General features: G+C 35.1%; 7 protein-coding genes and 2 pseudogenes across 8 annotated transcripts; 3 read left to right on the forward strand and 6 right to left on the reverse strand.

Moving 5' to 3' along the window:
• Positions 1-4,635: 4,635 nt before the first annotated feature.
• Positions 4,636-14,025, forward strand: LOC122307204 (ATP-dependent RNA helicase-like protein DB10). The gene is made up of 9 exons (XM_043119919.1): positions 4,636-4,905; positions 7,365-7,722; positions 8,947-9,102; positions 9,980-10,048; positions 10,728-10,997; positions 11,161-11,511; positions 11,715-11,992; positions 12,275-12,658; positions 13,138-14,025. The coding sequence occupies exons 2-9, from the start codon at positions 7,399-7,401 to the stop codon at positions 13,559-13,561; spliced, it is 2,256 nt and encodes a 751-aa protein (XP_042975853.1). The 5' UTR covers positions 4,636-4,905; positions 7,365-7,398; the 3' UTR covers positions 13,562-14,025.
• A 3,079-nt stretch (positions 14,026-17,104) lies between these two features.
• On the forward strand, positions 17,105-21,144 carry LOC122307058 (transcription factor MYB118-like). The gene is made up of 3 exons (XM_043119672.1): positions 17,105-17,900; positions 18,051-18,177; positions 20,174-21,144. Exons 1-3 carry the CDS (start codon positions 17,194-17,196, stop codon positions 20,786-20,788), a joined length of 1,449 nt encoding a protein of 482 aa, XP_042975606.1. The 5' UTR covers positions 17,105-17,193; the 3' UTR covers positions 20,789-21,144.
• Positions 21,145-22,058: 914 nt separating this feature from the next.
• On the reverse strand, positions 22,059-31,723 carry LOC122307530 (phosphoenolpyruvate/phosphate translocator 2, chloroplastic-like). Its single transcript, XM_043120451.1, has 9 exons — positions 31,199-31,723; positions 30,587-30,709; positions 30,355-30,507; positions 29,549-29,634; positions 29,293-29,377; positions 29,072-29,191; positions 28,882-28,959; positions 22,521-22,650; positions 22,059-22,363 (listed from the first exon to the last, which is right to left on the reverse strand). The coding sequence occupies exons 1-9, from the start codon at positions 31,568-31,570 to the stop codon at positions 22,287-22,289; spliced, it is 1,224 nt and encodes a 407-aa protein (XP_042976385.1). The 5' UTR covers positions 31,571-31,723; the 3' UTR covers positions 22,059-22,286.
• Positions 31,724-32,516: 793 nt separating this feature from the next.
• On the reverse strand, positions 32,517-35,564 carry LOC122307531 (tRNA (adenine(58)-N(1))-methyltransferase catalytic subunit TRMT61A-like). Of its 2 annotated transcripts, none has more exons than XM_043120452.1 (4): positions 35,415-35,564; positions 33,934-34,426; positions 33,195-33,439; positions 32,517-33,081 (listed from the first exon to the last, which is right to left on the reverse strand). In XM_043120452.1, the coding sequence occupies exons 1-4, from the start codon at positions 35,485-35,487 to the stop codon at positions 32,789-32,791; spliced, it is 1,104 nt and encodes a 367-aa protein (XP_042976386.1). In that variant the 5' UTR covers positions 35,488-35,564; the 3' UTR covers positions 32,517-32,788. The 2 variants fall into 2 exon arrangements, with proteins under 2 accessions (XP_042976386.1, XP_042976387.1); XM_043120453.1 differs by having other exon boundaries at positions 32,517-33,027; positions 35,415-35,563.
• Positions 35,565-36,285: 721 nt separating this feature from the next.
• Positions 36,286-39,583, reverse strand: LOC122308298 (annotated as a pseudogene).
• Positions 39,584-39,728: 145 nt separating this feature from the next.
• LOC122308297 (ubiquitin-40S ribosomal protein S27a) lies at positions 39,729-40,490 on the reverse strand. Its single transcript, XM_043121545.1, has one exon. It carries the CDS (start codon positions 40,440-40,442, stop codon positions 39,972-39,974), a length of 471 nt encoding a protein of 156 aa, XP_042977479.1. The 5' UTR covers positions 40,443-40,490; the 3' UTR covers positions 39,729-39,971.
• Positions 40,491-42,160: 1,670 nt separating this feature from the next.
• On the forward strand, positions 42,161-45,194 carry LOC122307449 (annotated as a pseudogene).
• Positions 45,195-45,692: 498 nt separating this feature from the next.
• Positions 45,693-47,593, reverse strand: LOC122306841 (glutaredoxin-like). Its single transcript, XM_043119360.1, has 4 exons — positions 47,365-47,593; positions 47,158-47,246; positions 46,048-46,146; positions 45,693-45,932 (listed from the first exon to the last, which is right to left on the reverse strand). Exons 1-4 carry the CDS (start codon positions 47,418-47,420, stop codon positions 45,853-45,855), a joined length of 324 nt encoding a protein of 107 aa, XP_042975294.1. The 5' UTR covers positions 47,421-47,593; the 3' UTR covers positions 45,693-45,852.
• Positions 47,594-62,401: 14,808 nt separating this feature from the next.
• Positions 62,402-64,992, reverse strand: LOC122306803 (pentatricopeptide repeat-containing protein At2g13600-like). The gene has a single exon (XM_043119317.1). It carries the CDS (start codon positions 64,858-64,860, stop codon positions 62,545-62,547), a length of 2,316 nt encoding a protein of 771 aa, XP_042975251.1. The 5' UTR covers positions 64,861-64,992; the 3' UTR covers positions 62,402-62,544.
• Between the last annotated feature and the right edge of the window lie 1,833 nt (positions 64,993-66,825).

Below are 66,825 nucleotides of genomic sequence, written 5' to 3' on the forward strand. Positions count from 1 at the left end.
ATAAAAGTATTAAAATTAAATTTCCCATAAAATTATCTTTAATTTAGCAAAATATGACAATTTCTAAATTTTTTTTGGAAAATTTTAGTTATTTTTCTTTAGTGAATATTTTAAACAAAAAATTACATATGATAAATTTTTTATATTTCCATAATTATTTAAAATATTTTTAAAATTATAATAAATATCAGTATAATAAAAACTATAGATAATTCGAAGTAAATAAACATAATAAAAAGATTAAATGATTACAAGGAAATATTAATATGAAAGTAATATTTAAAATTAATCTTATGCTAACATATAAATGGTGTAAATGGGGAAAAAAAAAAAAACCCACAATCTAATAGAAAGTAAAATAGACAAATTTGAGAAAATAACAAAAAAGTAATTTAATAAGGACATTCACATTAAAATTCCCATAAACTTGTTTATAATTTAGTTAAAAATGAGATTATATAATTTTTTTTTTCAAATTATACTTAGTTTTTAAAAACCTACTACATTTGATTTGCTATTGTTTATCTAATCTATTAAAATAATATTTTTCTATGTTTTTTTTTTATTATCTTAGTTTGTTTATCTAATCTAATAAAATATTTTTTTTTTGTTATTATCTTAGTTGTATTTAGAATTTTAACAACTTAATATATTTTCATATGGTTTGAAATGTTACTTTATTGAATATTTTAAACAAAAAATTCAATCATTTTTATTGGGTATAATAATACTTTTATAATTAAATTTTTTATATTTCCATAATTATTTAAACTATTTTTAAAATTATTATTTAAAAAATAATAAATATGATTATGGAAAAAAGTGTAAATAATTGGAAGTAAATAAATATAACAAAAAGTTTACATGATTAGAAAAAAATATTAATAAACAAATAATATTCAAAACTAATTTTATAGTAATATATAAGGTGTATAAGTGATGGAGAAAAAAACAAAAATTAACAAAAACCAAAATAAACAAATTTGAAAAAATAATAAAAAACTGATGTTATAAAGCCATTCATATTAAATTTTCCATGAAATTATTTATAATTTAGTTAAAAATGATAAGTTCAAAAAATTTGTTATTGTCTTTTTTTTGTTATTATCTTAGTTGTATTTAGAATTTTAACAACTTAATATATTTTCGTATGGTTTGAAATGTTACTTTATTGAATATTTTAAACAAAAAATTCAATCATTTTTATTGGGTATGATAATACTTTTATAATTAAATTTTTTATATTTCCATAATTATTTAAACTATTTTTAAAATTATTATTTAAAAAAAATAATAAATATGATTATGAAAAAAACTGTAAATAATTGGAAGTAAATAAATATAACAAAAAGTTTACATGATTAGAAAAAAATATTAATAAAAAAATAATATTCAAAACTAATTTTATACTAATATATAAGCTGTATAAGTGATGAAGAAAAAAACAAAAATCTAACAAAAATCAAAATAAACAAATTTAAAAAAATAATAAAAAATTGATGTTATAAAGCCATTTACATTAACTTTTCCATGAAATTATTTATAATTTAGTTAAAAATGATAATCTAAAAAAATTATCTATAAATTTTACTCAATTTTAAAAACCTCCAATATGTCAATATTTATGATTTCTTTATTATATTAAAATAATAATTTTGTAATTTTTTTAGTGAATATTCTGTAATGAATATTTTAACAAAAATTTAAATAATTTTTTGTGAGTATCATAATATTTATATAATTAAATTTTTTATATTTCCATAACTATTTAAATCATTTTTAAAATCATTATTTAAATCTATATTAAATATGAGTAATATTAAAAGTGTAGATAATTGAAAGTAAATAAATATAATATAAAGTTTAAATGATTATAAATATATAAATCTATTTATATAATATAACTATATATATATAAATATATAAATATTTATATGTATAATTCAAAGGTGGTCCGTATCTATGTAAATATATATATGTAAATATATATAGAAATATAAATATAAATATATAACTAAATAATCCGGTAATAAACAAATGATAGGAGGGCAAAAAAGTAATTTCGCCCTAACCCTAGGAAGCACTATAAAAGCATCTCTAAACCTAAACCTATCTTTCGGCCGCCCCCCCCTTTCTTCTTTCGTCGCCTCTCTCTCTCTCTCTCTCTCTCTCTCTCTCTCTCTCTCTCTCTCTCTCTCTCTCTCTCTCCGGTCCTCTAAACCTAACCCTACATTTTGGCCGCCCCTCCTTTGTTCTTCCGTCGCCTCTCTCTCCCTCTCTCTCTCTCTCTCTCTCTCTCTCTCTCTCTCTCTCCGGTCCTTCTCCTTTCATCTTCCGTTGTCTGTCTCTCTCACGGCTTTCATCTTCTTGTTTGATTTATGTTTGTGTTTTGTTCTTCTTTTAATCTTTTACAGTTTTGTATTCCGTTCATTTCGGTGGTTTTTTTTTTTTTTTTTTTTGCGTTTACATCTAGATTGTTCTTTAGAATATATTTGTTATTTGGTAAATTTTTTGTTGTTTTTTCATACTTTCAGATGAACATAGTTTTTTACGGTCTTTCATTTTTTTTTGTTTTTGCTTTTAGATCTCAAGATATTTGTTTTTGTTTCATTTTTTTTGTTGTGTTTTGTTCTTTTAATATTTTGCAGCTTCATTCGCAGCACTCATGTTTACAGTATAAATTAAATTTTTTTTTTTAACATTTAGATCTGTACAACAGATTTGTTCATCTTTTTACGGTTTTTCAATTTTTTTTCTTTTTCCTCTTAGATCTGAACGGTCTTTTTCCTCTCTCCCTCTCTCTCTCTCTCTCTCTCCGGTCCTTCTCCTTTCATCTTCCGTTGTCTGTCTCTCTCACAGCTTTCATCTTGTTTGATTTATGTTTGTATTTTGTTCTTCTTTTAATGTTTTACAGTTTTGTATTCCGTTGATTTCGGTTGTTTTTTTTTTTTTTTTTTTTTTTTTTTTTTTTAATGTTTTGTGCGCTTACATCTAGATTGTTCTTTAGAATATATTTGTTATTTGGTATATTTTTTGTTGTTTTTTCATACTTTCAGATGAACATTGTTTTTTACGGCCTTTCATTTTTTTTTTTTTTGCTTTTAGATCTCAAGATATTTGTTTTTTGTTTCATTTTTTTTGTTGTGTTTTGTTCTTTTAATATTTTGCAGCTTCGTTCGCAGCACTCATGTTTACAGTATAAATTAATTTTTTTTTTTTAACATTTAGATCTATACGACAGATTTGTTCATGTTTTTACAGTTTTTCAATTTTTTTTCTTTTTCCTCTTAGATCTGAACAGATTTGTTTTTGTTTTATTTTCTTTCTCCTTTTTTGTTCTTGTTTCTGTCTCTTGTCTTGTCTTGTTCTTATTGTTTCGGATTTTGTTGTTTCAAGTTTGAAATTTTCAGATCCGCTGACTATGGCCGCGCACAGCAGGCCACGACCACCGCGGCGCTGCAAATGGCTACTGGTGGGAGCGCACGGCCATGCCGGAAGGTCAAATTTTTTTCATTTGTGTATTTTTTTGCTGTATGGATGTATATTATCACTATACATATACTTTACATGTAGAGCAAAAATTTTCAATCCGATAGTTTTTTTTTTTTCAACAATTTACGAACTGGGTTTTGTATTTTTGACTAACTATGGTTTTGTTTTCCTATTCTCAGCACACAACAACAAAGCAGAAGATGAAATTTCAGAAGATTGAATTTGTATATCAATCATTAAATTTTTTTGTTCGGTGTACTCTGTAAATAAAGATGTAAATATGCAAACACAGTTTTTATCTTTCGATTTTTTTTTTTGCTGTAATAGATATACATGTCATCTAATCACATAATGTAACAAATTTATTCATTCATACAACACAATTAAATTTTACAATAAATATACTGAGGAAAACAATAAATACTGAGGAAAACAATAAAAGCGTACCTAACAATTCAATCGCTGAGAGTGTAGAACGCAGTAGAGAGCCACAAGGAAATGAAAGAAATTTTAACATTTAAACTGCAGTTCAATTCAGTTTATCAGATGAAGCGATCAGAATTAACCGTAAAAAGACAATAACACCAAGTCGGCAAAGCAAAACGACATTGAGGACAACGAAGCAAACAATAAAAATAAGGGCAAAATCGGGAAAAAAAAAAAAATTTCCCTGTCGGTGGGAAGTTAAAAAGACAAAAACATCTGTCGGTGGAATACAACTGAAACGTAAACCACCGTAAATGCCAAATAAACTGAAGGGTAAAATGGAAAAATAGACGTTGGACGAAAAAAAAAAAAAAAAAAAAAAGCCGATAAACTGAAGGATAAAATGGGAAAATAAACGTTGGACGAAAAAAAAAAAAAAACCGGAAAAAAGATTTACTGTTCTTAACACTGTTCCTAACACTGTAGCACGCCCATCCGCACTTTTAATATATTAAAGATATAAGGTATTTAAAATTTTATAATTTTTTTAAAATATTTTTTTAACATCTTTAATCACTTAAAAAAAAAAACACACACACGTACAGAGAAAATTCTGTTTTCCTAAAAGACGGAGACGGCTTCAACCATATGGTAAAAATGACCGATCCCAAAAGTGCCTAATTATTTTATTGCTACATCTTAAGGCTTAACCGTTGTTGCAAACTACCCCAACTCAATACCACGCAATTTCTCTCCTCTTTCCTTCGATGCCCGAGAATACTATAAATAAACATTCGCCGATCTTTAGTTTCCTTCCTACTTCCTCTACGCGCTTCTCGCCCTTTGGAAGCGTGCTTCTGTCTCTCTCTCTCAGCGGTATACGGCCAAATTCATACATAGAGAGAGAGGACGATAGAGAGATAAGGAAGGGTCCATTGGATACTCCCAGCAGTTCTCACTGTTCGAATCTCAATCATACGTCCTCAGGTACAAACCATGTTTCTTTTTCTTAAGCAATTTGTCAGATCTGAGTTCGATTTTTGGTTTATGCATGGGCTGTTCACATGATTCATGGGAATTGAATCTAGGGTTTTAGCGATCGTGATTTGGTGCTTTCCTAATGCTCTGTCAGTTTGGTTACCCTGAAAGGACGTATATGTAATTTTGTGTTTCTTTTGGGGTTTTGCTAATTATTCGGTGGTAGTCAGGGAATACGGAGGAGGTAATTCGTAGCTTTTTTGAGTTTTGTTTTCGTTTTCATATCCTAGTTTTATCGGGAGCCAAACGAAGTTTTGGTGCTCGATTGTTCTTTGCTTTTGAGGCTATGAACTTGTCTGTGAGTTAGGATTTTACCGTATCTTGTTGAGTTCTTTTTTTTTTTTTTTTTTTTTTTTTTTTTTTTTTTTTCCCGATATGTGTGAACCGCGTTTAGGGAAAAATATTGGCTTCGGGTGTCTCTGCCTGTCATGGGTTTCTGCAGAAATATCCAAGGACTGGAACAAGAACTCAAGAACACAAGAATGAATCAACACGTAACTGTCACCGAGTTTATTTTGAGGAAAACTCTACACCTCCAAGAATTCCACTTCTTACAAGATGATTAACTGGCTTTCCCTCCCACGGTTTTCTTTTTTATACAACAATTGATCCCCAAAACTCCCTGTTTCAACCAAAAGTTTTGAATACCGTACTGTGACCGTTTTGGTCGAAGCACTAAAACGAAATATTTTGATACAAGTATTGTTTTGGTTTACCGTTTCGGGATAGTCTATGTATGAATAAATTAATTATATATATAAACTATATTCCAAAATAACAACAATATAAGTCATAAACTCAATAATACTTCTAAATACAAGTCTTAACAATAATACTTCTAAATACAAGTCTTAACAACACACATACTTGTAAAAATTTTACTAATAATATATTAATACTTATAAGTTCTAAATCCAGATATTAAAACAAAATCACTCATCTTATTTTACAACTCAACGAGTACCTTTTCTCCCATTTCCTACCAGTACAAGCAAAAACCACATATGGAATTTTAATTTTCAATCTGCTTGGCTGCAAACATGAACATCAGAACATGAATTGATTGAAATTTGAATACACTGCATGAAGTTGAACATTAGACATGAACATTTAGAATTACCAGAATACACATTAGAATATAGGTTATTTACAATACACATCAGAATGACCAAAACATTTAGATTGGGTGTCTACCTGCGACGGAGGAGCAACACCAAGTCACCCACATGAGCTGAAGGAGGCGACGGCCACAACAGTTTCCTTGATCTCAGTCTGCACACTGGCGGTGCTAGGGAGAAACGGAGAAGAAGGGGAAACCGAGAAAGGGGTGGGGTGGGGTCACTAGGCTGGGTGATGGCACTGGCGGCGATAGGGAGAGGACGGAGGACCAATTCACTGAAGGAGAATCATCAATCAAGGGAAAAATCAAGGAAAATGATTTTATTTCTCTGTTTTTTGCTGCCTAGTGCCGACCACGAATGACGAAACATCACAAGAAAAAAGAAAAGTTTCAGGAAAACTGAAGTTGAAAGTGAAATCCCTTGATTTTTTTTAACGAAAAGCCCTGCTCATTCACTGTAATTACCAAAGTTGTCCAGCACTCCAGCACCCATTATTTTCTGTACCGGGCTGAAATCCACATATCGGTCAAAACACTGGAATCCGGTTGGTATTGACCGAAACACCCCGAAATGATCAGTATTTGACCCGGTACGAAAAGCAACCCTCTTTCATACTGGTTGCTGTACCAGCACTGCAAATACCGGCCATTTCGGCCGGTACGGTACGATTTTCAAAACTTTGGTTTCAACTACATACACGAGGCTCCTTTTTATTTAATCTGCTACGCACCGTATCACAAAAGGGTAAACAATTTGAACCCTCACTCAAAACGCACCATATTGGTAATCAAAACACAACGTTTTACTCCACTCATCTATAATTCGCTCCTCTCAACTACCATAACTACCATACATGATAGTGAATTTTTGGTTTCTTTTCTTTTCTTTTCTTTTCTTTTTTTTTTTTTAAGCCAAGACCCCTTGAGATTTGTTTATTTTTGTTAACCATGCACTATTTTTTTTTTCTCACTTAAAAAGAATGGGCTGTGTTTTGTTTGGATAATGGAGAGAGAGTATTAGATTGCTTAGGTCATGTAGAACTTACTCAACTTAGTTTCTAGGTCTAGTAGACATGGACTTTCTTTTTTCCTTTATGGTTTTTTATTTTTTATTTTTTACTTAACCCACCTTATGACGAGGGAAATATTTCTTTTTATGATTCTCGAGGTTGCAGCAGTTTTCATGTAGCTAGTTAGTATATGCTGTCTCTGTTGGTGTGATTTGGTGCTTGTCAGTTTGAATTTTTAGGGCTTCTCTTTCATAACTTCCCATCTTCCTGTTTTGTAGGTTCTTGTTGCTTTGTTTTGGCAATTCCATCGCTATGGCTGCCACTGCAACTGTCTCTTCTACAGGTCCACGGTATGCACCTGAGGACCCCACACTCCCCAAACCATGGAGAGGCCTTGTTGATGGCAAAACTGGGTACCTTTACTTCTGGAATCCAGAGACGAATGTAACCCAATACGAGAGGCCTTCAGGCTTGACACCTCGACCAAAGTCTTCTTCAGTGCCTATTAGCTCTTCTGTCCAAGTTCAACAATCTTCCCAAGTACAGCGTCGGGGCTACGGTCCTGATGTAGATGAGAGGTATGGAAGAGGTAGCAATGGTGGTTTAAAACCCGAGGTTGGATCAAGGACTCAGCAGGTTTGCACTCACTTGTGTTAGCTGTTGTTTTAATGGCTGTAGAATCTGCAATACTTAGAAATTGTGCATGCAAGAGGCTTCCCCTCTTGCATATTATGTGATGTTGGAGTGACATAGGAACGCTATATACATGAATGTTAATTGGGTTGCTTATGGGGATAAGAGGTTACTTTCATATGATTTACACTTTTGGTGGTATGTTTAGTTCTAGAAACATGATATTTCAGCAAAAGGAGATATTTAAGGCTCATAAAAGCTTAATCATACTTTTTCATTTTTGTTGAGTAATGATAGATGCCATAGCAGCCAATGGTCTTGAGCCAAATGGAATTTCCTCCACCCAAAGGTGTAGATGATGTCAGAGGTTCAATCACCGTTAGTATGCTTTTATTTACACACACACACATAGAAGTAAAAAGTTCCAAAGAGAAGTTTTGGAATTTTAGTGTAGTATTTACTTGCTAGGTATAAAAACTAGCACAGTTGTGGATTTTCTCACATTGAATCGAAGAGAAAATGAGCTGAGCATAGATTTTGTTGCATTTGGTTGGAGAAACACAAAATTTATAGAGTTAATGGCATTTATCACATCTGTTTAAGAGACTTGTTTCAGTTTTCTTTATGTTTCTTGCTCGCTATGTATGAACAACATTGCCATTGCCATATGAAATCATTAACAAAATTATTTTTTTATTTTTGATAGGTAAGAGAAAATATTATTGATATGAATGAAAAAGGCATGAGCCATGTACACCGGAAGTGTACAGAAAAACACCTAAATACATTCTAGCTATGCTGAATCAAAGACAAAAAATCATGAGCATTATCCCCATTTAGTACAATAGCCAAAAACCAAGACAATAGAGTATGCAGAAAAAAATTCTTCAGCTCCACTCTTGTTCGTTCCTTATCCTCAAAACACCGGGCATTCCTCTCTAACCAAAGACACCACATGATACATAACGGAATCATCTTCCACGCCGCAGCCACCTGATGACAACCTTGCAACTCATTAACAAAATTATAACAATAGAATAATGCATTGAAACCTAGGAGGTGAACAAATCAGATTCAAAATGACCTGCAACACTGGCTATCAAAAGCAATAGTGTGAGGGCTCACTGGCTTGCCCCCCTCCTCTTGAACTCTTACGAGCATGTATTGCATCTGCTTTATCTCTGTTCTTCAGTTGGGACTAATGTGATGTCCTTAATTTTGCATTAGAGTGTAAAAGGGGGAACTTTCCATTCCAGTCATGCTCCAAATGGGACTCTCAGTGCCGGACCTGGAGGTTCTTCTACAAGAGCACATGTTGCTTCAGACATCGGAGTTGGTTTATCTGCAGAGTCTTATCGTCGCCGGCATGAAATAACTGTTACCGTGAGTATTTAAAAGCTTCATGCACTGGATTTACTGCAGTGATGTAAATTTCAGTTACCTGCTATTTGATTGGATGAATTGGGATCTGTCCCTCCCTCCAATTTGGATGGATGATGGTGGTTATTAACATTAAGTCATTTAGCTTGATCATCTATGAGGCATGAAAGGTGTTGCTTGTTTTTTCTGCTATTGTGAGTTGAAGAGAAGGGGGAAAGCATGACGTTGGGTTAATATAGTGTTTACAATATTTGCAGCTTACTTGAAGGGCTGATCCATTTTCTATCGTACTTATAATTTTGGTCGGTGTTATATTTTCAGTTGAGATTTTGAATAAAGAGCTACTCTTTTGCTGTCAGAATATTTTTTGTTTTTTTTTTTTTGGTGATTTTCAAGGCAGACATCTCCTTGTTTCATTGTCCTGGCATAGTTTTGTTGGGCTTGAATATGTGTGCATTTTACTCTGATGGCAGCATTTGAACTGGATCAAAGATACAGTGTTCTCTATTTCCTTTCATTAACCAACCCTCAATATTTGAAATATGTAAGCCGATTTTGTCCTAACTGGAGTCATTTCATCACCGTTGTTACTCCTTGTTATCAGCTGTAGAGTGAAAAGTGGGTTCTTTTGAACATCTCTTTACAAGAGAGTTATTCTTATGTATAGGATGAGAAGTATAGTGGGTCATAAATCTCTAAATCTTATGGATAGTGAAATTATTTGGGTGCTTAAAGTTGTACTTTCATTTCCTTTTTCCCCCTTATTTTACTCCAATATCTATTCTTGGTAACACATTTTTATGCTTCTATACATTTACTGTACTGCTTGAAGTGCTCATCATTTTATGATTGCTGATACTTTGTTTTTCCTTCTTTTCAGGGTGATAATGTGCCTCCACCTTTTACATCATTTGAAGCTAGTGGCTTTCCATCTGAAATTCTTAGTGAGGTATGAACTTCTAGTACTTTTCTGTTCCACACTTTTTGGGGGCATTATGGGTTCCAGGTCAAAGATTTCGCATAAGTTTGGTAAAATATGTATCCTGAGTACGCCATTAAGCTGTGACACAAAGGTCTGGTTTCACTTTATGGCTGTCAACTACATTCTTGTATGTGAAATAGTCTTCACTTATAAAAAAAAAAAAAAAAAATGTATCCTGAGTGTTTCATGTGCAAAGTCCTGTGATTGCTGGAGGTCCAATTTTGAGTTTCAGGCACGTGTTAATTTTCTTTTGTCATTTGTACTTTTTGTCGCAGGTGCGATATTTGCTCCTGGGAGGAGCTAATGTCGTACGCTGTGTGCCCTCTATGTGGGGGGTTTGCATTTAGTTTGGAGCGCCCTTCTATGGTGGACCAATTGTTTGGAAGGGCTTTCCAAATCATCCAAGTTCGTGGCCGGGACTGCCGTGGGTGATGATTCAGTCTGCCACTCGGTCCGAACAGAAGAAGAGGCCTCCTCCTGCTCTAGCTTGCATCAGCAAGCATTGTCTGCCTGCATATGGGGGGTGGTGCTTCTTCTGCCAATAGCCAGTCCATAAGTTCAAAATGAAGAAAAAAAAAAAAAAAAACCTGAAATATTGGAGCCAGTACCTCTCTCACAGGGGCTGCGGGATTTTTGCTTGTTCCAGGTACACAATGCTGGGTTCTCTACCCCAACTCCAATTCAGGCACAGTCATGGCCAATTGCTCTTCAAGGTAGAGACATAGTGGCCATTGCCAAAACTGGTTCGGGAAAAACCTTGGGTTACTTGGTTCCTGGATTTATTCATCTCAAGCGTACCCGTAACAATCCTCAATTGGGTCCAACTGTGTTAGTATTGTCGCCAACAAGGGAGTTAGCAACACAAATACAAGATGAAGCAGTGAAGTTTGGAAAGTCATCAAGAATCTCATGCACGGTATATTCCCTCGTCATCTAATATTTCTTATTAGATAGTTTTATTTACATGTACCTATATCTATACTAGAAATATTACGTTTCTTTAAATATGTTTGCTGATGGTTATACATGACATATGGTATGCTACTGATGCTTCTATGTTTTTTTGTTGTTGTTGGTAGTGCTTGTATGGAGGAGCTCCAAAAGGACCCCAGTTGAGAGATTTAGACAGAGGATCAGATATAGTGGTTGCCACGCCTGGGCGCTTGAATGATATTCTTGAGATGAGGAGAATCAGCCTTCATCACGTTTCTTACCTTGTGCTTGATGAGGCCGATCGGATGCTCGACATGGGTTTTGAACCTCAGATAAGGAAGATTGTAAAGGAGGTGCCTCCTCGCCGTCAGACCCTCATGTACACGGCAACATGGCCAAAGGAAGTTCGGAAAATTGCAGCAGATCTGCTGGTCAATCCTGTTCAGGTTAACATTGGCAATGTGGATGAGCTTGTCGCAAACAAGTCCATTACGCAGGTGTGAAACCAATTGAAGGATTCTTACTTGTCATGATTTGCCCAAGTGCCCAAAAGCACTATGGCATATCTCTTAATTTGTTTTATTTTGTTTAACCCCTCATTGTGTATGCTTTCTATTTTATTATATTTTGCTATCAATGGATTGTTATGAAGTTTTATGGTCATTTAGTCTGTGCTTATATGCTGGTTGGCCTATCGCAGTATGTTGAACTATTGGCACCCATGGAAAAACACAGGCGGGTAGAGCAGATATTGCGATCTCAAGAACCAGGATCAAAGATAATTATCTTTTGTTCAACCAAGAAGATGTGTGATCAACTCGCTCGCAATCTTAGCCGCCAGTTTGGTGCTGCTGTTATTCATGGAGACAAATCTCAGGGTGAGAGGGATCACGTGTTGAGTCAGTTCCGAACCGGGAGGTCTCCAATTCTTGTAGCTACTGATGTTGCAGCTCGAGGACTGGATATCAAGGACATCAGGTTCGTCTTTTTTCGTATGTTTTAGTACAAATGGTCTTTGGTTGAGTTTTCTGAGGATCAAGTTTTTCTGGTTGGAACATTGATTTGCACTGCAAAGATAAATGTTATCCTGCTTTTTTGGGATGTAGTTCAAGTTGTATATGAATGTACCGGCGAAGGATATATCTTTTCTATGAATAAAAGAAAAAATGAAAGAAAAGAAACACCATTACCCATTCTTTTGTCTTCATTTTCTGAGTTGAAAACTCAAAGCAATAATTATAGTCGTGATTTCTGTTTCAGGGTAGTTATCAACTATGATTTCCCAACAGGAGTGGAGGATTATGTTCATAGGATTGGGAGGACGGGGAGGGCAGGTGCCACAGGTGTGGCTTATACATTCTTTGGTGACCAGGATGCCAGGTTTGCTTCAGATCTCATCAAAGTTTTGGAAGGGGCAAATCAGCGAGTACCCCCCGAAATTCGTGAATTATCATCTCGTGGTGGTGGGATGGGCAGGTCCAGACGTTGGGGTTCTAGTTCTAGTTTTGGTGGTCGTGATGGGGGCCGTGGCGGTCGTAATGATTCAGGTCATGGGGGAAGGGGTGGGCGGGGATTTTCTTCTACCCCTTCTGGGCGGCCAGAAAGAGGTGGAGGCCGTGGAAATGACTATGAGTCACGTGAGAGGTATTGGGGCTTTTTTTCTTTTGAAGTTTATTATTATCTTCTCCCTCTTTAGATTCATTTGAACTTGCATGATGAGATTTGGTGTCTCTTGAAAATCTTGAAAATGAAGTCCTTCCATCCTGTCATACGATGCAGCTATACTTCTGCCTACCAATTTATACTTGTTATTTTGACTTAATCCGGTATATGCATAAAATAGCTTTAACTAATTTTCCTATGTTTTATATACATTTGAATTCATATTATCGGATCGTTTTTTTTTCCCTGGAAATTTCGGTTTTATATATAACTGGAACAATGAGAAAGTGGTGATATATTTTTGGCAAAGTTTAAATTTGGTTGTTTCCAACAGAAAAAGCGAAATGTTTTCCCCTGCCGGAGGAAAGGGGAGATTTTTTCTTTATGTATTTTATTTTTGTTTTTTGTTCATGTTTTTTTAATCTTGAGAAGTAATGGTTGGACGATACCTCTTGTGACAGGTATGACCGTGGGTACAACTATGGTCAAGATAGAGGTCGCAGCCGCAGTCGGAGCCCCAACAAGGGTTCTGCTTGGGGTGAACGCAGTAAAAGTAGGAACCGTGATCGCAGCCGTAGTCGTAGCCTTGACCGGTATGATAGGGCTCCACAAGCACGTGTGCGCTCCCCAGTGCGCAGTTTTCACCAAGTAATGATGGAACATGGTAGGTCATCCCCACCACCTCAACACCAGCGTGTGCCGCTTCACAACAGTGGGAGTGCAAGGGAACCCAAGGATTCGCCACATGAATGGGGGAGATCCTTGGGTGGTGTGAAGGAAGATGGAGGATTTGCCAATGGACCTCGTTCTGCTTATTTAGGGGATGAAGAGGAGGAAGGCATGATACCTCAGGATGAGGACGTCGTCGTATCACGCAGCAGATGAAGGTGCTTACTGTTCCTCTTGAATAATACTCTCGAGGGGTTTAAAGCATTTAAAGCATGTCGTCCTGAGGCTGCGCTCTGTGTTTGTTTTTTTTTTTTTTTTTTTAACTGTTGTAAGTGGAGGTAGGTGCTATAACTAAGAAAACGGTGGTGTGGAGGATGAATTTTCTTGGATGTCTCAGAAGAGTATTGAGGGGGGGTAAAAAAAGACTGAACCAGATTCCTTAGAACTTTGACTTCATTTGTTTCTCTTTCTTGTGTTTGGTACGGAAGAAAGGGCAAAGGATGAAACATCACTCAACAAATGTATTGATGTAACATGGTGAACTGAATAGTATATTTGCTAATTGTTCTTGCAATATTTCATGGTCTGATAAGTATGTTGGTGTAGTCAAATGTCAATTTGAGATTGTAAAACCTCACGAACTAGGAATGTTATACGACGTGCTCAATGTTCCTATAGTACCAGAATGAGTCTATCTCTGGGTTCTTATTTGCCATCTCATTGTCGTATTGTGAGGGTATTTAGAAAAGAGACATTTTTATCTTAAAGAGATCACATATAAGTAAATTCATAAAGGAGCTGGGTTTGAAATGGTATTTGATATTATAAAATTATTTTTATTATAAAATAAATCTAATAGATCACATGAAAGAGTAATGTTACATATAGTTACTTTTGCGTATTTCTTGCATACTCTATTGATATGATTGATTGGATTAATTTTTTTAATACATAATCAATCATATCATTGGAGTACACAAAAGAGTACGCAAAGATAACTGTACATAGAATTTTTATAACTTATAAAGAGATTTTGCACAAGTAAACTTATAAGTTTAGTTTAATATGATATGATATATCTGTTTTATAATAAAAATAATAGTCATGTTAAATTATTGAATTTATTTTTATGGAATTTTTGTATGACTAAAGCATTTTTCTTATAACAATTCTCTTTAAAAAAAGAAAAAGAAATAGCAACTTATTAATTGTGCTGTGAAAACAATTTTTACCTAAATCGGGCATGATACGTAACCAAGTTATCCATGTTTTTTTCCCGATGTCATTACGAATATAATTTCTGGTTATTGTACGGTAGTTTAGGGGAACATTGTGCCGTTCTCTTTCTCGGTTTTTTGTCGATGGAAATTGTCGTGGTATGCGATCGCGCGTTGTCGTTCTAAATGTAAAAAAGTGTGCTCGTTAGCAGCTACGTAGGGAGGCCGATCGAGCTAATAAATTAAGCAGCAGTGTAATTTAGTCCTAAAAGGTCAAAATAAGCAACGACCTGGATATTAATATATATACACTCTCTCTTCTTGATTTCCGGTTGAGCAGGAGCACCCTATTATTGCTTTATTGCCATTTCTTTATAATTTATTTTATATAATAATATTATATGTTCTACTTGCTGTTTCGGTGTTGTTGGCATTTTGGGACTCCAATCACGTTGTTTCCTTTGCCATATATATGACATCCCTTTCCTATGACTTCCTGGGGCTTCCTTGTTTAATTGTCTTTCAGTTGCTACAGGTGTATTTCATGCACGGCGTTTGCCACATCATCACGATTATATTCCCCTTTATCTCTCTCTCTCTCTCTCCTACGTTTTGTTTTACCCTTTATAAATTATAATACCTTTACCCCTTCTTTCTTTCTTTTTCTATTTTGCTCCCAATAATTGTCTCACGCTTATATAATTTATTAGTCTGTAAATATAATTTTTATAAAAAAAAATTTATGAACTATTTATTTTTTATTTTGAGATTTTCACAAAACCACTACAAAAAAAATAGTATTTTACGATCAATTTATAGTAACGAAAAAACTATTAGCAACCAAAATTAGTTGCTAATAGTCTTTTCGTTGCTATAAATTGATCATAAAAGGTCATTTTTCTTATAGTGAACTAAAGTACTGCTAAAACAACTTAACATGCTTAAAGGAACCTTCTTACTTTATTGAAGATATATTCTGTTTATGATTCAAGTTTGAGCTGCAGATAATTAATCAGAAACATACACTAACACATATATGTGAAATGTTATAAGAAAGTCTTATACCACACATTCTAATCATTTAATTAATATGTGATTTAATTTATTATTTTGACACTTCAATTTAAACATACACATATATAAGTATTAAGATAGAATAATAAAAATGACAAATTACATATTAATTACTTGAAGATGTGTGGCGTTAGGCTTCCGTATAAAATTTATCTCATATATATATATATATACCACACATATATATATTGCTACTAGCGAGTCGCACAGCTTTTATTGTTGGGCCTAATTGATATAATTTTATTAATAATTATTTTCTTAATTATTAAGTAAAAAGAAATTAAAATACATAAACGGTAAGGTTGAGGGAGGCTTCTTGCATTTGTTCCACAGTACAGAATATATGCAAATATATAATATTATATATAATTAGTAGTAGTAAAAAATAATATTGATAAAACTACATATATAATATAAATTAATTAATTTCTAAGTTGAGCTAGCTAGCCAGCAATGATTTAATTATGAGTGAATTAACAGAGCCATTAATGCATTAAATGAAATAGATTCCAAATGAAGATCTGCAGGTATGGAAAGGCCAGCATTCAAACTAAATTGCTTAGCTTTTATAATTATGAGCCATATATGGGGGTTCCAGGTTGTGACCCGCTCCTTAAGAAGCACAAGGCATGCAATTTATGCTGCATGCTTAACCTGAGCTGTGAAATGACAAACTTGGCCTGCCTGCATGCATGCACTTGAAGACAATTTATAATAATTTAATTAATTTCTGTGGAATTCTATTTAATTAATTAAAGCCCATGCATTAACTTTCGGCAATGCATATATGGTCAGTACCTGTAAAGGTCGGTGCTAAAAGTTGTCCTTTTAGAGTATAGTTTGCTGTACAATGCATGCAATGCTTTATCTGATCTATCTGCTCAAATTAAACACTCAAAAAGGAGGATTCTATATTAAATTGCCTTCTACCTTTTTTTTGTCGAAATATAGAGAAAAGACAACAAACTTTGCTGTAATAATATAAGAGTTCATCATGAGCTACCTAGCTAGCTGATTCCCTCTTCATCAACACGTCTAATCATTTACTTCCTTCTCACGCGCCGAATTAAGTGTGTGTATATATATATATATATATAGTTACAGGTTAATATATATTCCTGCCTAAGAAATTACAGAATTAGGGCAGCTCATGATGATGATGATGATGTCTTCCATGGATGCGTATATCATGTGTGTGTCCAATTATTTATATAATTAAGCTGCTATGTCCGAGAATTATCATTCAATATTATATATATATAACGACCTAATCATTATAATTCTTTTTTTATTTTCAATAAAAATACTAAGAGTGGAAGCTCAACAGTCACAATCAACAATCAACATTAGCCGTAGGATAGAGGAAGAATGAGGAATGGTTTTTTAATCAAGTGGGTCCACAGCTAGCTAGCCCTGGCGGCCTTCATGATCTCTCTTCTCATTAGTATAAATTGCCCATAGACCCCTCATTACTCCGCCCGCATTAACCCACCCAGCTTCCTTTTCTATCTCGAGCTAAGCTAGCTGTAGCCTTTTCTCTCCCTCTCTCTCTGCTGCATGGATCAGTACTTCGACACAAACTTCAGAGATGATTTTCTTTTCCTTTCCACCCTTTTTCCCGATCAAAGTGATCTCTCGAAACCGGAGTTGAAAAACGGGTTTTCCTTTGAAAACTCTAATTCCTTCAAGGAGGAGTACTTGTCCGATAATCTTCACCATATTGATAACAGCTTTCCTCCCTTTAGTGGGTCTGATTTGAATCCTCATGACGACCATGTTGATGATCATTTCAACGTTGAGGGGTTTATCACGGACCCCAATCCTGGGATTCAAGCTCCGTGTCCGGATGATCAATATCCGGCGTGTGAAGCTTATGAAAGTCATGAGTTTCTCAAGGATTTTAATGCTAATTATGCGTCTAGTACCATTCTATTTGCATCGGATAGTAAAAGTGGAAACATGCATGGCTTTGAAACTTCGTCTTTAGGCCTTTTGGATAATATTCCTCATCAAAATTTTGTTCAGCCTATAACCCAAACTCAGATATATCTGCCGCTGAAGATTATTCAACAACCTGCATCAGCAAATGGTAATTTTGCTGATGATGTCTCATGCATAACAGCGGAAAATGGATATTATAATTATCGGAAATTACTAGCGGATCAGAACATCAAGAGGAAGAGAGTACTGCACATCAGAAAGGCAAGCAGAGTTCCAAGAAAACCCACCATAATCAAAGGCCAGTGGACTCCTCAAGAAGACAGGTTTAATTTAGATCAGAATCATATATATAATTTTTATTTTTTTATTTTTTTGGCATCGAGAATATATGTTTTCTTTATTTTATTTTTATTTTATCAATTTTGGTTTCATGTTTTGATGCTGTTATTGATATTCTTGTTTTCTATCTGCAGGCTGTTGCAGCAATTGGTCGACCGGTTTGGAATAAAGAAATGGTCTCAAATCGCTAGGATGCTGAATGGAAGAGTGGGAAAGCAGTGTAGGGAGAGATGGCACAACCATTTGCGGCCAGACATTAGGGTTTTCCCCTTTTCTTCTTCTACCTACCATACATATATATACATATATCTACACACACAAATATATTCACAATCACAAGTGTTTTTTTGTTGGGAAATGATCGTTGATATTCCGGTATCGGGAAAAGTCACTGATTTTCTTTTTTTATTTTTTTTACTTAATTGTTAAGGAAGTGTTTTTACATGAGTTTGTAAATTTAAAAAAAAAAAATGTTTAAAAAAATTTAAAAAATTCTTTAAAAAAACACAAAATAAAAAAGTTATTTAATGCACTTCTCGGTAGGAATCCTCGGGAGCCATTCTCGATGGCTCTAGCAGGACCCTTTGTTGTTAGTCCATGTGTGCACACACACATTATTATATATACATCATTAAAAGTAATTTTACGGAAAGTTTGGTAAGTAACACTTACTGTAATTTCATAATTTTAGAAAAAAATTGAGCTGTAATATTTTGCCTTGGATTTTATGAAAGTTGGTAGATAGAATAAGAAGATGTTCGGATTAAAATGTTGTAATTTGTTTTTGCATTGGGGTTTGTTTTGATGGAGGCACTCTTCTTGTGAAAGTGAATAATTTTGTTGATTTTTGTATTTTCTTTCAAAGATTTAAGCGAATGACTAGATGAAAAACTTTATTAAGAATTGAAGTAGAAAATTTAGTTGGTGTTAAAAGAGATGTTAGGATTAATGTTGAGAATAATAAAGTTTTGATAACCAAACTTGCGCTTAGGTATTCACATTCATCAAGAATGGTCATTATTTTTACTCTGTTGACACGCGTTATCAAATGTATACAGATTATGACGTTACTTTCTTGTTGTTATCATTTCTTTGTTTAAGCGTTTTATGCGTTTTCTGAACACTTGCCTTATTTTTCATTTGCATACATATCATAACAATTTTAAAACTTTTTGAAAGTAAACTTGTTTAATTAGCTATTCAGATTCATTAAGAAATAAGAAATGCTTTAGTCATAAAAGGATTTCATAAAAGTAAGATTATAAAATGACGTGATTTGATGTCATACGTCAAATTGTAAAGTTACTTTTATTGTAACATACATCTAATGTATCACATGAAACTATGTCAGCTTATGTGAAATCTCTTTGTAGCTGTATCACTTTTCTTAAGAAATTGATCATTATATTTACTCCTTTGACACGTGTTATCTAATATATCGAGACTATGACGATGCATTTCTATTGTTACTGTTCCTTCGTCTATACGTTTTCTGGAGTATATGACTTGCCTTATTTTTCATATTCATATATATCATAAAAATTTGAAAAATTTTGGAAAGTAAACTTGCCCTAATTAGCTATACATATTCACTAAAAAATTGGTCATTATATTTATTCTTTTGACACGTGTTATCAAATGTATTGAGATTATGACGTTGTATTTTTGTCTTTATCGTTTTTTTGTTTATGCATTTCTAGAGTATGTGAACACTTGCCTAATATTTCATTTGCATACATATATACATATAGATGTTATGAATGTGTAGTTATTCACTTATTAATTAGAAATTTGTAATTATTTTACATGTTTGGCAACGTATCATCGATTGAGTGTATGGAGCTGATTATGCCCTTGTATTTGTTTTTATTATTTCTATTGTTGTGGAACAAGTTTAATTAAATTGTGTGTGTGTGTGTATTGGTGTATGTGTGTGCGTTAATTATGTGTATGTATTTATATATAGAGTTGCATGGCGTTGGGTGCCAATTCGATCGGACTAGGGTTTTCTGATCCAGACTTCGTTAGCTATATATATAGATCGTGAAAGCCCAAATGATCGCCCCTAACATTATGGACCTTAATTTTCTCTCTTTCTTGATTTAGTTCATGTTAGTTTACACCGTTAATCGTCCCTATGAATATACATGAGTTCCTAGGAACTCATGCATATTCAATACACACACGCACACACATATATATATACACGTACGCCCCGAACTTTGCATGCATATAATATTCCTTGTTGTGTTTGCAGAAAGATGCATGGAGCGAGGAAGAAGATAAGATACTGATTGAAGCCCACAAACAACTGGGAAACAAATGGGCTGAAATTGCGAGGAGGTTGCCGGGAAGGACTGAGAACACTATCAAGAATCATTGGAATGCAACAAAAAGAAGGCAACTCTCGAAGAAGAAAAGTAAGAAACCAAGTCCCAACGGCTCCCTACTGCAAAACTACATAAAGAGCTTGAGTACTTCAACTTCATCAAGAATGGAAGAGATCAACGTTACTCCGATCTCAGAAGTACCGGACATAAAAATGGTTAATATGATGAGCACCAAAGAGAACCAAATTCAGCCCGGGAGCTCGGATCTCAATTCTGCCAATTGGGCCAATATCCCAATTTATCATGATAAAAAAGAGGCAATCGGTTTGTCTTTGGACAAGCATGTGGTTCCTGAAAATAATGGCTTTATGTCTATGGTTGGAGAGATGCCATGCTGCTCTAGATCTGTGGTGCAGGATGCGGAGAGCAATATCAATATGGAGTTTGAGATGCCAATGGAGATAAACAGTACTCTTATGCAGGGTGAGTTGAAGAAGGAGATGGATTTGCTGGAGATGATTTGTGATCACCGCAATCTTTGAGCTTGCTGATGATCTTCTGCGGAATTGTTGGTGAGATTCTCTAGCATTAATCAAGTTGAAGAAGCATATTCAAAGTTGGAGTTGTTGACGTCTTCACCCATCCTGCATCCAGATCATATATACTTTTTCAAAGTCATGCGGTAAGTAGCTTTTATTAGGGGTCTAATAAATGTCGTTAATTTTCATGTAAGAGTTTTCCGTACTTAAATTTGCATAAAATGGTACTTGTCATTTGTCAGTGTCAGAGTACTATAAGTTTTCCCAATTATATATTGGGAAATAAACTTAATTTCTATAGTTTACTATATATATATATATAAATGGCGCCTGTCCTGTCTCTTTTTAGGGTTTTTAAATATTTTCATTTTATTTTTCTTGGGAGACGAATCTTGCAAAGCCGAAGCATATTATATATCCCATGAAGCTTGGGAAGCATGCTTGATGCTTGCATGCATGCATTTTTTGACGCTAGTTAGGCTCAACGTGTGTATATATATATACGTTGATGCCTTTAATTTTTTGCATTTGGTATATTATTATATATATGTGGGTCCAAATATTTGACTAATTTAAGAAATAAAATGTAGATTAAAGGGTTATTTTTGTGTGTATAATATATATAGGTTTGGGAATGACAGCAGATTGAAAATTTTCAATAAGCTGTTTTTATGAAGATCAGGGAGAGGTGGGTTTTGGACGTACATGATTCTTTGATTGTAATCTAAGGCCATAGATTCGGAAAGTGTCTCGACTCTGCATCTCATTTTATTATTATAATTTTTTTAAATTTTTACAAAAAATATAACAAACAATTCAAATTTTTCAAATTTTAAAATAATAATAATATTATTAAATAATATTCTAATAATATTTTATTCAACTTTTATTTTATATTTAAAACTATCTCATCTTATCTCTAAATTCAAACCACATATGCATTTTTTCGTTTTTCAAAGTGAAATGGGATATAATTAGATATTTTTTGGAGGGTTTTATTAGTACTAATTTAATTTGTGAGGCACCAAAAAGTCCGGCGCAGTGCTCGCGAGCAGTGAGAATCATTCGAATTATTAACACCACCCTCAAGCTTTATTACATTTACAATTTTGCATGACTGTGTGGTACTAGAAATAATATTGTTCCTCTCCACAAGAATGGCTTTCCTATTATTAACACCACCCTCGATCGAGCTTTTAATGAGAGAGAGAGAGAGAGAGAGAGAGAGAGAGAGAGAGAGAGAGAGAGAGAGAGAGAGAGAGAGAGAGAGAGAGAGAGAGAGATGTCATGACATCATTCAGTGGAGGATCTTGGCGATCTGTTTTCTTTTAAGGAAGACAAATGATGGAGACTGTACATACATGTAAGATCACATGCATGAGCCAGACTATATATCCACAAAAAAAGGGAAAGAAAATCTTCATACTTAAATATGAGATCAGAATTTTTCTTTTCTAAATGGTTAAAGTTGCTATCATTTTCCGTCTCTTTGCCGAATAAATCAAGCAGCCTTCGGCTTTGGCTTTATCCGCTTTGCTCTAGAATACAAGAAGACTCCAGCAAGAGCCACGGCAGTTCCTGCAGTTAAAGCAACTCAGCAAGCATGTAGAAAGTGGGAAAAAAAATAAAGTAGATAAAAATTCAAATATATGTATATATAATTAAGCATAATAACAAGCTATTGATAAACTAACAATCTGCTATCTATCATCAATGGATTACTTAAAAAATTTACCAAGGGAGTTAATGGGTGACACAGAGGTTTGGAAGAAGAAAACTGAGGAGACAATGACCACCACCCGCTTCACGCAGTTTCCAACTGCGTGGGTAACAGGCGATACCATCTGTAATATCATATATGAGACCTGCCAGACAAAAATTAGTAGAATCAGCACGGCATGGTGTGGGATACTCCAATAAAACAGTAAGCATGCTCCAATTATATATAAAAATATATAAGAAAAAAGAGTTCTGGGAAATTAAAAAAAAATCCGAACAGAGAAAATTCACCAATGACCAAAATGATTTAAACGGGAAAGGAGTGTTAGTTCAATAATTACTTACCTGCTACAGCAAGGATGACACAAATTGGTTCCCTCAAGAAGCAGAATGATCATTTGGATTCAGAACGTTATTCTTCATTGTTTATGTGTTGTACTAAATTATTTTGTCTTAGAATATTACATAATGAAGCTGCAGGTCGTTATCCACCTATAGCAGATACATGCCGTTTAGAAGAAATACTGAAGTCTGAAGAAGGATGACCAACTACGCTACACTTCTATTTTATTATGTTGAATATTCTTTTCATTATTATTTGTACATATTTCCATATTAAGATGCCTTCTGTTTTTATTATGTAAGTCAGTTAGTTTGTTAGGCAATATGTGTATAAGTACCTGCTTGTATCGTGCACAGTAATCATAAGAATAACAGAGCACTTTCTAGAATTCCATGCCTCATGCTTTTTGAGCACTCTCGTCCTTTTCCTTCATTTTGTTACATGGTATCAGTAGCCTGAGAGCACCCACCCATGGAAGATTCCCTGGAAAGCTCAGCTGATTCATCTTCAAACCATTTCGCGAACCATTTTGTCCATTCAACCCATAACCCCACCAACCATTCGACAAAATACCTGAACCTAACAGACCCAAGCAGCCCGTTTCGATTGGACAACGGCGACAACCCTGCGGTGGTTTTAGTCACTGATTTATTTACCTACGATAACTATGCAACTTGGTCGTGTGCTATGCGGCGTTCTCTTCGTGCAAAAAACAAATTGGGATTTATCACTGGTGCTATCCCTCGACCCACCAAACCAGAGGACCCTCTTCTTGAAATCTGAGAACGTTGCAACGACATAGTCGTTTCATGTCTACAAAACTCCATCAGCCCAACCATCAAGTCCAACGTGGTGTTCGTTGATATTGCCCGCGGCATATGGCTCAATCTTCAGGACAGATTTTCTCATCAAAACGGGCCTCGCATCTACCAGCTCAAGCAGACCCTCGCTTGACTCCTCCAAGAGAATGACTCTGTGAGTATTTATTATGATAAACTTAAGACCCTTTGGGATTAACTGTCCATTTACGATCCACTTCTTATTTGCACTTGTGACTCTCTAAAATCATTTATTGATCGATACCAACGAGATTGTGTTTTTCAATTCCTCATGGGATTGAATGATACCTATTCCCCTGTTCGGGATCAGATCATGCTCTTGGATCCATTGCCTCCCATTACAAAAGTTTTTTCCCTTATCCATCAGCAGGAACGCCAATACTTACTACTTCTACCTTCAAACCCTTCTCCTGAATCCATGGCTTTTGTCATCAAAAGACCCTCCCATTTTAACCCTAAACCAACACTTCAATCCAAACCAACCCAAAAGAAGGAACGGGTGTACTGCACACACTGTAAAATAACTGGACATTCTTTTGAGAATTGTTTCAAAGTTGGTAATGCTGAGCCCCCTGTGTGTTCTCACTGCCATTTATCTGGACATACAATGGAGAAATGTTACAAGTTGATCAATGGATACCCACCAAGCCACAAATTTTACAATAAAACCCCAAACCCTGCTGTGTTTGCCACTTAGACTACTCCAAGTCTTGTTTCGGACCTTGAGGATCTCAATGATGATCGAGTTGGTTTAACTAAATCCCAGTATCAACAATTAATGGCCCTACTCCAGCCGAGGGAGTCTCCCATTGCTGCTCAGCCATCAGCTAATCAGATTCAGTCCAACATTCATTCAACTTCGACTTCTAAGCTTTCTGGTATTTCTTTTTGTTTATCCACGTCCACACACAAATCATTGCACACCCGAGACACTCCTTGGATCATAGACACTGGTGCAACAGACCATATGGTCTGCTGCACCTCATCCTTCACAAAAATCACTGCACAGGTTTCTTATTCTGTCAAACTACCAAATGGGACTGAAGTCCCTGTCACTCACATAGGATGTGTCCAACTCACACCCTCAATATTTCTCACGGATGTTTTATGTGTCCCTTCTTTTCAATTTAATCTTCTTTCAGCCAAGAAATTAATTGCTACACTCACATGTTGCCTAGTTTTTTTCTCTGATTTTTGTTTCATTCAGGACCTTTTATCTTGGATAACGATTGGGAAGGGTGAAGTGAGGAATGGTCTCTACCACCTGCTCAGAACTATAGTCTCTCCTTCAACTCTAACTACCACTCTATCACATTTTTCCCTTGTCAAATCTTCAATTTCTGCATCTGTTTTGAGTCCTGTTAGTGTCACTAACCTATGACATTGTCGCCCATGTCATCTTTCATTTCCTGTTTTGCATTTAATTTCAGATCCTATTGTAAAACAGAATATTATTTCTAATGAAAAGCCTTGTTGCATTTGTTCCATTTTCTCACAGCATACACAAACCTCAAAACCTTTTGAAATAGTGTATTGCGATCTATGGGGACCATGTTCGACTCTTGCTTATGATGGTTCTAAATTTTTCCTTACTTTAGTGGATGATTTCACTAGAAGTACATGGTCGTACCTTCTCAAAAGTAAATCAGAAACAAGAAAAACAATTGAAGCTTTCTCTAATCTTGTTAAGACCCAATTTGAACTGAAAATCAAAATATTGAGAACTGACAATGGGAAAGAATTCCTTATGATAGATTTTTTTAACTCCAAAGGAATTGTGCATCACACCACTTGTGTTGTCACTCCTCAACAAAATGGAATTATTGAGAGAAAGCACCAACACATACTTAATGTGGCCCGTGCTTTAAAACTCCAAGCTAGTCACTCACTTGAATATTGGAATGATTGTGTGTTGACAACAACCTACTTAATAACTAGAACCCCTAGTCCACTTCTCAAGAACAAAACTCCTTTTGAACTTTTATTCCACACTCCACCCACTTATTCTCATCTCAAAGTTTTCGGTTTCCTCTGTTTTGCTTCTACCCTTTCCCATAGTAGAAAAAAATTTGATCCCCGAGGTCGCATGTGCATTTTTCTTGGTTACCCCTTTGGTACCAAAGGATACAAACTCCTTGACATTGATTCCAAAACTATTTTCATCTCTCGGGATGTAATTTTCCATGAGTCAATATTCCATTTTCAATCCTTGCCCATTCCTACTTCTACCACATCCTCTAATCCCAGCTTTGTTTTCTCCCAACCTTTACCTAATAATATTGATTTTCCCACTCCAAATCCACCCTCCAATCCCACTGCCCTCCCAGAAATCATATCACCATCTCTGGCCACTACATCCTCTCGTATATCTCCCATCAATTCTCCTCCATCTCCACCACTCCTAAGCCCATCCAATACTCCACCACCTCGCAAGTCGACTAGATCAAGAAGAGCTCCCCAGTACTTGCAGGACTTCCACTGTGACCAGGCCTCATTTTCAGCTGCAGGTCAATCGTTATCCAAGGTTTCTGCACCTCCTCATGGTAATCCCTGTTCACTATCAAGATTTCTTTCTTACCAGAAATTTTCACCTACTTTTAGTGCTTTTCTCACTTCCATTTCCACTGTGTTTGAACCTCAAACCTACAAGCAAGCCGTGGCACACCCTGGCTGGTGTCAGACTATGAATACTGAGCTGGGAGCTTTAGAACAGAACCGAACTTGGATTATCACTTATTTACCTCTTGGAAAAGATGCCATTAACTGCAAATATGTATACAAAACTAAATTTAATTCTGATGGGTCAGTTGAAAGATTAAAGGCAAGACTTGTTGCCAAAGGTTTTACACAACAAGAGGGTATAGATTACATGGAGACTTTTTCTCCTGTAGCTAAACTTGTGACAGCTCGGGTTTTGCTCTCGATGGCAGCCATTCAAGGATGGTTTCTTCATCAATTTGATGTTAACAACGCTTCTCTTCATGGTGATTTAGAAGAGGAAATTTACATGCGCAAACTCCCAGGATACAACAAATGAGGACCTCAACAAGTATGCAAGTTACTTAAGAGCCTTTATGGCCTTAAGCAAGCCCCAAGACAATGGTATTCAAAATTCTCCTCATCTCTTATTGCTTTTGGTTTTCAGCAATCTAGAGCTGACTATAGCCTGTTTACCAAGCTTGATGGTACTGCATTTACTGCCTTATTGGTCTATGTAGACGATATTATTATGGCTGAAAATTGTTTCACAACCATCACAGCTCTCAAGTCTTTCCTTAATAGTCAATTTAAGATCAAGAATCTTGGCCCTTCACGCTATTTTCTTAGCTTGGAAGTTACCCGATCTTCTAAAGGAATTCACATGTGCCAACGCAAATATGCATTGGATATTTTGGTTGACTCAGGAACCCTTGGCAGCAAACCACCAAGCTGCCCATTGACCAAAATTTTAAGTTGAGCAAGAATTCTAGCGACACCATTTTAGATCCCAGCTCTTATAGGAGGCTCATTGGTCACTTATTGTATCTCACCCTCACTTGGCCTGATTTATGCTATGTTATGTAGCTCCTTAGTCAATTTATGGACAAGCCAAGGACTGAACACTTTGCCATTGCTCACAAAGTGCTGAGATATATCAAAGATGCCCCGGGACAAGGTATTTTGCTGCCATCTACCTCTCAACTTCAGCTCAAAGCCTATTGTGACTCGGATTGGGCTTCATGCCCTGACACTCGTTGATCTACTACCGAATATTGTATCCTTCTTGGTGATTCCCTTGTTTCCTGGAAAACAAAATAGCAAACTGTAGTATCTCGTTCATCAGCTAAAATCGAGTATCGTTCCATGGCAGCCACTTGTTCCGAACTTACTTGGTTGCACTACTTACTTTCTGATTTTAGAATTCTACATCCACAAGCTGCAGTACTTTATTGTGACAACCAAGCCACTTTATACATAGCCGCCAATCTGGTCTTCCATGAACGGACTAAGCATATTGAGTTGAATTGTCACCTAATAAGGGATAAAATTCAAGGAGCTATCACCACAGCTCATATTGCATCCCAATACCAGCTAGTTGACATCTTTACAAAGGCGTTGCCTTCTTATCTTCTACAAATACATTTATCCAATATGGGAATAGTGAATCTCTATTCTCCATCTTGCAGGGGCCTAGTACATAATGAAGCTGCAGGTCGTCATCCACCTATAGCAGCTACATGCCGTTTAGAAGAAATACTGAAGTCTGAAGAAGGATGACCAGCTACACTACACTTCTCCTTTATTATGTTGAATATTCTTTTTATAATTATTTGTACATATTTTCATATTAAGATGCCTTCTGTTTTTAGTATGTAAGTCGATTAGTTTGTCAGGTAATATGTATATAAGTACCTGCTTGTATCGTGCATAGTAATCATAAGAATAATAGAGCACTTTCCATAATTCCATGCCTCATGCTCTCTAAGCACTCTCGTCCTTTTCCTTCATTTTGTTACATAGAAAGTTGTGGTTATGTTACTTCCAGAAATACATTTCACAAGAGAATGACTTTTTCCTAACAATCTACCATTTGTGTCAGAGTAAAATTTGATACTTCATAAAGGAATCGAGGGACTGTATCTGCAAATCCCGTTGAAAGCGTAACTTTGCATTGAGGAAAGATAAATGGTAGTCAGAAGGAGCTTATAGTGATTGCCCCAATAAACTACAAATGAAAGAGGAAAAAACATTCAGAAGTAAAGACAAGAACTAGTTGATAATTTATATATGCAAAAATGCCACAAATGATGCAAATTTGGGACAATAAACAATTTCATACTGGCTGATGAGGTGTATTTAGCAATAATTTCCCACCCCAATACTTTACTTTTACTATTGCATTCTCAAATTACTAGAATAGGGGTCTAAAATGCCCAAGCAGTTCACAGCTTTTTGAGTAATTGATAACATGCGAAATCTCTAGAATGGCAAGTGAATTTTGTAGGATCTGTGCTCATTAGGTATTTAGCTTTAGAATGTGAACCTGTTATCACACTAACCGAACTAGATACGAATTCCATCTCCAGAATGTCATTCATATAACAGAAAATCAACAATCAAGCAAAACACAATGCTAAAATAGAACATTATGCATATTTATGGTTTTCTGTACACGCAATAGACAGAAATGCGGCACAAAAAATCAAGGAACTCACCTGCTGGTAACTATGGAGGCAGAACCCAGCCAGAACTGATCTCACACATAGTTCTTTAACATTTAAACCTTGATTTGCCTAGGAGAAAGAAAATAAACTGCTTAATACCTAATTTTCTTCAAAAAATTTCTTGATTAACAATAGTGATATTAGTGGTAGAAATCTCTCACGATCTGAATTTACTACTTACAGCGGATTGCAGGTATGAAGGAGTAAACTTAATGCCTTCCAAGAAAATAGCCACAGGAGCCAACAGGATAAAAGAAATAATGGTTATTACTGAAAAAAGATTGATATTGTCCAAAGTTTCCTGCAATGATTAAATGCTGGTTATGTCCAAAGTTTCCTGCAATGAACTTATCGTGCTTCTCTTTAATACTGTTAAATGTGACTTGCATCTGAGTTGTGTACCTCTTTATTAACCATAAACTTTTTGCTGAATACATTACGGGATTGGTTTGTAAGATTCGAAGCCATTGCACTATAAAAACCAGTCCTGTTTCAACGTGAATGGATGAGTCACATCTCAGTACCAGGCCTAATTATTTGGACAAATGTTGTTGCTTTGTATATTAACAGTATCTAATCTATCCAGGGTTCTGGCTGAAGAAACCTCCACGTACAAGAGCAAACTCCTTAATGAGACAAGTGTAGTTTGTTCTCTTACCAATTGAAAGAGGCCTCAGTGAAAGATGCCAGAGCCACTCCACCTACAATTGGCACGAGGGAAGAAACTACCCAGATAGTGGGCCTCTGTGTGCACAGGATGGTCAAAATTCAAAATTATAAATGAATGTGTTAGTCAAATACCATCAAAGACTCCCTGCACTAGTACATGTATCACAAGAACAAGGACTTCAAGAAGTTACGTATCACAGAAGCAGAGGACAAAAAGTGGTTTTGCAATCACTCATCATCAAATGCTCAAAAATCTATATTTGTATGTAAGATATCAATCATTTCGAGGAAACTTTAATCATCTGTATTCCTTATTTTAATTGGGTTACTACTGAGAGGAATACATAAATATAACATCCGAGTAGTGACTTTTTTTAATTACAATGATCTAACATCGTAAATCATGTTAGGGCTCACTATAAAGCAATGTTTCCCAAAGGGATTACGCAGCCAGCCTGGGAATGTAGTAACAGAGGTAGGTACTAAGATATATATATATATAAATATTGCCAGAGAGAGGAGAAAGCCAAAGTACATAGATCTAAATCGTGTAATAACCTTGAGGTGCTTGCAAAGTACTTTCTTTTAAGTTGTTCTTTAGAGTAAGCCAAATGGTCCTCTATTGGCACTTAGCAAGCACCTTGAGGTTAGGTATAGAAGGGGAACGTGCATGAAACATATTCCAATGCTATGGCAAGTAACCAAATTCATGTTTCTCAAGGTTACATCATATATCACAATAAGAGAATACTATATGCAAAAGAAAACACTGGGAAATAGGGCAGAATCCCTTACCTCTGCAAGAAACAAGGCTGAGAGTACAACCGTGAAAAAGGGCTCCATAGATTTGATTGTGTGGGTGAATGAAACAGCAACTTTCCCAAGGCTAATGTTGGTCAAGAGGTTCCCCATCGTGTGCACCACAGCCAGTGGAAAAATCACTGCAAACTGAAAAGTGAATATTCATAAAATGCACAATCAAACAGAACAAGATACGCAACTCTACCAACTTCATCAAAAGAAGTACCTGGGAAGGCGTGATCTTTGGCCTGATAACAATATTGGATGCCCACATCAAAGTGATCATCAAAGCCCCACACCCAAATTGAAATGCGGTAACCGTCGCAGGAAATGGGTAGACTTTTAGAACCTATATGTAAAAAACCGGAAGTAGCATTGAAACTCTTGCAGCTCTGAGATTAACTGAATATCATAGATGAAATTATTATAGCAAAAGGGCAGTATTATATCTCCATAAGATATTGTAAAATGTAAAAGGCCAATTTTTTAAATGATCCGTACAAAAGAGAATCCTAAATTTGTGACTTAAACCCGACCATTTAGTAAATGTTAGGTACCTCAACTTGGAACCCTTCCACTTTAGAGGGACAGGGAGAAGAACATGAAATTCTAAATTATTATATTAATCTCATTTATTCTTTGCTCAAAATTATATCTCTTATTTCCCCACCATTTTAGGCACCCAGAAATTCATCAAGTATTCCAATTTCTAGGTACTACGCATCCATGGAAAGCAAGCACGTCTTTGTAAGTTCAAGTTTCTAAGAGTATGAACATGAGAAGAAAACATAAAAACGTCCTGGCTGACGCAGGGAGATAAAAGATAGAGACGTTGAACCTGTTTGTTGTAGATGTTGAAGTAGATATTCAAAATATACCAAACCGCAAACATAGCGCCGAGCTGCAAAGTCTTAATCACACCGCTCGGTTTCACGGTATCTTCCGTATTCTCGGGCACCGACGCAGCCCTGACCTTGAGCCTGTTGTCTCGTCGGTTCCAAAGGAACAAGGAGCCCCGTAATCGTGCGCTAAAGCGTGACGAAGAAAGTGCAAGCAGAGGACTTTCCCTTGTGAGCCCATGGACGAAGTTGAAGCCGGGTAGTTTCGGAGAGTTTGAGTGTGAAATCTGTGTGAGTTTAAGATCTCGGTTTCGGTTTGGAGGTTTGAGAAATGGGGTTGAGAGAGACAGAGCTGAGACAGTACCCTGCATTCTGTGGAATTGAAGAAGCCGAGTAGGGGAGAGAGAGAGAGATGCAACGTTGCATGGAACAAAGTTAACAATGTAATTGCTATTTTAGGATTTACAGCACTTTACGAACTTCGCAATCTCGGATTGTCCGGAACCAAAAACAGTACTTCTAAAAAATTCTATATGACTGTAGCATTTTATAATTTTGTTTATTTATTTTGCCTAACATGGCAGATATGTTACTTACGGGTGTAACATCCTACATATTTCAGATACTATGTTTTGTTGAATTATTAATAAATATATATAACTGTTAACTGCTATGATTAAAACTGATAAAGTTTAAACTGAAGAACAACCTTTTTTTTGTCTTTATAGAATAATCACTTTTAATTAAAAAAAAAAATCAAAGGAAAAATCAAAACGACCTTTTGGATAAGCGAGTTCAGACTCAAGAGGGTAGCGGTGTAGACATTTTTGTTTGTGGCGAAGTACGACCGGTTCTCCTACATCAGCGACCGTGACATAGCGTTGATTTCTCACTGTTTGTCAGCATTATCACGCGGTGAGGCACGTGGGGTCATTGAATTTGGAGTTTGAAGCCAATGTGTCAAGAGTGACAGTAATTGACTGGCCAAGGAAATTTGGATTGAAGGATACAAGAAATAATATTTTTTAATTTGGATTGGTAAATCGCGTGTGAGAAAGAATAATAGCGTTGGGTGGTGGTCAGCTAGTTTGGGTATGAATGGAGGGCATGGAGTTTAGAAATTTCACGTGTACTGTATTTGCTGAGACAAGGATGGGGCAGCAGCTGCTTCAATTTGGGACCAGATGTCACAAGAGTCGTACATCAAGCAAAATTTCCATCTCTGCTCTTCCTCGTTTCTAGCGTGTTTAATCGCCCAGATTGGCTAGGCAGCTGCTCTTATAAAACTCCCTCATGTGCTGCTATGAGCACTTTACATAGTGGCAACCAGATGTCATTCCTTAATCCCATTTGTTTTCCGGACGCCAAATAAAGAACTAAAATTGCAACAATCCAAGAATCACCCATTGAAAACCCAAGTCCTAGTAGCCCTGCTAAATGGTGATTCAACATAGATTTGACATATTCTTTGAACCATCCAATTTTGGAGTAACAAAAAGAATTCCATACATGAGATCTGGACTGAACTCGCTAGCCCAGGTAGAGGAATAAGAACTCTTACTATCCTACAAATTGGAAGGGTGGCAGAATTATGAGAGGCATTTGAGTCTTGCAAATGTCAGGTAACCAGTGTGGCCTTTTGCCTCACTGCATGGCCTAGCCATGACTGTTGGTGAACTCAAATTGTCCTGCACATTGTTTCCTTTGCCTGAATGCCGCCGCCTCTTGCGTATAAGAGACCCTAGGTTGCCTCCATCACCCTGGCTGCAATTCATTCTCACTTCTTGAACTTCGTAAGTGCGAAGTAGTACCTCAAATGTTCTTATATCTAACAAAGAAGCAGAAGATACATGCACAAGCCCCATCAATGACCTAATCAACACTTAGAAACCCAACTAGAATATTTCAGCTAGAGGGATAAAGCTATCTAAATTTAGTAAAATATGTGTAAACAAAAAATATTCTTGCCTCTGAAATCGTTGCTTAAAAACATACCTGTGAATTTTGATATTAGAGTATCACAGGTGCGTTGTACTTGCTCAATACATGGGGAGAAGGAGCATAAAGCCCCATCTGGTTTCAGCATTTTTGCTGCTGAAGGAATGGCCAGCCAAGGTTGGGGTAGGTCCAGGAAGACGGAATCTGCTAACCCAGAAAATTCCTCTGGAAAGCCTTCTCCTTGAATGTCTCTAACTCCCACAGTGACTAAATTGCACACTTCTGTCTTCTCAAAATCCTCCCTATAAAAGCAAAATGTCAAATCAATATTTCTGTTATATCTTCTCAACTTAGTAGCAAAATGAAACTTGGATTCAATTAGAAATTACATCTCCAAGTTACTGGCTACTGGCTCACCAAAATAATGTTCCCTAGCACTACTACTAGTACTGTGATTTTCAAATCTCTTCACAAAAAAGCTTTTTGGATATCATTTGAAATTTGTCAAGCTAGTTTCCTGAGACCCTAAGAAATTCAGATTCCCTCTAACATGAAAGACACCCAAATTTTAAATTATGTTGAATAGGCTAGGTAAGTTCTTCAGATATTCAACTACCTATGAGTTCAAACAAAGGGAAGTTTGTAATTAAAATTTACGACTCTATTTTAAACTAACTTCTACGTTCATGAAAACAAAGATAAATATAAAATCATAATAATTAGATAACAATATAAATGGATGATATGATCATCGATATCAATCATAAGTAACAAGTGGAAATAACCCATTTTTTACCTAGCTGAGGCAGCCCTTTGTTCATGAAAATCAAATGTGTAGACATGTCCTGTGGGAGCAACAGCCCTTGCAAGTGACGTGGTTAAAGATCCACTTCCAGTCCCAGATTCCAGAACCAAACAACCGGGAACTATTTCCAAGTACATGACCACAAAGCTTATATCAGCAATATAGAGAATCTGGGTCCTGTGACTCAGAACCAGAGTCCATAATTCCGGAGTTGGGGCTAACAAGTAAATAAAACCACCCTTGTTGCTAAAAACCTTGGATCCAAAAGGCTTTCCAATCCAGTCTGAATGTTTGAATACACCAAATCTGTTCTGAAGTACAGAATCCTGACATACTTTAACAGCCTTCATGTTGTCGTGTCTCTCATAGACGATAACCAAATCTCCATCACAGACTATACGAGAAAAAGATATCTTTTTTGTTGGATCAATAGGCAACATCCTCAAACTCCTGAACTTGTAAAATAAAATACAATAGCAACTACCTGTGAGGAAAAAAAAAAAAATCCCAAATAGAGTAAGCAAAACAGCCAGTGATATATCAGAGACTAAAGAAGTTAAATTTTATGGACAGGAAAAGGTCCTGAATGATATTTTCTAAGTTGCTCATCAATGTTTTGGGGGAGACGGGTCCATATAAAAGCACAAAAAGCCTCATATTTCACAAGGCCATAGTCAGTTTTGTTCTACCGCGTACAATTTTCAATAACACAAAGGTAACAAAACTAAGAAACTTGTATCCCAATCTAGAGCAGGAAACAAAACAAAAAAAAAATCTTCCAACTAGGTTTGTTAAACATGAAAAGAAAAATCCCATTGGCAATTGGCCAATGAACTTCAGTAAACCAAACGCTCCCAACGAAGAGTTAAATCTCTAGTCTAATCAATGTGGAGCCAATAAGTGCAGCACAATTAACTATGTACTCACAATTAGTCATACAAAGAACCGATCTTTAGCCAAAACAATCCACACTTTTCCGGCGAAAAAACAGAACAAATGAAATAAAAAAAAAAATCAGCGTGCTGCGTAATCCCTTTCCTTAGCCCCCAAAGAGAAGAACTGCAATTCCCTTCCTCCCAAAGTGCAATGCCTTTTCTACCCATGTCAAAAAAAGCATCGTAATTCCCCACTACCCCAACCAAATAACAAAATTCAAAATTCAAAGCCATTCATCACCAAAATATTAACCAGAGCCAAACCCAGTAGGGAACCATAAAATGGATCAAAGAGACGTAACGGAATGTCTCACCAGCCCAAGAGACTATACTCGTGCAGAGCTAGTGAAGCATCGAGCACGCATTGCCATAGGTGAGCACAGACTCGGTGGGTTTCTCAAAGCACTGAGAGGGTGTGGCCGTGTGAGGAAGAGTATGGAAAAATAGAAAAGAAAAGCGGAAATCATATAAAAAGATTCACGAACGCATTAACAAAGTCACAGAGAGAGAGAGAGAGAGAGAGAGTCGGGGAATTACACGACAAAGCTCCCCAACCGCCAGAAACTCCATGGGAGTAAAGGCTGTAAAGCTCGTATTTAGGGCGGATCATTGAGATCGACAATTTTGGGCTTGTTGGGTTTAGGTTGGTTAGTAGCGGCCATATCCATTAATTATCCATTTACTTTTACTCCCAACTTCTAAATGGATCGTCATCAATTAACTAAAAAGAATTTCAGCTAAGTATTTGTATAATTTAAAATGGAGAGTTTTTTTTTTTTTTTTTTTCTTCCTTCAAATTGAATTAATTTAGACTAAGTTTTCTTCAAAGCATTTAGAAAATTGACATCTCCCTCTCTCTCTCTCTCTCTCTCTCTCTTTCTTTACATAAGGACGATGATGGGTTTCGATTCTCGAATCTAAATTTTTTATTTAAAAAACTAGACTATATATGATTAGTACATGTGTCTCTTGAATATGTGATAAATATATATATATATATATTTTAATAAAGAGACATGTATCAATTTTTTAAATTAGATTTTTTTAAAAACAAGTGTTTGTCACGTGTTTACGTACACTTTATATATTTATAGATTGGTTGGAGGAAGTTTACTACAACTCAATTTAGAGGAAAATCCTATCCATTTAAAAAAATAAAAAATTTAATTTAAAAAACTCAAATTGCAAATATGGCTTTCTTATACCGACTTGCCAATAGAAAAGGAAAACACCTATAATTTATACTTCCTAATTAAGTATGTGTCCTATTGGAGTGATATGCCCTGCCATGAGGTGGGGGTAAAATCGATTTTTATCAAGTTATTATTATTATTATTATTATTTTTTAACTTTAAGTGGAAACTACATACATTAAAAAAAGACTTTGCACGTTTTGAAAATGCCTGCATGGTGACTTGTGAATGGTAATGAGTATGCAAATAATGCACGTAACTAAAACTAGCATTGTCGATGTTGGAGAGAGAGAGAGAGAGAGAGAGAGAGAGAGAGAGTTGTAAAGACATCAAAGACAGCAAAAAACACTAGACAAAAAGCGAAATGGCCTAATGTACAAAAATACTAGCTCGTCTTCTTCTTCTTCTTCTTCTTCTTCTTCTAAACCCTCCACTATAACTTGTCATCCTTGCGAACCAGATTTAATTGCTTGGCCAAAACGTCCTTCCCAACTGCCTTCAAATCCACACTACATGCATGCACTTCTGGGTGCCTATGCATTCCACAAAACACGTTCCCCCACCGGCACAGGAATCCTGTCAACCCCACTTTCTTGTTGAAGCTCTTGCACCTCTCCTTCGCGTCCCTCGAAGTCGAACCCTCAATTGTAGAAGCTACATCGGAGTTCACGGGATCCTCCAAGAACAGTGATTGGACTGCTTCTGCAAGCACTTCCTCCTCTGCTTTAGCAAGTTCTTGTTTTTGAAAATCTTTGTAGCACTTAGAGCACAGGTTTTGTTTCTCTTCAATCCATAAAAGCCACAACCATTAGCGCAGAGAGGCGGATCCATGTTGATGTTCTTGAGATCCTCCTGCAAATCAATGATATTTCTGGCTTGTTCTCCTCTCTTGCTTGTCTTGTCCCTGTTTCTACGCAGTTTTCTTTCTCCCCTTCTTCGTTGCTCAAATTCTTCAGGCTATAATTGGTGGCCAATCGAAGGGATTATTTTATATATATAATGAGGGGCAGACAGGACTTGGGGTCCGGGGAAACAGAGTCCGCTTTGGTTTTGGAGTCAACCCACAGGGAGAGATGTTTCTGATTAAGCGCCGAGGTTTCCCTTATACCTGACTCAAATATACCATGTCTTGTGAGAACTGGTAACCTGGACAGTTGAAGTGTAAGTATTTAAATCCAAGAGTATTTCCCATTTTGAATGCTAAACCTAGAGGGAAATACTCTTTGATTTCAACCCTCCAGGTTATCAGTTCTCACAAGACAGTATATTTGTGACTCATAAATCCAGATAATCCCCACAAAAATAAAATAAAATAAAATAAAACACACACGAGAAAGAGTCCTTAGTTTTCCTTATTTATAGGTTAGGTCTATTACAGGTTCAAAACCCATTGTTCTTGGTCCTATTGAGAAAAAGGAGAACAAAGAAGCAGGAATTGCCGCCGTTGTGTCCCGAAGATACGAAGGGTCATCAAGCAAACCCAGATTGGTTTAACCTTCAAAATTTTGTAAAGGTTGCATCCGTTGACTCTTGCCAGAGAGAAGTTATAAACTTATACGAGAATGAAAGAGTAATGGGAGAAAAAGATTTGAAAAACCCTATGAGAAAGGCAATACGTGTCCGACTGAGAAAGAAAACTGAGCAGGGAAGAATAATCTTGGAAGAACGCAAGCCAAGAGCAGTTTTTGATATATAGGTAGGTCGTGCTCGCAACGAAGATCAGCTTTCTTCTCCGAGACTCGGATCAGATATCATGCACGAGGGCAAAATGGTAACGCACTCGTGAATACCAGAACAGCTGCCTGCCAGCTACAAGTACATTTTTGCTAGCATTGTTGGGATACAACGCCATAAATATGTCTACTTTTATAATGTAAACACCAAAAACGTCGACAGCAACCAGAGAAATGGCAGTAGGAATCGATGACAACGATTAAACCATCACCACTGAACTGAAAAAAGAAATTCAATGCAGCATCTCTTACGCATAAAGCAACCAAAGCTCATGTCAGTATTTGAAGGAAAAAAGATGGCTAACTCAACCCAGGGTTCACGCGAGATGCAAGTAATGATAATACTCAACAGCTCACTCCACGCACTTATCCTCACATATACTTCGGGAATGAGGCGGGCATTAAAGTAACCAAAAACTGTACTACTCATGTCAGAGGGGGGGATATATGGCTCCACAGACAGCTTAATCCAAAGTTCCCACAAGATGTAAATAATAATGCTCTCAGCAATATCTTCTTTCTTATATATAGGTAAAATAAGATTTTATTTGATCAAGCAAATAGAGAGAGTTACAAAGGCCAAGTATAAATGGAGAACACCTACTTACAAGCTTGGAAATGGATATTAGAAAATCACGAGAACTAGTCCAATTGATAACAATTACAGAAGCACAGAAGAATAGAGCATGGAGGAAAAGGCGTCTAAGATCATCCAGCAACCGCATTCTTGATCTTCAATACTCCAACCATTCCTTTCCAGCCAAATACACCACATGAGACATGTCAGAATCCTCTCCAACTAGTAAGGAGATCCACCACCCTCTGACATTGTCCATGCAAGTCCGATCCTACTAAAAATCTCATCCCATGAGAACCTTACCACCTCACAGTGAAAGTAATAAATGATCCATCGTTTCATTTCACCACTTCTTTTACACATAACACCAATCCATAACAAGCCCTCACTTCCTCATATTATCCATGGTCAGGTTTTTCAAGAGAAGCACAGTCCAAACAAAGAAAGCAGCCATGGAGGCACCTTGCCCCTCCATATGCGCTTCCAAGGAAAAGGGTTATCCAAACATATATCTCTCTGCAGTAACTTTTCTCACAAATCTATATGAACTTTAACCTCCGCAACCTCATCCTCATCCTCCACTATCTCCATCTCCGTCTCTCCTTCCCCTCTTTCCAAAGAAATCCTCTATTTCAATTTTTTCTTTTCAATTTTTTTCCTGGTTTGTTTGTCAACGACAAAAGCCAATTCACCTCATTAGTACATCTCGGGCCTACTCACATGCTTGCTACACCCAAAATTACAGGCCATCAATCTACAAGACTCAGCAAGCATCCAAACATGCTTCACACATTCTCCCAACCTCATATCTCCAGGATGTATTGCCAACCTCGCACAACCAAAAGTTGCTAAATGTTGGATCTACATGATCTTACCTACCTATATTACTGTTTTCCTACAAAACTAGAACCAAAGAAAGTGGAGCGAGCCAACGAATTCCCTAGAATAATAACCTACACACCTTTCTGAGGTGCAGAATATAACAAATCAAAGCCATCCTTAACTTTCTGGTCTGCTAAATCAACCGTTTTCATGGGAACCCTTTCTGTGGCACTTGATCAAGAAGGCCCGCAACCGTAGAACTATGATGCCAAAACTAATAAGAAACTTAAACTCCGATCACATAAAATTTTGCACAAAACCAAAATTCGCAACTCAAAGCGTAAACCCAAACAAATCAAGCAAAAGGGCACACAAAAAAACCAGCCTTTGATCCCCTTAACGTTGCATATTCAAAAAATCGAATCAAGCATCTAATGGTGTCAAATATTTAATTGCCATTAACTATAACAAACCATGTAATCTTCTAAATATCAATCATTTAAGCAATTTCAATCAAACACAAAACTTAAACCTAGAAAAAGTACGCAAATTATTTAGTTTCATCAAGTCATGATCCCCATAAATCCAACATTAATATAAATTATCACATCCAGTAGTCAAAATTTTGAAAAAACCCATATTCCATTCCTTCTAAAGGACCATTTTTTTTTATCGGTCCTTCTAAAGGACCAAAATTACCAACAGAAAAACATTGAAACAGAAACAAAGCGACCAAAAGTGTACCAAAAAGACTCCAACTTCATTTATTCTAATCGCCACCGGCCTTCTGGTAAACATAGGTCAACCCACACTTCCCACAGTAGTGCCGGTCAAAATGGTTGGCCATGAAGGTCCCAGCCCCACACTCCGCATTGGGGCATTCCTTTCTCAACCTCTGGACCTTCCCAGAGTCATCCACCTTGTAAAACTGGAGCACAGCGAGCTTGACCTTCTTCTTCTTGTGCTTGATCTTCTTGGGCTTGGTGTAGGTCTTCTTCTTGCGCTTCTTGGCCCCTCCCCTGAGACGAAGCACGAGGTGGAGAGTGGACTCCTTCTGGATGTTGTAATCGGCTAAGGTTCGGCCATCCTCGAGCTGTTTCCCAGCGAAGATGAGCCGCTGCTGGTCCGGCGGGATACCCTCCTTGTCTTGGATCTTGGCCTTAACATTGTCGATGGTGTCTGAGGACTCAACCTCTAAGGTTATGGTCTTCCCCGTTAGGGTTTTCACGAAGATCTGCATGGTTGCTGTCTGTTGCAAATGTCAGAGAGATTGATCGAGAAAATTAGGCTTTTATAGAAGCGGGTGAATGTGAATTAGGGTTTTTGCATTTGAGGAGTGGCTGTGTGGGCCCTTTTCTGTAGGGCTTGAGGATTGCCATTTTTTAAAAGCCCATTTTTCAATGGCTCTTGAACTAAATGCCACCAGCCCTTGATCTTTAGAGCAGTAGTCCCTAAAAAATTACTTATTTGAGTCCATTTAAAAGTTATTTGGGCTTTTGGTCTAGAATCCCAGTAAAATGTGGCTTTTGATTATAGAGTTATTTTATTAAAAAAAAATATTGAGAAATTGTTTATTATTTAGTAAGTAAAGGCTTAAACCCTTTTTTAGAAATACATTTTTTTTTTATAAATCTATTGAACATATTTTTTTACAAAAAGTTTTTAAACGGCCAAAAGTATTTTTCAAGCTTTAAACTCAAAACCAGACAGCTTTCCATCATTTTATTACGAAAAAAGAGGTTTACTCAATTGTTTCTGATTAAATATATCTTAAAGAAAATAAATACAAATCTATGGGTGCCTTTCCATATACCTAGTAAAGAAAATGGCGAAGCTTTACATTGAAAACGTGACTGACTCATTCGTATGGAAATAAATAGTATTTTTTTTAAAAATTTTGTTATATATAATTATTTTTATGTATTTTTTACAGATTTTATTAATATAATTAATTAAAATAATTATTTTATATTAAAAAAATAATATAATTAATCACGTTAATGAAGCGTAAATAAATAAATAAAACAGAAATCACTTAACATAAAATTTTTGTATAAGTATTTGTTTCAATCCTTTCTTAGGAATGACGACAAATTCAACTTGAGATTGGCCCAAACGGCTGAACCCAAGTCGACGACACGAACCCTCGTCCCTTCTCTGCAACCAAACGAGGCAAGAAGGAAAATAGATTTCATTTCAGGAATTTGGTTTCGGCTTTTGCACTTCAATATTTGACGGGCCCATTCTCTGTGTCTCTCTCATCTAGTTGTTGCTCATGACAGTCTGATTATTGCTTGTGCATTGTAGGTATCAGTACATAAACCTATCTCGCACAAAATGGATAAATTTCTCAAACCAGCAGTTCACATGAATGCAACTCATTTCGCTTTCTTGGATAGCAATGCAATTCAATTACACTCGAGCTAATGCTCACAGCTTGATCTTGCATTACAAAAACGCAACAAAATTAAATACGCAAAAACAATACAATGCAAAAGGTCATAAAGGAGAAATCTTCCACTGAAGTACTAGATTAATGCCAGGGTTTTTTGCTTTGTTTCCTTTTGCGTATCATGATTCCACTTGAAGCCTAACGATGGAAAACTTGACATTTTATGTGATTGGTACGAAAGTTGAAAGATATTTAGGCTACTGCCCAGAAAAGGACATTTAATAACAAAGGCCATTTTTCTGGCATTTATAAACGTTATCTAAGTTACATCCACATTATTCGCCAAGCCAAATTGAACGGAGATTCTTCAATGAATTATTATGTCCTAGAAGCAAAAATTTACCCGTTTAGATATTTTGGTCAAATATTGTGTATTTCCTTAAATTAGGAGTAAAGAGTACCCTTACTGATGGCCTGGGGTTCTTTTTGCTCCTCAAATAAAAGTACTTCAGACCATGCTAAGCACTACAAGAATCAATTGAGTATATCAGGATTTCTTTTGCAGGATGCGGCTAGAGGCTTCTTCTGATACTACGGCACTAAGTTATTGGCTAAACTGGAGGGTCGTACTCTGTGCAGCTTGGGTGCTAATGCCCACTGTTATATCATCATTGACTAGAAGGAAATATGAATGTTTGGACCAATTGAAATCTGACATAGGAGAATCTCAGCAAGACAGAGCCTGGATTTCGCACGAAGATAAAGCATGGAGAACATGTCTAAAAGAAATTCACCCCATTTGGCTGCTGGCATACCGCGTTATTGCATTTTGTTTGCTCTTGGGAACAATAGTTGTCAAAGTAGTTGTCAATGGAGGTCTCATATTTTTCTACTATACTCAGTAAGTCTTCTCTCAGTTTCATTATCATTGTTACTAATATGTACATCTTGTACTAGTGTGTAGCTTAGGAGTTAAGAAGTCATGGCTTGGACTCTGGTTAATGAGCCTAGCTTAATGTTGTTGGATGGCCTCGGGTATTTATGAAACAAATCTTTGTGATGAGCATAAATGTTTTTACTCCCTCGCCCACTCATCTGCCAACACAAAGACGTGGGTATATCACATACAAGTCATTCCTCTCTCTGAGCTGTCCAACTTATCAATCTTGAAGGCATTCCGTTATTTTTCTTCTGGCTGATATAGGTGCTCAATCATTTATGGATATTCGATTGGTTTCGTCTTCCTAATTAATTATGAATGTGGCTTTTATATTCTTCTAACTTGAGGTTGTCCTGTTTTATTGGTTATGGACAGGTGGACTATCACTTTGCTTGTGTATAACTTCCAATTCTTAAAATTCTTCACTAGAGCACCTCAATTGAATATGTTAAAGATATATAACGACCACATCATAGGCTCCATCTTGTGAAACCTTTCATTTTGTTGGTAGTATTAATCCCAGTGTCTTTATGTACTAGGACCAATGTACTCTACTTTTTTGGACATTAACCTTTAAAATTTCTTTTGGTAGTGTGAATCACTACTCTCAGTATACGAGTGTTACCAGTATAACCTAATAAGCATTGGGGATTTAAATGATCATGGATTGTACTTGCCTCTCACGTACAGAGAAATCACAAATAAATCCAAGGGAAGAAGTGTCTCAGATTCACGGGAAGGAAATTGTGTTTTCCAAGTTGCTGGCATTTGTAGTTATGTCTTTGAAGTCATATTTCAGGTAGATTATTTTTAAGAATCAGTAACCGCACTGTTATAGGGTGACTGGGACTCAGATTTAACAGCTTTAGTCAGTACTATTAAGGTAGTTTATTGCTAATGAACCAGTTATTCCTCTGATGATTGCTTTAGAATCTTAGATGTTAAAAACCTATCAAGCCTGTTAGGAATGACATTGTAGCTTTACTAGTGGCTGTGAAACTAAATCACTTGTCACTCACGTTCTTTCTTTATTGTTTGTTACAGATGAATGCTGGGGCAGTTATGCTCACAGAGTCTGTTTATTGGTTCATCATATTTCCGTTTCTTACTACAGAGATTAAAATCTCAGTTTTGTAAGTTCAACAAAAATCACTTTCTGACTCCGTTTGTTTTTGCGCCTAGCTCATGTGTAAACATGTACAAATTCCAGGCTAACTTTTATAACTAAAAACACATGGCGTCGTGTAGACAGCACCTTATCATGTTATGCCCTAATGTTTGACCAAGAAAATACAATGAAATGATTCGGTATAGTTAATTTATTTGTACTGATTATAAGATGTGGCTATATTTGCTAACCAAGTTGGTGGTAATGCCTCTGCTAGTGTAAGTTTGATTTTAGCTTCATAATTTATCTCCATTTGTGCCAGATGTCTGCGAACATGCATACACTCAATGCAGTTTTACTCCTTGGTGACATAGCATTGAATTGATTGGTAATTTTTGAAGTTGTATACTTTCTTGCCCGCCTTTATTTTTATGTTCATTGTTTTCTTTCATGACCATATTTGAAATATTTCAACTTGCTCTTTCAGAGGGTCCCCCTACTCCGGATTTCTTTTTTTGTTCTTTGGACGGGTGCTTTTGTCCTTTTCCAGTGGATCCTTCATAATTTTGTCTCAATTAGGCAATGCTTATGTTCTGTATATTCTCATACGAAGACTTAACTTGTTTTATTGTAAAGTACTGATAATTCACTTTTGTGCAGGTGTCCATCCCCCTTTCTTGACCTTTCGTCACCATATGCTCCACTATGGTATGCTATCTCAAATTTAAATCACACATTCCATCACAGTCAAGCCCCATAAGATATCTCATCAACCTTAGATATACTAGATTAGGATTGTTTATAAATCTTTATACTTGCAGTTTATGCTAATTGTTTAAGCAAGTGAACCTTGTTTCATTTAGGTCTGGTATTTGGTTTGCCACTAGTCAGCCAAGTTCAAGAACTTTTATCTATTTGTTTTTTAAGACGACCACGAATTTTATTAGGAACTATTTAAACATGGAGTTCTAGATGAAACTGATTGATCCATTGTCGAAGCACTATATTCGTGCATTCTTGTGGTTAAAGTGGGTGTGCTCAAAAGCAACTTCAAATCATTACTCCAACTTAAACCAAATAGATTAAGCCATGACTTGATCACAACTATACAATATACCATTGGTATTTGTAATGTCACACACACACACACACACACACACACACACAACCAACCAAATGGATTAAAATGTATCTAATCCATATTTCTGTTTGTCACCAAATTACAGGTACTTCTTGATGGCACTGATACATGTTCCCTGCTACGGCATCTTTGCATTAATTGTGCATATTAAGCTTTATTTGTTGTCAAAATGGTTTCCTTTATCATATCAGTTTTAAATGAGGGAAGGAATATCAGCTTGACTCAGGAAGGCAGGCATTCTTTCTCACTGTGGGTAGTTGGACGTGCTACATACTTGTGCTTTCCTTGAAGAATGATAACGGAGCCAAAGATGTCAAGGTATAGTAGTAAGTGCATTTTAAATTGTTCATTTTAAGTCCCACATATCAAAGGTGATTTACAACAGGGCAAAATTTCTGGACTTCTGACTACTGATGGGGAAGGAAGAAAGTGAGAAGAAAATATATTTAAAACAGATAGCAGAATTTCCTGGCCTAGAAAATATATTAAGGAGGCTATGACATACTCAATACACCCCACAAACTAGAGGCAAAAACAAAATAGACAAGCAGACAACTTTCAAAGCTATTAAAGAAAATGAAAAATTCTATTTATATCCAGTAAAGTGCTTACATAGTATAATTTAATTTGCAAGAAAAATTTTAAAATTTGAATCTTACAATCAAATCTTACCATTTAAATGATGTGGATGATATGTTCTATAATAAACCTGCTTTAGAATAGAATAATTTAAAGAAAATATCAAAGAATAATGAGATATCTACAACTGTTTTATTTACAATTCAAAGTTAATTATGGAGAGTTAAAATATTCTGAGCCAAGATAACTCATATTTTTTACGGGATGGCTGCATCAGCTTACTTGGATATAAAAGAGTTGTAAGTAATTCTATATTGATATACTCACGACTTTTACCTCAAAACATAACTTGAATTGACTTTTACAGCAAAACATAACTTCAAATTCAATGTAATTTAAGTTTGTGAAGAAATTGGACGGATGATACAGGAACGCCGTAAAACTGGGCACTAATTACACTTTTATTCATGGCCCACATAACTACATTTCTTTAAGCAGAAGTATTAGCAACAGCTCCAACTTCTGTCAGCAAAGGAACCAGCTTTCCCTCCTTGTGCATGGCTGTAGTTGCTGCAAAATTAGATCGAATAGAAGAGAATCTTTAAGCATGGAGGCTCAAAAGAAACATCATATGAATGTGATATGAACTAGCCTATAGTCTATTTTTAAGGGATCAAGATCATACTGTCACAGCCACCAATGTGGTTCCCGCCTATGAACACATTGGGCACAGTCTTCTGTCCAGTCCACTCACCCAGAGCTGACTGTATCTCGCTTCCATCACCTTCAAGATATCATATATAACATAGACAAGAAGTTATTCATCCATTTGCACAATTTTTAAATTTTATCATATTTTTACAGACGTGCTGTTTGTAATTAATGAGCTAAGTGGATTATAGATTCGTAATCATCAACATTACCAATCCAAGACATCCACAAAGTAGAATTCTCAATACCCTAACCACAATTTTTAATCAAATGGTTCGGATTGTTTTCATCTGAACAAATAATTATGAGATACAATCAACTAAGAAAAAAAATTGGGAACCCTATTCGAAATCAAATACTAGTTTGGATTTTTGGAACAATGCGGCAGTTCTGCAGAAAATCTAGATGATCATGATTCAAATGAATACAAAAAGAGATCAACAGCTCTGATGTTTGGTCATAAGAATAAAGAGTAATGCTAGGGACAAGCATCAAATGCACATATCTTGCACAAATCTTTCGTAAAAAAGTGAAATCCACCTTAAAAAAAGAAGTTTTTCACACTTTTTCTTGATGAGATTTATTTTTTTATAAAATGTTTGTATGAAACTTATATACATTTGAGACATGTATATATCATTATTCAAGAATAAAAAGTATAGCATCCCTTAACAATCCTCACTGCTGGAGTTTGACAACACAATGAGAATCAAATAAGATCATCACTTTTCATGTGCATACATACTTTCAAAAGCTTTTAAAGCAAGATGAATCCACTAGGCTAAAAGTACGCTAATATCACATTGATCGTATGTGGCTAGGAGAATTGCGTCTAGAGAATTATGTATACAAAGAATTGGAGTTAATTCCAAATTCGATTGCAGTTATAATTTAAGATTATCGCATGAGCTGCTACAATGGTGAATTAATCCCACGCATATACAAAATAACCAAATCAATTACAGTTCCGACGCTTTTTCAGAAACTGTTATGCGTTCTCCAACAAATAAAACGACATAAAACCATTAGATTCAAGAACAAAAATAAACAAAACGAATAAATAAATAAGCGCATCAGATCTCACTTTCAGAGTCCAACTCAACAGCCTTGAAAGTGGCCCCTACTTGAGTCAACAGCTGCTTCACTTTCGCACAGTACGGACAGTAAGTCTTGCTGCAATCACAAACCCCGATATCAATATCCATCTTCTACATAATATATATAATTATAGCCATAGGCCCATAAAATCAAAAGGAAAAGATTTTGTAGAAGAAGAGACGGAGATAGGGACCTGAAAACGACAACGGGATTGGCCGTAACGATCTCCTTGGCTTTCGGCAACGCCATTTCTCACAAACAACAGCTCCTCGTAAAATCACTCGCACAGTATCTGAGGGAACGAGCACTAGTATTTCCAATTTTTGGGGGTCTTCCGCGTGTAGTATAGACTAGAAGATACGGAATGAGAAATGATCTCAGACCGTAGCGGGCCTCGACGATCCGTGACTCAGGCGTTTGTTTCCGATTCTGGATATTGGTGGGCCATCCAAGGCTTTTTTTAGCAACGCGGTAAAAGGCTTCATAAAAATTTTATTTGAAAATCAGACATTGTTTTAAAACCCATTCTGAAAGAAAACCTACGGATTTCACTGTTGTGGAAGGCCCAGCCCATTAAGTTCCCTTCTTGACCACCTACGGATTAGGTACTACTACTGTAGCTACAGCCTACATTTATAGACTGTTTGGAAAAACGAATTTTTATGTTTTGTTCACTATGTCATGGCACCACATCAATTTCATAATGCTTTAATTAAAATCTCAAAAACAATTTTTTCAACTAATATATATATATAACATAATTAACTTTCAAAAAATATATATATAACATAATTACATATAAATAAAAGAAATATGGTGTGTGAGATGTAAAGAAGAATCATTCATAACTAGTTTTTTAAATATGGTGTGTGAGATGTGATAGGATACTATTAAAGGAAAAATCTAATTATAAGCATAACTGCGCACTATCACGTATATCAATATAATATGATTGATCAAAAAGTTGATTTTATTCAAAACAATGCTAATTTAAATTTTGAATATAAAATAATCAATATTAGTATGCAAATTAGTACGCGACTTTGTTTGTATGTAGTAAAACTCCTATTGAAATCTCAAAACTAGTTTTTTAACTAATGTGTGTGTATATATAATATTATATAACATCAAATGCATACAATTCGATTAGGGGTATAAAAACAAAAAAAAAAAAACCGGTAAACCAAACCGAACCGAACCAAACCAGTGGGATCGGTCCAGTCCCGAATTTGGTTTAGTCCGATACCGGTTTTATTTTCTTAAAACCGGTCAAAATCAATCCAATTCTAATTTTTTTAAAAAAAATGGACCGGTCCGGTTTATATATATTTTAATTTTTTTATTGTATATAATATATAACTATATATAAATAGTTTTGTATTATATGATAAATTACTAATTAATATAATATTAAATTTTAAAATCTTATATCATTTTATTTATTGTATTAATAATTATATTAATATTATATATATAATGCATATTAATAATTATACTAATACTATATCACTATATATTATAATATACTATAATATATCATTATATTATATATTATATCATAGCATTATAGTCTATAATACAAGTATAATATATTATAATATATTATCACTATAGTATTATAAACTATAATGCTATGATATACTATATTATATAATATATAATATAATACATTAAAACTGAAAAACTGAACCGGAAACCGTTAAAACCGGTTGAGGAGGATAACCAGTGCGTAATCGGTTTTGAAAAATATAAAGTCGATGCATACCGATTTGGTCCTAAATTTTGTTCAAAAACGGACCAAACCAGACCGGTTACACTCCTAGATTCGATTGACCAATGCAACAATTGCCCTCACCCGAGTAGGTATAATTATATCAAAAATTTTATTTGTAGTTATTTTTACATACTCTTGTATGTATTCTATTGATGTGATTCACTGCATATAAAAAATAAATTGATGCAACCAATCATATCAGTAAAATATATAAAAAATATATAAAAATGACTATATATAATATCAATCATAATTATATATCTTCGTTTCCATAAGAATAATATATATAAATATATATATATATATATAACTTCGTTATGGAAACGTGATAGAATACGAGGTCTAAATATAGACTAAATAATCTCATATTTACATGAATATCCTTAATTTTAAATAGAGTTATAAAATAGTTGCAACTAATTATAAGTTTATTATTTTTTGGGATCGTTGATGTTTAAGGATGAATCAATGATTATAAAAAAAAAAAAAAAAAATAGTAAAAATGAGAAAAGCAAAAAGATTATATCCCGAAATACTCCATGGTTTATTGGGACACGTGTGACGTGGCACGCATAGCTCTCGGTTGCATTGATGAATCCTTGCAACCAGTCGAGCGGACATCACTTTAACTAGGTTCCAAGTGAATGCCTCTTTCATAAAGGCCTTTTTCCTTAACTCCATCTTATCACTTTCTCAAAGCAAAACCTTTCATGAAAGGAGAAAAAAAAATGAGACACCGTATTACAACACTGGTCTATATCTTCATGCTTCTGGGAGTGAGTTTGCCATGCGTTAGGGCCAATTTGCAGGGTTTTCCGCGTTCAGTAAACATGTCTTTCAAGATATGGAAGAGCAGCAGTCGCAGCAGCATTAATGGCGGCATCGACAACAATAATTTCAACAGCAGAAGGATTTCCAGCCATGGCTTCAGATTACACGGCAGCCATGTCACCGAAGATCAGAAAAGAGTGACACCAAATGGAGCAAACCCACTTCACAACTGATGGGCCGGGTGAGGTAATTCGCAGTATTTGACCACAATATTCATGTTCAAAATGTAGTTGGCAAGCCTTAATTGCTGAGTATTGAGGCTCTGAGGTTGGAGAAATGTGACCAGAAGTGGTACGGTTAAAATTTAACTACTCCTATTTCAGCAAACGATTCTGATCGATGGCCAACTTTTGAGCTCACTCTTCGTTGTAATCATCATGTATGGTGTAAAATGCTTGCACATTAATTCTGGAATTGTACTCGATCTTTCTTTTTCACTAAGTTTTGTATTTTTTTTTTGGATGAATTCCATATATGAGCTTCCAGTCAATGCAAAGTGCAAGAAATAAAGTAATCAATACACGCAGCTTAAGCTGCAAATTAACAAGAACGTCACTGGAAAAGGAATAGAGTTCTTTAATTTATTCTGTCTTGCATTAACTTGTGTCTAAATAGAAATGTAGTAATGAGCAGGCGAGCTCCCCAAGCAAGTTCTCAACGAAGGGATGGAACTTCGACCTCTCATGGAAGACCAACCCAAATGATCCTCGTCCCAAGAAACTTCTTTAGATTCTTCGCTTCACATTTTTCAAAAGTATGATCTGAACTGGAGACTTAGATATGAAATATGTATATTCAAAGACCCATAATTCGATCGATCCTTGTCATTTCTCATCATTAGCCGCTAAAATTAAGATATTATGTGATCCATCTCATGATATCCTCGGAAGTTTCAAAACTCAAAAGCAAGCCGCATCTTCCAACCGATCAAATAAGTTCGAATTTTCATAATCGATTGAGGATGACTAGGCATATGAAGGCAATAAATATTCGCATAAACCCAAGCAGTTGTCTTCAATGTTGATGGCCGGTGCAGATTTGGCACTACGAAGAACGGGTTAATGCATGGTTCAATTCTTCACTGCAGGCACCCAAGATAAAGACAAAGGATAAGAATGACAAAAAATAAAGAAATCAGATTTAAATTAGTGAGAGTAAAAGAGGAGAGAATAACCACGTACACCATAAAGAGCCCTCGAGTGAGACGATTTTTGTTTCTGATAAAGAGTCAGGCCAGCTGGTAAACTAAATAGTTGGAAAATACTATGCGTCCAAAAAGTAGTTTGCTCTCTGCTGATCTCTGAACTGATTGAGAGGGCAACTTGATTGGAAAACTGGAAGAAAAGGACGTTAAGCAACGCAGACAAGAGAAAGAGCTAGCTTCTCTTTCAGTCTGTTGAAAACGCCAAAGAACAAAAGCAAAATCTCTTTTGTTCAATATTATAAAAATCGTAACAGGGGAGGATTTTCTAGGATTATCTTTCCACTGCATGCTGAAATGGATTATCTGTAGTCGGCAGCAGAAAGGACAGTGACCACTCTCATAATAAAGCCATTAGAGGGGCAGAACTTTCCCCTTATAAACAATATGCTTTTGTTCTGCAATAGCAACTCCTCATTTGGCACCTCCTCGGTTTGTGCAACACTTGCAGCATGTGAATGCCAATTTTGCTTTACATGAATTAGGTCATGCATGCACGTAAAACATGGAAGCGGCATATTTATGGAACAAGCAATGTATTATGTATTTCCAGTTTAGTGCTAATCGGGCAAAGTTTGAATTTGCAAACCCATCATGAATTCTGTTCTTTGCCTTGTACAAACCCCAATAAGATAGAACTAGTACGTACACGTAACACGATGATCAAACAGTAAATAGAATGGGGAATGTGAAGAGTCGGTACGTTGCATGGAGTGGGGACAAGAAGTATCGGCAACAAAATGGGCTTTAAGCTTTGTTTGGACTCGAGTACTTGCAAACCCTGATCATCACAGCCCTGTTTTGTTACTGTCAGTCAAACAGAGAATCTTTTGTATGAGCAAACTCGAAAATATCCTGAGCAACCAATGTACTGTTATCACATTTGTACGTAAGACATCCGTGCATGCCTATTGCCTATGTATATATGTCCCTGTATCACTAATTTCAAGTGTATATATATATATTATATTATATGCCAGTTATAGGATGACAAGCTCCATCTAGCTGTTAGCTTGCAGATTTGCACGTGGGATCATGTGTAATGGCTGGTCCTTGGGATTACTGCTGGCTGCCCACTCCGGTGAAAAGCAGACAAAAAGAGGACATGCATGCATCAGAACCACCAATTAGAATTAGGAAAATACTAGTTTCGGTGGAAAATCTCTACCGAAATGTTTTTACTAGTTGGACATGAATTTAATTAATTAACCTATATATTTCACCTCATAAGAATGTTAATGTTATTGGGACCATTGGGTTAAGATCTCGAAGTTATATAAAGAGCTTATCATGGCTTTAGCATTTATGTATATGCTTGTACTTGGACGAAAAAGTAAGGAATAGTTATATTTAGGGTTACGATCAGTTGTTGTTTATAGAGTGTAGATTATCCAAAAAATAAACAAACAAACAAACAACGATGATTAAAGTATGCCAATATGTAGAAAAAAAATTATTTATGGTGAAATGGATAAAATATATCAGGTCCATGATGTTTTCTAGGCCCAACCTTAGGTGGGAGGTCTCGTCAAGAGGAAAAAAAAAATGAGAAAATAAGGAGATAAAAGGTTGAGGGAGGACAGGGTGTCAGGAGAAAATAAGAGATGTGACATAAAAAAAAAAAAAAAAGCATAAGACACAAGGCTAAGGGAAGACAATGTGTCTGAAGGAAAATCAGATATATGACATAAATGAGAGGACATGGGACATAAAGGAATGAGGGATAAATGATAAAAGGGAGGGAACCGGATGACATCAAGTCTTTAGGGACTTTTGGCCATACTTCTCTTGTGAGACTTCGACTTCTTCTTCAATTTCTTTAATCTCATGACATGTACTCCAGCGAAGAGAACTCCCCACAAGATAGAGTTCTGATATCCATTATACAATGAGAATGAAATACCATGAGAGATTATAAAGCATTCATATTATAATAGATTCTCCTCCTCCCAAAACCCTTATAGACGTAGTCTCTATATCGAACCACAGAAATCTGTGTTTCTCTCCTTTATTTTATGTATGTATTTTTACTACTCACTGTCATGGATGTACACTTGAATACCAGATAGCCACATCGGACCACTATCGACTACACTACGCCAATCGAGGCTCAGATCGCCATAACATACCGAGAATTACTCTTTCTTCCCTTCCTGTCTGTTGTGTCATTTTTAGGCTTTAACATATGGTGTAGATAATACACATGGTAAAGGATTTATACGACGTCATTTGATTTGGACAAGAAATTTTAAAATTGGATTATTACAAATTAAATCTTACCATTGAAATTATAAGTAATGGTACAAGCTCCAAATAGACAAATCCCAAATAGATAAGCCATGTGCTTGTAAAAAAGAGGGTCTCACTATGTTTTTTTTAATATTTTTTAATGTGAGATCCACTTTTTTACAAATGGATTATGTAGTGCTTGTCTATTTAAGAGTTGGATAAAGAGCAATGCTAATTACAAGTCTCAACTAGATAAACTTCACGCAGTCACTTTGTAGAAAAGTAGATTTCTTTTAAGAAGAATATGTTTTTTTACACTTTTTCAAGTTGTGGTCCATTCTTTTAAAAATAGGTTACATAAAATTTATCTATTTAAGACTTATATAAATATTTTATCTTGAATTAAATTATATCACGTGTATAGCATATAGTATAAGTGACTTAAAACATAACTATTCAAGTCAAAATATAATAACTCCAAAATCTACTTTATTTGAATTCGTTGATGAGCACTTGAGTTGAAGACTATCAAGTAGGTGCCTTGCCCGAAGTTGATTTTCACTCTGTCAGATCGAAACTTTGAGATGCTTATTTCCTCGAACATGATAAGAATGTTTTTTGTGGTTTTAAACATTTATTAGTTACTTAATTGACTATTTTTAGTTTTGAAGAAAAAAGCACTCTACCCAAGGTTACAAATGTATGCTGGCTCGGCCCAGCGCTCCAAGCATCACCACCTATAGTAGTTATAGTACTGTAGCCTAAAATCATTTTCCATACTTTTGGTTCTCCGGTGCGTGTGGGATTTTTATTGGGTAAAATTAAAACGTTAAACCCTTTCTGTCTTTTCTCTCCCTCTCTCGTTATAATGGGCAGATCCTAATTAAACCATGACAGAATAAGAAAATGCAAGTTTGGAGCAAAGGATAAGCAAAAGAAAACTGACTACTCCAATACTTAAAAGATGAGAAAAGGTCCTCTGTGAAAGGATTGCCGCTCATGTTTCTATTTCCTACCCAGTTGTGCTGATATTTGTGTCGTTTTGGAAATTAGAGCAATCCAAGGCCCTTTGCTAACTTAATTTTCTTTCTGATCATGATATATGCTTGTAAGAAAACTCTGAAATTAGCTTCTGATCTACCATCCCCCAATTCACGTCAATATTTTAGATTCAGGTTCTAAGATGCGCTCCCAATATTGTATATCTTTGTGGTTGTACAGGACATGCACCTTTCACAATCAAATTATGCAGCATAGTACGTACATATATGGTTTCTGCAGCAATATTTGTCTTTGCCGTTCATGTAGTCGGGACCATTAAAACTCATTCAGGGCCTATACCTTAGAAATTGAACAGTGAAAAGACATGGACATCTAAAGAAGGATTAATCTCCACCTTGATCACGTTGATGAGATGAGATAATTACATCTGGTGCATGCACATCTCATTATAACGAACTCCAGCAGTTCTTCATATTACTTGGTAGAAAAACTTATTATAATACAGAAAAGCATGTGCTCTTGAGAGAGTCGAGGGAGAGAGAGAGAGAGAGAGAGATGGAAAAAAAGGAATACGAAACCAGAAGATATACAACAACAAAACATGATATAAGAGACGTACTACTCATCTTCCACCGGCCACAACGCTGATTTCACCCCTCTCAAGTAGATCGTAGAACTCCTTGTACTTCCTCCGGATATTCCAATGGTGCATTAATTTCCAAAGGTATCCAGCCATGAGGCTAAGGCTTATCCCATAGACGATCTCTTTGATTAGACTCGGGCCACAACGTGCACCACGAGCTACGTTATGAGCAGCCATTTGTATTTTGTGCTCTGCTAAAAAAAGAATCTGTCGAAATTCCAAACAAAAATACGAGTACTACTTCAAATATATGACCATGATTTTGTTAGCCATAAAGTTTCCTCTTTTAATTCCAACTTTTTTTGGGTGTAATCTTAAATTTAAAGTTGTTTAGAAGCATTTTACGCTCTGGAAACCATGCCTCGTACCAACAATTTAGCTTAGTCTCTTTAATTCATTTCTCAGAAAACACAATTGTTTTATTATATTCCCAGTTTCACAGTTTAAAACAGAGGAAGAATCACAATTTCATATCCAAACTGAATTACATGCACGAGTTTGAGGGATTACATACCTCCGATTGACAACGTGGGCGAGAGAGAGGCAGCATACCACGAACAAAATTAAGGAAAATGAAGGAGAACAGGGTGAAAAATTTCCAAGTGATAAATCTGGACCGTCAGTTAAATTCCACTGAATTAAATAGATAGGCGGCGTTGATGGCCAAATCTATATATTTCAGCCCAATGATAAAATTTCACTAATATTTTATCTAAATTTAAGTCAAAAAAATATTTGAAAGCAAAATAAAATTAATCATAAAAGGAAAATTATTTATATATAATAAATTTGAATAAAAGATTTTACTAAAAAAATAAAAAAGTAAGAAAAGCTGAAAAAGAATCATGAATTGCAAAAGACCGATGACTTCATTAAAACTTCAACAGACACCACTTTTACATCCAAAAAACAAAAAAAAAAAAAAAAAAAAAATCCAGCCATTCATATCAAATACTCACATACACAAGCAATATTTATGTCAAATGAAATTTAGTACATCTAATTCTATACCAACTAAATATCCATATTTCAAAAGAAAAAGAAAAAATTTAAGAGTACATTTAATTCTTAATTAAACATCCAAGAGTCTGAATAAAAGGAAAAAAAAAAGTTAAAAAACCAAAAAAAGGTTAAACAAATGATACAAAAAATATTACAATTTACAATCCATCAATCTAGGCTTCTAGCCATAATAACTAATAAAGTGATATTACAAATGACTAAATAATAACTAATACAAATAACAAATAACTAAGATTTGATCTCTAAACGGCAAACACTTGATCTCATCAAAACTTTCATTATCAAATGAAATGCTGCCAAATAGGAACACAAAAGTTCAATGAGAGACATTACAAAAGTAAAACTAAATTGGACAAATCACATGAATTTAAGAAAATAATCTAAAGTTTAAAAAAAGATAATTCAAGTTCTCATCTCATGAATTTGCATTGGATGTAGACATTGTATTTGACGCCTCCATAGAATTTTCATCCTCTTGAGCAAGTGCTATACAATAAAGGAAAAAGAAACAATTTATATAAATTTACAAAACATATATAGATTATAAAAGTTATAAAATGAAGTAAATAATAAACATACACATATCCAACTGCCTCTCAAAATCCTCCACAACATCCATTATAGTCTTTAAAGTTAATTGGAGTAGAAGAAGAACAAAACCAATTTTATGCACAAATGAAGGACTCAACTATCATTGGAGATAAACTATTTCGAAAATGATAAAAAAACACGACCTGCAATGCTAAAGCAAGATTTAGAGGTAACTGTAGAAAATGGTATTGCAAGTACATCGCGTGTAATTTTTGAAAGTACACAATATCTAAATGAATTAACATTCCACCAAACTAGAATATCAAAACTTGCATTGTCTGTCTCACATTTTTCATCTAGATATCTATCAACCTCTGACTTAATTTCAAGAGAGTCCTCTAATTGCAACCGTTGCTTGAATATGACCATTATTTGTGCACGAACGTCCACATCTGTCCTTGCATCATCTTCACTTGTAGGATTCACATCTTCACGTAATAAACTTTTAGGCTAATGTTGTTGTTGTAAAGAATTGATCACTTCTTTATTTGCAATGGATGCCTCTTACATAAGAGTTAAAGTATTCTTCACTGAAAAACTCAAATCAACTGCTTTTGTAGGATCATGAGCATACATTCCTTCCAATTCAAAGTCAAGATATCGGATCTTGTACTTAGGATTAAGAAGAATCACAACAAACAACAACATATTCATATTATCCAATTTGCACCAATATTTGTTAAATTTTTTCTTCATATTTGTGGCCATTAATCCCACCACAGGGTTTTGATTTTAACACTCTAAATCAATTGCATCGGATATTGTAGTTAACTCCGGAAAAAAAGAGTTGTAAGTTGCATACAAACCATCTGAAAAGCATAAAGTTGCATCATGAAATAGTTTAAGAAACTTTACAAACAACCTTGCTTTCTCCCAATCGATATTATTGGGAGGCTCCAACTTTTTTTACATTCTCCTATTTACTATATGCTCCACGTCATCGTAATCATTATCTCCAATACTAATAAGGAACATCGACTCTTCTTCTTCCAACCGTTTAAAAGTTTTTCAAAATTTTGAAACTCTCTCCAACATAAGATAGGTGGAGTTCCACGTAATTGGTATATCTAAGCAAATGCCACTTTTGCTTGTAATTTCTTGCAACTGTACACATTTTTTAAACGCATCCCACCTTTGAGGTGAGGACTTCACATATTTCACAACACTTCTCACATTCGCGATAAACTCATCAAATTCCTTCAACCCCTCACAAACGATTAAATTTAAGATATTGGCACAACATCGAACATGCAAGAATTTATGTTCCAAAATAGTGTCCTTCCTATATTTGATTTTTTTCTTCAAATAAGAAACTGTATCATTATTAGAAGTTGCATTATCAAGTGTGATAGCAAGATATTTTGGTCGACCCCAGTCATGCAAACACATCTCAATGGCCTTACCAAGTGTATCCCCCTTGTGATTCTCAACCAAACAAAAAGAAAGAATCATCTTGTGTAGATTTCAATCATCATCAATAAAGTGTGCAGTTAGACACATATACTTGAAATTTTGCATGGATGTTCATGTATCTGTAGTGAGGGAAATTCTTTGCCCTTGAAAAGCACTTCTCAATTTATTTTTTTCCTCATATACACACTAAAACAATCATTCGCAATTGTAACATGGGATGAAATCGTTACCCACTTAAGGCAAATATTAAGCATAAACTTCTTGAAACCCTCCCTTTCAACAAACATAAAGGGTAACTCATCAAGAATTATCATCTATACTAAGCCTTATCTGCAAGTCTCAATACTAAAAGTTATGGACACAAATTTCCCACTACCACTTCCTCCAACTGTCTTCCAAGTTAGAGTAGTTTGGGATTTATCCGTCTTATTAAAAGGACATTTCTTACATTGTTTCTCAATGTGATATTTCATGGGCTTTGTATTGTTGGTCTTCGTGTCACGTGCTTACGAAGCAGTACAATAATTACATTTAGCTCCCTAAGTTTACTTGGATCACCATTTGGTATTCTTATAAAGTGATCTCAAACCATTGACTTAGGTTTACCACTGACACTCGGTTTAGTACCACTACTTACATTGGATGGGAGTGGAGGAATGCCTCCAACACTCTATGTAGGCCTGGTTGACTCTACATTATCTGTAATAGAGTCTTGTGGATTCATTTCTTGAATATGGTCTATCTACAAAAATACTCAATCAGTGTATGAAGATTGGAGAGCAAACTTTTTGTCATCGTTTTATAAAAAATAAATATAAAAAAAAATCAGTAAATGAACTTGCATGCATGATCATGGATTAGTGTATTGATTTGCATAGTATATGGAGATTGGAGAGCATACTTTTTTATACATATTTTTATGCATATTGTACTGCTTTGCATTAGTAAAGACCACACGCTATAAAGTTTACGATACTAACCCTAAGTCTACAATATTAAATGTTATAAGACCAACAACAATTATTAAAACTTGAGTTATTTTAATTAAATAATTTATATTTAGTAATCAAACACACAACTAAGATACCAAAAAGTATTACTTGTGGATTCTATTTTATCATGTGCTAGAGGCTGGAGGAACCCATTTCTCTATGAGTCTGGAAATAAATAAATAAATAAAATATTTACAAAATTTGATTATTAATATATCTAATATATTAATTATGTGAAAATTCTAAGAAAAGGTCATACCCCATGAGAGAGATAATTAAGGTCATGATATATAAGATATTTTGGCTTCTTTTCTCCATGGTGGGAAGTACATGTGACTAGCAAAATAATCACCAACACACACATAGCCATTCCCACCATAAGTATTATCATTAGATAACAAAGGAGTTACATCAAAGCATGCACAAAGCTAAAATTTAGTAAAAGAGAAATGAAGATCAGAATTAGAAAAAGCCATCCTCTCATGTGATTTCTTATGTATAGCCCTACCAAAAAGTAATCAGTTATATCTCTTCTTTATTGAAAAATGCTTATCATGTTAATAATTACCATTTTAGCAAATTCAACTACACTAGCATATGTCAGGTGATCCAAAGAACAACTTATTTTGATATTAAGGGGCCTTGAACATTTTCTGAATCCCTTGATAACCAAATAAAGCGATGAAATTAAGGGGCAAAAAAGAACCGAATAAAGTCTCAAAGAACTAAAGAAATCGTATATATTATATGTTCCCAAAATGAAATTAGCACAACATTTGCAAGCACAAAAAAAATAATAAAAAAATTGCAAGCACAAACATTAAAAAAGAAAAAATACAGAGACGTGAATAATATAAACATCCCTTTCAGTTTCTGATATAAACTAAATATTAGGTTTGAATTTGGATAAAATCTAAATAGGATTCTAAAGACTCAAAATCTTAAGTTTCAAATCATATTTATTCATTTTAGCAAATAGATTACAATAAATTTTAAAACCGAGTCATCTCAGATTCATCAAGAATTCGAGCCATCTCAGATTCACCAATCACCACGAAATCACACAAATAACAAATTCACCAATAATAAATCCAGATTTACGAATTATAAATTCACAAGAAAAAATCGAGATGGCCAGCCAGATTCACGAAATCATGAAATAAAATCGAAAAAATATATACTAGCAAAAATAGAAGCCCTATGAACTACGAAGGAATCGGAGGGGTGAACCAACCAATCTACGATGAAATGGGGTGGGGAAGGCCTTACGAGGCTGCGATGGTCACGGTCCCATAGACTCAAGGAATGAGAGGCTAGGGTTTTTCCTTTTCATGCAATGAGAGAGAGAGAGAGAGAGAGTCTGAGAGTTGAGAGGGAACGGGAGGGAATCAAGGGAGGGGTGGGTTGTAAGTATAATAAATTGTTAAAACGGCGTAGTTTGGATTGAAAACAATCCTAAACGGCGCCGTTTCAACACATAGGAAAGGAAAAATAAAAAATAAAATGAGTTGCATGAAATGACGCCATTTCATGTAACTTAGTTATCATTTCTCTTCTCCGTGGACCGTGCACGGCGCCGTTTAAGTCCATTTTGCATTAAACGTCGCCGTTTCTTCCCTTAGTAACTATGTACATTTTCATTTCTTCTATATTTTTAACACATAAATTAATAAAAAATTATTTTAATTAGTAAAATTAAAATTAAGTAAACTATTCAATAATTATTTAATTAACTCATCAAAAACATATATAATTATATTGATGATTTTAATTGTTACTTTGTTACTAACTTAGAGTATATCAATGTATTATGATAGTTCTAACTTCTAAGTTAATGCATAATGAGGAATGAGCTATATATTTACATTTTGTATAGGAAGCAATAAGTATAAATAATTTAATTATACATACATGCTTTATATTTACTTCCAACTTAGGTCATAGATGTAGAATTGTAGATGTTATCATGTTACTAATTAGTTAATGGAGAATTGGTATTAGCCATTAGGTTATTTAATTTACAATTTACCAATTACTTTATATTTACTTACAACTTAAGTAATTTATAAAAAAATCAATCTATACACTTTAATTAGATATAGATGAAGATGTTAGTAATTAGTTAATGGTGAATTGGTGATAAGTTAATTGATAATATTATTATAATATACCTTAGTTAATTAATAGAATATTAATTTGTAATTATATGTTTAAAATTTTATATTGTAAATGATAATAACCTAATAGGTTAGATGAAAATGACATATTAATTATATAAAAAAAATTAATTTTTTTTTTTTTAATTTGGTCGGTCCAGTCCGGATCAGTCCGAGGAAGCCTAGAGCCTGGACCGAAGGCCAAATTAATAACTAATTCAGGACCGAAACCAACCATCTGTTTACTCGATCCGATCGGTTTCTCCGGTCCAAACCAACCGTTGTACAACCTTAATGAAAATTATAGGAAAGTCATTGAGCACCAAGGACGCGTGTAGTCAAAGGGTCAAGATTCTAGCTCAAATGTCTCGAGCCGAAGTAGTAAACGTGGCGTGAGAACTTTGGACAAAATTTCCAACACCATCCTGAAACGTATGTACCCTTTCAGGGCTGCAAATGACCAGAGTAGCTTGGAAACAGCTCAAGCTCGGCTTATGTATACTTGTTTCGAACTCGATTCATTTAATAAATGATGTTCGTAAACACTAATATAAGTTCGAATATTAAACGAGCAAAACTTGTATAAACTCAATTCGACTCGTAAACAAAACTCAAAACTCATATAAGATCGGCTTGACTTGTTTGAGCTCGTAACATATTTCATATATGTATGCGTTACATATATTACATGTTAGTTATATTCTATATACTTAATTATATATTATTAATTTATTTATAGTTAACTTTATTTAATATAGATATGTTATGTTCTGAAAATGTATATAGAATAATTTGTATAATAATATATTATACAACAACAACTATTGATTTATTATCTTATCTATATGTATTAAATAGTTTAGTTTATTAAATTTATCTTGTGTATTATTCTTTTAATTTATAACTATAAGTTAATTTTATAAAAAAAAGTTATATCAGAAGAACTTTGAGTCAAAATTATTTGATTGAATAGTTACATAGTTTGAGTTTTTTTTTTTTTTTTTTGTAAAATTTAAAATTTTTTTATTAATCAAAAGATAAGATTAGAAATTTTAAAATAAAAAATTGAGTTCAAGATCGAGCAACTCGAGTTCGAGTTGTTTGTTTATTTTTAATCGAACTTGAGTCAAATTCGAACAACATTAATAGTTAACGAGCAAAGTTCAAGCAAGGATATTCAAATTTTATTCGAATTCGAGCCAAGTTCAAACAAATAAACATGTTAATCGAGCTCGAATGCTCTTGTTCGAATTCGACTTAATTCGATTCATTTGTAGCCCTATTAACCCGCCTCAAGTCACCATGGCTGCATCTTACGGAGCCTTGAAATTTGTTCGTTGGAATAAAGAAAATGTTAAATGTATTTAACAAAAACTTATAAAAACATTTACTTATTATCAGTTATTGATACATTGAAAAATTATAAAATTTGAAATTCAAAATTTGAATTTAAAAAATAAAAAATAAAAAAAACTAATAAAATACCTGTGGTAAGTACAAGTAAAACTGTAAATACAGCTAAAATGATTGAACTTGAGAATAAACCTTATTACGGACCGGCATTTCCGATCTCAGCAGATCTAAAATTTCATAAATTTCATCCGACTGAGAGTGAGTTCCATCTTCCGAGTAAAAAGAATGGACATGATTTTTCAGCTCTATCCAACTACAGCCACGACTCTTTTGCGACTCTTTTAACCTCATCAACTTCCTAATATTCCTAACATCTGTCCATCTACCAGCTGAAGCATAAACACCTGACAATAATACATAACCTGCAGAGTTCTTCTGCGCTAATTCCCAGAGCTTCTTAGCTGTCCTTTCTGCCATCTTCTCATTTTTATAGATAGTGCAGCCACTCAATAGAGCTTTCCATGCATTAATTTCGGGCTGAAATGGCATGGATTTGATAAACTTTTCAGCTTCAGACAGACGTCCTGCTCGAGACAGCATATCCACCATGCAGGTGTAGTGTCTTCCTTTAGGCTTTATACCATAAACCTCCTCCATTGAATCGAAGTACCTAAGTCCTTTATCAATCAAACCGGAGTGTGAACAAGCAAAAAGAATCGAAGAAAGCATGAGCTCGTTGGGAGCAACAGGTGAAGTTCTTTCCATTTCTTCAAACAAAGTAAGAGATTCCTCGGCAAAACCATTTTCTGCAAGCCCTTGAATCATCACAGTCCAAGAAATTTCGTTTTTCTTTGGCATTCTATTAAAGACCTGCTTGGAGCTTTCAACATCACCAGATTTTGCATACATATCAATCAGGGCAGTACCCACAAAAATATCATATTGAAATCCAAGTTTCATGCATTTCCCATGGAGGTTCTTGCCTCTATCTAATGAGGCTATGCTTGCACAAGCGCAAAGTACACTTGAGAAGGTGGACTGGTTAGGGACTTCCCCTGACAAAAGCATCTCATGGAGTACTTCAAACGCTTTATCAAATTGTTTGTTTTCTGTGTAACCAACAATCATAGTGTTCCACGAGATAATATTTCGCACAGGCATGTCATCAAACCACGCCTTCGCTTCTTCCATCTGTCCATTCAGAGTATACCCACCAATCATAGAGTTCCATGAAACCACGTTCTTCTCCAAATTTGAATCAAACATCAAACGACCATATTCAAGTTTTCCACATTTACAGTAGAAGCTAAGTAGAGAACCACCGATGAAGACATCTTCCTCAATCCCAATCTTGATAACATGAGCATGAATGTTCATCCCCGCTCGAAAAGCATTGAGACTGGCCAATGCACTAATAACACTAGAGAAACAAGAGGTATTAGCGTTAAACCCATGTTGAACCATCTGACAGAAGAGGTTCAACGCTTCTTCAGGATAACCGCTCTGCGTGTACCTTGCGATCATTGCACTCCAGGATATCTCATTTCTCTCAGGCATCTCGTCAAAGACTCGACGTGCTTCCCCCAAGTCCCCCATCTCAACGTACATATCTAGGATTGCAGTCCAAGAAACAGCATCTCGTTTTACCATTTGATCAAATACTCTCCTAGCCAAATTGATTTCACCGATCCTCAAGGTCAATGTGATCATCGAATTGCACACCGATAAATGGTGTTCAAAGCCCTCTTTAATGATCAACCCCAAAACACTCATTCCCAATCTAAATTCACCAGAGCCTGTACAAGCTCTAATAACAGAAGTAAAAGTAACATCATTTGGTTTGACCCCATGTTCAAGCTGCTTCACGAAAAACTTCCAAGCTTCAATGTTAAACCCATTTTGCACAAGCCCGCTAATTACTGCAGTCCAAGAAACCACATTCTGAAATGGGTTCCTCTCAAAGTACCACATTGACTCTTCGACTCTTCCACATTTCATGAAACCCGATATCAGTGCAGTCCACGAGATTTCGTTTCTTTCGGGCATTTGTTCAAACAGGCAGCGAGCACCAGCGAGATTTCCCCACTTCACGTAGGCACCGATCAAGCAATTATGCACGACAAGATCAAACCCGTGAAAATCCTTAACAATTTGATCAGCTTCATGAGATTTTCTGCCGTTGAGGTACATCATTAGAAGTCTTACGGCTATATATCTCTCTGAAGAAACACCCATCTTGATCAAATGTCCATGTATGACACTTCCGTCAGTGAACAAGCTTTTGCTGGGGAGGTTTTTCAATAGGGAGACACATGATTCTACATAGGCGTGGAAACTTTTTTTTGGGCTAATGGCATATAGCCATGCAGGTTTCATAGCTTGAGACATTTTAACGATAGAATCGGAGACCTGTGTGAGGTTTGGACTCCAATAATATCGTACGAACCCATTAATTTTAAGAAGCAAATTTAACCATTCCATGCTCACGGTTATTTATTTCCATTTTCAACAGATCCATCGTTAAGGAAAGCAAATCCAAATCATCCTATTTGTTTTTTGGGAAAGAAGAAATAGTTAAAAAGGCCTGTTAGTGACAATGTTGACTGACTCTAATCTATTGAAAACCTATTTCAACTAGTAAGAGAATAGATAAAGTCAATAATTTAGTCAAAGTAATAAAATCAAGAACAGATAAAGACAAATTTATTCAAACTCTTAAAATTAAAAGACTTTATAAATCTAAGTATGACTTAATCAATAAACGAGATCTTTATAAAAGAAAAATTTAGTTATAAGAATAATTATGTATTAATATGTACATCAATATAATGTAATTAATTAAAAAATAAATTTTATTAAAAATAATATTAATTTAAATTTTAAATATAAAAAAATCAGTATTAATACATAAATTAATGCATAAATTTACTTGTACGTAATAAAATTTATAAAATAATAAAAATTTTACAAATTTATACAGGCTTTCTAGGACTTCTCTATGCACGGATTCTACTACGCACGGTAGCTCCAAAAGCTCTTCTCTCAAAAGATACATCGTATTCAACCTCTAATAACTCGAAATATCGAGAGAATGTGAGACAATGAGATTTGTGTAAAATCACATATCATGGTGGAATTCACTCCCAAATATATAGCTCGTAGATGTATCGACTTGTCATAGATAAATGTGAAGAATACCATATCGATTCCAAATCTATTCTTGTGCAAATTTATGCGTCAACAAGACCCCTACTGGTCAATGGATATATATATATTTCAATATTTACGGGAAAGTTATTATTTTTGGTTTAATGAATTAATGCAGAACTAACAACATTAAGTTATTGAAAATTAGATTTCTCACGAAATTAACAATATACGTACGTTTGAATACTTACTTTTTTGGTATGATTAGTTACTTAATAATTATCTCTTCAAAGTTAGAAGAAAAATGATAGTTATAATTGTGATATGTACAATCATTTTAAAAAAAATAATTTTATAATAATAAATTTATTATTTATTAAAATGATTGTAAATAATAATATATACAATCACTTTTATATATATTTTTATATTATATTAATATGATTGGCAGTATAAATTTTTTTAATACACAATTAATTATATTAATCAAATACTAAAAAATAATACACAAAATTGATTGCGATAGAACTTTTAGAAGAGTTATTGTAAAGGAAAAGTCTGAATGCGTTTTCACGCACCACTTGCGCACGAAACGTGACCTGTCAAAAACTTAAGCGTTGCGTTTTGGCATAGCTGAAATTGAGTCGCTTAATCACGGTCTTTCAAGTCCACAAATCTTTCTCATCCCAAAGTAATTCAATCTCTTCATCCTCAAGCTCTATTTCCTCAAGTTACCGAACTCGAGGAAGGAAGATTTGGAAAAAAAAGAGTTTTGTACGTTGAGGCTCTTCGTGAGGCTTCACCATCACCACCAATACCAAGAAATGGAAAGCTTCGTCGAATGCACTTCATTCTCGGCATGGATGCTTAGAAACTCAGAAGAGTTAAAGGAAAACTTGTTAGCTAAGATTTACATTTAGCGCATTTGACTGATAAATCCAAAAAGAGCAGCCAAAGTTGCTAGCCCCGAAACGGCTTCTATATACTTTCTCTTCACAATCCCCACCACCCGTCATCCCTTCGTTTTGTGCGAAAATCCGAAACCAGTACTGGAAAACACAAAGACCCACCATTATTATTATTAAAGAGCTTCATAAAAAGAAGTTCAAAGAACCTCCATCTGACTCTCTCCTTCTCTCCCTCTCTTCTCAAGGTTAAGCTGAACCCTACTCACTTCATTGAAACCCATTGCTGCTGCCCCCACACATGCGTTTGTTAGTCACTGACGTGGCCGGCTTTGAGCTGTGGCATTAATACAGCTTGTGGAATAAAAAATATGCAAAAGCACATAAAAATTAT

This window comes from Carya illinoinensis, chromosome 4, assembly GCF_018687715.1.
Source record: "Carya illinoinensis cultivar Pawnee chromosome 4, C.illinoinensisPawnee_v1, whole genome shotgun sequence".
In the NCBI taxonomy this organism is placed as follows: Eukaryota; Viridiplantae; Streptophyta; class Magnoliopsida; order Fagales; family Juglandaceae; genus Carya; species Carya illinoinensis.

Excerpts from the sequence above, each read along its gene's own strand:
- LOC122307530 (XM_043120451.1), bottom strand. The coding sequence starts at position 31,570 with ATGCAGGGTACTGTCTCAGCTCTGTCTCTCTCAACCCCATTTCTCAAA. Across the intron at positions 29,192-29,292 it reads AGTTTATGGTTAATAAAGAG|GAAACTTTGGACAATATCAA; the intron begins GTACACAACTCA and ends TAATCATTGCAG. Across the intron at positions 22,364-22,520 it reads GTCACCCATTAACTCCCTTG|GAACTGCCGTGGCTCTTGCT; the intron begins GTAAATTTTTTA and ends CTTTAACTGCAG.
- LOC122306841 (XM_043119360.1), bottom strand. The coding sequence starts at position 47,420 with ATGGCGTTGCCGAAAGCCAAGGAGATCGTTACGGCCAATCCCGTTGTC. Across the intron at positions 46,147-47,157 it reads TGTTGAGTTGGACTCTGAAA|GTGATGGAAGCGAGATACAG; the intron begins GTGAGATCTGAT and ends GATATCTTGAAG. Across the intron at positions 45,933-46,047 it reads CCACATTGGTGGCTGTGACA|CAACTACAGCCATGCACAAG; the intron begins GTATGATCTTGA and ends CTAATTTTGCAG.
- LOC122306803 (XM_043119317.1), bottom strand. The coding sequence starts at position 64,860 with ATGGAATGGTTAAATTTGCTTCTTAAAATTAATGGGTTCGTACGATAT.
- LOC122307531 (XM_043120452.1), bottom strand. The coding sequence starts at position 35,487 with ATGATCCGCCCTAAATACGAGCTTTACAGCCTTTACTCCCATGGAGTT. Across the intron at positions 34,427-35,414 it reads CGGTTGGGGAGCTTTGTCGT|GTAGTTGCTATTGTATTTTA; the intron begins GTAATTCCCCGA and ends TTTTCCTCACAG. Across the intron at positions 33,082-33,194 it reads TCTAATATCAAAATTCACAG|TGTTGATTAGGTCATTGATG; the intron begins GTATGTTTTTAA and ends TGGGTTTCTAAG.
- LOC122307204 (XM_043119919.1), top strand. The coding sequence starts at position 7,399 with ATGGCTGCCACTGCAACTGTCTCTTCTACAGGTCCACGGTATGCACCT. Across the intron at positions 9,103-9,979 it reads GGCATGAAATAACTGTTACC|GGTGATAATGTGCCTCCACC; the intron begins GTGAGTATTTAA and ends CCTTCTTTTCAG. Across the intron at positions 10,049-10,727 it reads CATCTGAAATTCTTAGTGAG|GTACACAATGCTGGGTTCTC; the intron begins GTATGAACTTCT and ends TGCTTGTTCCAG.
- LOC122308297 (XM_043121545.1), bottom strand. The coding sequence starts at position 40,442 with ATGCAGATCTTCGTGAAAACCCTAACGGGGAAGACCATAACCTTAGAG.
- LOC122307058 (XM_043119672.1), top strand. The coding sequence starts at position 17,194 with ATGGATCAGTACTTCGACACAAACTTCAGAGATGATTTTCTTTTCCTT. Across the intron at positions 17,901-18,050 it reads TGGACTCCTCAAGAAGACAG|GCTGTTGCAGCAATTGGTCG; the intron begins GTTTAATTTAGA and ends TTCTATCTGCAG. Across the intron at positions 18,178-20,173 it reads ATTTGCGGCCAGACATTAGG|AAAGATGCATGGAGCGAGGA; the intron begins GTTTTCCCCTTT and ends TTGTGTTTGCAG.